Raw genomic sequence first — 72,089 nt, 5'->3', positions numbered from 1 at the left:
ACAATTATATGAAAAAAGCTCCAAATTTTTCTTTGGAGTACAAGAGGTGGAATATTTGGGTCATATTGTATCTCATGAAAGCTTTAAGGTAGACCCTATCAAAATTAAAACCATTAAGGAATGGAAAATCCCCACATCCGTAAGGCATATGCGAGGATTTATCAGGTCGACAGGGTATTTATCGTAAGTTTGTTAAGGATTATGGGAGAATAGCACAACTTCTAACAACATTATTAAAGAAAGATGCTTTTTCATTGAATCCAGAAGAAACAAAAGCCTTTGAACATATTAAAGAGGCAATGTGCCACACACTGGTCTTAGCTATGCAGGACTTCACAAAAACATTTATTGTGGAATGTGATGCCTCAAGAAATGGAATTGGTGTTTCTTTAATGCCATAAGAAAGACCCATTGATTTCAAAAGTTGTGCAATAAGAGGAAAGTATTTACACAAAGATATTTATGAGAAGGAAATGTTGGCAATACTACATGCACTTAAGAAATGATTACCCTACCTAGTGGGAAAACACTTCAAGGTGAAAACGAATCATGATAGTATTAAATACTTTTTAGAACAAATATTATCTTTAGAAGAGTAGAAAAAATGGGTCACAGAAATGTTGGGTTATGACTTTGAAATCATCTACAAAAAAGGGAAGCAAAATGTTGTGACAGATGCACTCTCAAGAAAGGATGAGGATGTGGAAGCATTTCTTTGCATCATTTATATTATCCAACCAGATTGGATAAACGAAGCAAGGGATGAATGGAGGAATGATGAAGAAGTGTGTGAACATATTTAAAAGGTACAACAAGATCCTAGTACATCTGATACATTTAGCTGGAAAAATGATTGATTATGGTACACATATTGCTTATACCTATGTAAGAATTCACAACTCAAACAAAAGATTATTATGGAATTGCACACGTCTCCCTTAAGAGGTGTTATAGACATTTTTGTGCCTTACAGCTCTAAGCATGAAATGTCCATAAACCAAGGGCTCCTAAGTCCCTAAAAGTGTTGTTCTAACTCCTAAAGGAACAAGGTCAACAAATTACAGCTTCTCCCAGAAGTTCTCCACTAGAAACTGCTCAGAATAAGTCAAAACAGGATCATTTCAGCTGCTCCACTAGCCAAGTGCGTTGCATAGCACCTGAGTCCACTAGCTAGGTGCATTGCAATGCACCTAAATGCACTACCAGGGTACGTTGAGTGGGAAATTACAAGTGGAAGTGTCATTCCATGAGGTGGAGAGACAATGGAAGCTTCCAGAATCTTCTCCAATGACACTTGCCTGACTGAATTCGACCAAGGATGAGTAAGAGGCTTTCAGTCTCCAAGTGGAAGCAAGAACTGACAGAGAGAAGCCACTAATCAAATCATGAGCTGACTCATCCTCCTTGCATACATCTATATATGGATCCCTCATCCCAGAGATCCAGAGGTTGGAATTTTGCACATTGTAAGGAATTGTTGTTGGTTTTGAGATACATATCAGAGAATTGGGTGATCTATGCTTTGTTGGGGGTAAAGAAGGGACTTCTTTGCTGGGAGGTTGATGGTGGGTCAGGAATCATCGGTTGTAACTCCTCCTGGATCTTCTTGAATATCAATAAAACTATTTGAGTTTCTTCTCCATGCTTGTGTTTCATTGATGCTTGTTACATTCGTATGGTTAACTTAAATATGATCCTAAGTTATTTATGAATATAAACCCATGTTTTTGTATAGTTTCCTTCTTCTGTGATCTTACGGGTACTTGGTGAAGCTGGGCAAGTAAGGGAGTAGGTAGCTGGAAGCTGTCAAAGAGGAGAGAGATTGGATCGAAGGACTAGCGCAAGACACAGGTTGGTTCATCCTATTCCTCTTTGTTTATAGTTCATAAAGAAGAATACAAAAGTAGTTTTCTCTGTTTGTTTCTAAGGTAGCTGTCACACCTTAGTGGGATAGAGTAGTTCTAAATAGACACTTTTCCCGATAACAAAATGGTGACTCCGCTGGGGATTGTGTCTAATTAGTTTGTTTGTGTTTCTCTAGTTGTTTGTTTCATAAACTTAGAAGTAGCAAACGAACTGCATTTGCCATTAACAAATGCAAAGTAGACATCTGCTGCTTCAATCCATTCACTGGATCTATTTATGATTTGAACAGCTGATTCATAAACTAACTGATTGCCCTTGTGATAGCTCTTAGACCCCCCCTTAGATCTACCTCTGATTGTGCATTACTAATTGCTTTTACTCGGCCAAAAACCAAAGATTAAACACCAAACCGTGACCCAGAACCCGGATAGAATTCTCGTTTCTGCCCCAGCGCAGGCTCTGTGAAGAGGTTTTGCATTTCAATGCACTTCCCGAGAGGGCTACCTGCACTGCAATGCAATCTCTCTGTGTAACAGCTGCGCTGATTAGCCTAGCCTTGTGCAGCTGAGGTTCTTTGCTTCATTCTTTCCAGTTTTGTCTCTGATTTTTGCAGCCTGTGATCAGTATTTGACTGTTTCAAACCCCTTTGCCTTACTGATATTCCACCTCAGTTGTACAAAAGAACTGTAGATGTTTTTATGTGTTTGTTGAGTCGTTTACAGTTTTCCATTGCAAAAGTAGAATAGTCGTACTGTCGTCCTTTGATTTAGATCTGTCGCAAGTGTCGACTTTGATCATAGGAGAAAGTTTATTTACTGCTGATAGTCGATTATGCTTTTACTTTTGCCTTTGGTTTGAATTTGTGACTTTCTAGTGTCAAAACGAGTATTTATTTCAAAATCATAAAGTGTCGTAATCATCTCTACCTTTTGATTTCGAAAAGAAGCTTGTTTATGTTTGTCGCTTGAAAGAAAATTCAGATTTGTACATCAACTTTCTTTTTAGGCATCAATATTAAGAAAGTGAAAAACAAATACATGCATGTACATTTGCATATTGACAATCTATTTGGCTTGATTTAGGAAAGTTCATTTACAGTGTGCTCTTTGCTCTTTGCGAAAATATTGTGTCTTTCTTTTCCCTAGTAGCTAGGATTTTCATTGCTGAAAAGAGATAAAAGTTTGTTTATCATCTTTAGATTGCATTTAAGGAATTACATCTACATCTCGTGGTGAACCCGAAAGGAAAACTTCATAAGAAACATCAACTTAAAATAAATTCAATGAACCTAACAACACTTTGGAACTTAACGCACAACATTTAGAGGTCTAGGCTAGAGACGTATTCCGGCGTCATAAAGCCTGGTAACTGTTGTCCTCACTGATGGTTGGGTGATTCCTCCACTTTGAGACGATAAGTGCCAGTACGGACTTGTGCTCCCATGTACCGTCGAGTATATATTGGGAGACACCTATAGGCTTAAAACCTTTATCCATAGGAAGCCGTGTCGGCCGCCCTACTGATCGCAATGCACCGAACACAGCATTCGGGAAGATTGACTGCCGTACCGTAAAAAGTATTCTGCAGTTTTGTGATTGGTTTGGTACTCCCTCTACCTAGACCTCCAGAGCAGTCCCTTTCGTTCCTTTCCAGACTCCTTAATGGAAAAGGTCCATCTGAGCACTTGTCACTTCAGGCTCATTAAAAATCGAAGGAGACTAGAGTCATCTTTTTTTTTTCTCGACTCTTAAAAACTGAAAAAACAAGTTGTGTCAAAAGCGTCTAAAAATCATTTAATTTGGAAACATACCTTCCCTTTATTTTATTTGATCGAGTAATCCGCAATCGTGGAAGAATGTCAATTGAAACCCTGTCGTTCGCGGAGGCTTACGATTCAACCGTCTTTGTCTTCGGAATCGAAACCAGTACGGACAAAGCGAACTCGTTTAACCGGTTCCAAATCTCCTATCAAAGTTAGAACAAGTGTTCCAACGACATCAGAGACTCCGGTTACTCCAAACATTTCTAGAATCCCTGCCTCAATAGAAGAAGTTCAACAGCCACAGAAGGACAGTGGTACTGATCCTAGTTTGAGAACAAACACTTGTGTTACCGAACCAGTTCCATCTACAACCGGTTCGGAGAGTCTTACTCTCCAAACATCTGTCGCTGCTGATTTCTCACCTTCTTCGACACCAGAAATATTTTACGGACCTGATGGTCTTCCCCTTCCACCTGGTCTGATTGCAATAGAAGAAATTATAGAAGATCCTCAAACAAGTACTCCAACGCACTTTGGAGTTGGGATCACTCTATATCCTTCGACATCAGAAGTTAGTCTACCACCAGCTGAAGTCCCTGTAGAATCGCTAGGTAATCTTTTGGATAGACTACAAATGTCTGAACAACCGTCAACATCTCTGACACAGCGACGGCAGAAATCCCTGCTGTAACTCCAACAATGTTCGTCGGCATACCATCTGTCCCGACTAGCTCTCAACCGCTAGAAGGAGCCCATTCAGGGGCTATTTCGACAGTCTGGTCCGTTCCTGTTTTTTCATCCGGAAAAATATCCAGAAACTCTTATGTTGAATCTCAACAAATTGATCCATTTGGAGGTCAATTTGGGCAGTTCGGTCCCCAAGGGCAAACAATTCCCTTGAGTTCTAGATTACCACCATATGGGGGGCAGTATGCCCTTTCATTATCCCCTTCGGGAGGATATCCATACGGGAGTTCACAACAACATTCAGGTTATACTGGAATTACCTCAAGTGGTTGGGTACCTATAGTACCTCAACAACCAAGAGTTGTGTATTCGATGCAACAATGTGTACCTATGTCAAACATCCCGACTACGCCGGCTATTGTGACGGTGTCGCAAGTTCAAGCGCTTCCTGTTGTATGCCAACCTCAGGTTTCTCAGGTTGTAAGGCAACAGCCCCTTGACCCTGTGACTCAACCACAATCGTCGACTAGTGGGGTGACACAGGTCCAGACGGGTACAATTACCCCTCACCTTGGTCAAACGGTTAGTATCGGGCAACAACACGTGGCCTCACAACCATGGCTGGTGCAATACCAACAACCGCAACCCCAACAAGTATACCAAGGTTCTGAGCAGTAAATATTTGCGAACAGTGGACAGCCGTACATTCAAAACGGTCAAAATCAACCATTTTACAATGGTCAAGTCCACCAACCTTACCAAACATACTAGCATCAAATGCATTATGCCGGTATGCAAAGACCAACTGTTCAGGTGATTCCATCGTATCCTGGGTATGCTTCACCTAACCTGAATCAACCGTTACCATTCGTGGCAACTTTAGAGTTACTTGATTTAAACCGGTTAACAAACAATCCAATTGCTTACGCCCCTTGGTGGCCAGCGATTCCGCATAAACTTCCATCAGATATTCCTAAATTTAATGGAAATCCGGGTGAAGATCCATCAAATCACGTCATGACCTTTCATCTATGGTGTTCATCAAACACCCTAAATGATGACTCGATAAGACTTCGCCTCTTTTATAGGACGTTAACGGGTCTAGCGGCAAAATGGTACATTGAATTGCCTAGAGCTTCGTTCGACAACTTCAGTACCTTAGCCACAACCTTTTTAACCCCTTTTCAATTACCAATAAGGTATGAAACGGGAATAGAACTTCTTACCAACTTGAAACAGACAACAACCACTCACATATCTGATGATATACATGAGTGGCGACGTCGTCGTAGGATGGTAAAATCGTACGTTCCCAATCAGCTATTAGCTAAATGGTTCATCAAGTCATTACTGCCTTCCATCACGGAAGATGTGGCAAAGGGGGGAGTCGTAACGGAAGAGCAAGTGATCGCTCGTGCACAATATCTGGAATTGATTTACACTCAGTCCAGCACGCTCTACGACAAAATACCTGACGCCCCTAGACCGGAATTCTCAATTCCTCCTCCTCCTAAATCGAACAATGACTCTCATGCCAGCGATGGCGTGATTGGTACGACAGACATGAAATCGACAAAGGCCACATCCAAGAAGGCCCGTAAGATTTCAGGTCAAAATGCAAAAGACGAACTTCTTGCTTCGGAAGTAAATGCCGTTTCGACAGATAAGGGAAAAGAAACCAAACAACCAGGAAGCAAGAAGAAAGGCAAAGGGAAGAAGAAGAAACAGGATGAATCATCACCTGAAAAATCTTCTTCAAATCCTCCTGGAAATAGGAAACCAAAAAGTATATGCTATATATGCGATGAGGATCACTGGACCTCAGAATGTCCGTACAAAGCTAAGCTTAAGAAATTCTTCAAGAATTCAAAAACCTCAGCAGTGTTGACTGATCCTTTTCCAAATCCAGGAACAAATCTGGTTGAAAGTGGAAATGCTTCCCCATCTCAAGTGTTAATGTTGTCGATTTCAAAACAGCAGAATGATGCTTTGATTTCGACAAGGAACAAAGATTACGGGAATCCGCAGCTGTCGAACAACAAGGATAAAGATCAACCAAGTAGTTCGACAACAACTTTGACAGAAGTTGTACCACCCACCATCCCTGAATTGACAATAAAACCGCCGAAGGGAGTAGTACACAAGTCGATGTTTAATCCCCGTGCTAGAGCGGCATAGCATTATAACATAGTGGAAGATTTGGCCCAATCGCCATCCGCTATGTCGACTCTTGAAGTACTAAAAAATTGCCCATCCCAAAGGCAGGCTTTATTATCGACCATTGGTGGGATTGATCCAAAGGATTCCAATCTTGTATCCTTCGACCACAAAGGATACGATCCTCAGTTACCGGCTCAACTAGCTTTCCTTGTTCAAGTGAAAGCCCTCAACAAAACTGTTCATCGAACAATTATTGATGAGGGGTCATCTACATGTATTATGTCAATGAGTTGCTGGAAAACTTTAGGATCTCCAACCTTGTCGCGATCTGCGACGACATTAAAAACATTCGACAGAAGGACATATACCCCATATGGTAACCTAAATAACTTGAAAGTTGAACTAGGAGGGAAAACAGTAGAAATAGATGTTGAAGTCATCGATGGGAATCTTGATTACAACATCCTACTGGGACGACAATGGATATATGCCATGGCAGCTGTTGTGTTGACCTATTTTAGAAAGATTGCACTTCCCTTTCAAGGAGGGATTACAATCGTCGATCAGCAAAACTTCCTCCCCAATGGTTCTCAAGTTACAGGAAGCATTCCCATGATCCATGGAAGCCCCCATTCACTTCAGAATATCGGAGTAGGCCTACTAAAAGATCCTATACTAATGGGAACTTTCGCTCTTCCACCTCCAATTGATCTGGTGGAAGTAGCATCGATAGGAACCTGCAACATGATATCTTCTACAAAGATATTAGAAAACGGTATCAACATGGATCATGCAATGGTTTTGCCCCCAAGCCCAATGGAAATATTATAGCAATCAATTTTCCTAGCATGGGGGGCAAATCCAAATCAACGCTCATCAAGTGTTTGGATAGATAGGTCTAGAGAATATGGTACTCCTTCAGATCCTTGGTCACGAGTGCATGTCACCGACGAAGGAATTCTCCAAGCTATGGTAATTGAAGGAGCACCATGGAATGATTCCCACCATCGTTCTCTTCTTTCGGATTGTGAAGAAGATACTCAAAATGACCTTTACCATCCTTCAGTAGTTGATTTTCTGTCAAATACCGTAAATATGGTGGATTCAGAGCGAAACTTGTCCAACATTGAAGAGACTATAGCCATAAATATCTCGACCAAAACAGATGTTGTAGAGAATATTTATGTCGGCAAATGTTGTTCTCATTCAGAGCGGGAAATATATAACGCTCTTTTTCGCAAATTCAGAGATGTCTTTGCTTGGTCATATAGTGAAATGCCAGGCATCGACTTGAGTATTATTGAACACGAAATTAAGATGTATCCAGATGTCAAACCAGTACGACAACGGCTAAGGCAGGTGCACCCCAAGAAAGTCGCTGCCATTAAGGCAGAAGTTAAAAAACTTCTCCATGCTGGTTTCATCTACCCGGTTCCTCTAACCGATTGGGTATCGAATATTGTCCCTGTTATGAAAAAACAGGGGACAATTAGAGTGTGCGTCGATTATAGGGATGTAAATCAAGCTTGTCCAAAAGACAACTACCCTACACCCTTCATTGACCAGATAATTGATGAATGCGCCGGATGCGAAATATTTTCATTCATGGATGGATTCTCCGGATATAATCAAATAAATATCCGCCCACAGGACCAGTCAAAGACTGCATTTATTTGTCCATGGGGCACATTCGCATATCGAAAATTACCCTTTGGTTTAAAGAATGCAGGGGCGACGTTTCAGAGGGCAATGAATTATGCCTTCCATGACATCAAAAACATCATTCAACCATACCTCGACGACCTTCCGGCTCATTCGCGAAAGCGGACTGATCATCCGCAGCATTTAAGAGCGATATTTCTATGTTGCCGACACTACAAGATATGACTCAATCCGCACAAATGTGTATTTTGCGTCAGCTCTGGTCGTTTACTTGGCTTTGTAGTCTCCAAGGATGGGATTTGTCTCGACCCGTGTAAGGTCCAAGCAATCATAAATTTGCCTCCACCTTCGAATTTGCTTCAGATTCAGAAACTCCAAGGGAAAGCAAACTTTCTGAGGAGGTTCATTCCAAATTACGCTGAACTTGCTAAAGGTTATACTCGTCTCTTGAGAAAGGAAGTACCCTTTGTCTGGGATCAGGTTGCGCAAGCTTCCTTTGATGCTTTAAAATTCCCTAATGAAAGCATCATTAATGTACGCCCCTGATTATCAAAGAGATTTTAACCTGTATCTGGCTGCAGCAGATACGACCATCGCAATGGTTTTAGTTCAAGAAGTCGATGGAATTGAACATCCTATTTATTATTTAAGTAAAAACTTAAATGATATAGAGAGAAAATATTCTTATGTTGAAAAACTAGCGCTTGCAGCTATTCAAGCGATTCAAAGTTTTCGACACTATGTCCTCTTTCGGAAAACTACCATTCTGTCAGATTGCAACCCCATGACTTATATATTGTCGCGACAGTTGCTGGGGGCAAATATTCAAAATCGATAGCAATCCTTCAAGATTTTGATCTGGAATTTGTAAAATCCAAGTCAAAGAAAGCTCTAGTTTTCGCAGAATTATTATGCGATCTCCCATCGTCGTCCAACGATGAAACATCCGAAGAATCAATCGTGGATGAAAGTTTGTTTCTGATATCTACAAGCAATGAGTGGTATGGGGATATAATCATTTATCTCCAAACCCAAAAATTTAGGCCAAACACCTCCCACTCTGAACAAAAACGTATACGATACCAAGCAAAAGACTACATGATCGTCGGTGATACACTTTACCGTCGTGGTATTGATACAGTTCTGAGAAGGTGCCTCACCCATGAGGAGGCCGCAAAAGGCCTGAATGAGTGTCATTCAGGCGCATGTGGGGGGCATCAATCTGGATATGCTACAGCACAAAAAATCTTACGAGCAGGATACTTCTGGCCAACAATGTTCAAAGATTGCATAACCACAGTCAGAAGTTGCCATGCTTGTCAAATTTTTGATAGCAAAACCAGAAGAACACCCACACCTCTACAGCCAATAGTTTCTGTTGGGCCATTCGCCAAATGGGGCATCGATTTCATGACATGTAATCCCACCTCGACTTGGGGGCGTCGGTATATCATAGTCGCAGTTGACTATTTTACCAAATGGGCCGAGGCGATGCCTACATTAGTTAATACTGGTGAAACAACTACCCTCTTCTTTTTCAATCATGTAGTCGCCAGATTCGGCGTAGCACAGGCTATATTCACAGATCATGGATCGCATTTCTGCAATCACATGATGGTTGAATTAGCTGCCAAACTATGGTTGTCTCATGACAGCTCTACTCCATATTATCCGCAAGCCAACGGACAAGTTGAAGCGATCAACAAGGTCTTGAAACGCATGCTACAAAGGATGATCGGAGTTCACAAAAGAAGATGGCACCTAATCCTGTACTCAGCTTTGTGGGCTTACCGAACATCGGTAAGGAATGCAACCGGGTTCACACCTTTCCATCTGGTATACGGCCTAGAAGCAGTCTTACCAGTCCAGTGTGAAATCTCGTCTCTCAAACTCACAATTGATCTCCTCCCCGGAACTTCAGAAGAAGAGGATCGTTTCTTGGAATTAATCCAATTGGATGAAACCCATCATGACGCCACTTTGGCTAACAAAGCCCATAAGAAACGAGTCAAGGCGCAGTTCGACAAAAATGTCAAACCCCATGTCTTCTCAGAAGGTGACTTGGTCTTGCTGTACGACCAAGAATCCGACAAATTGGGAGCAGGTAAATTTAAGTCTTTATGGATGGGCCCCTATATTGTTAAGCGGGTGTTAGCAAAAGGAGCCTACGAGTTAATGGATTATGATGGAATTCCACTGGCGCAACCTCGTAATGGGTTGTACCTCAAGCATTACTATGCGTAATAGTAACCAATATGCTTTTGTTATATTTTTGTTTTCACTAAAATGTTTGTTTTGGTCGAATAATCCACCTTTTTACATTCATTGCAGATGTCAAACCTATTGGAGCCATGTGTTGGATATGCCAACAAAGCGAGTCGTAGTTCACGGAACCTGTCCTCCGCAGCCTGGGCCATTTTTGATCCAAGCGGCGAGTTAGTAAGTTTCAAAGGTGTATGTATTGGTCGATCAACGAATAACATCGCTGAGTATAGCACATTGATAGAACTTCTCTCTGATGCCATCACTCATGGTATATGCCGACTGATTGTCAGGCTAGACTCACAACTCGTAATACTACAACTCAATGGTATATATTCCGTCCGAAACCCAGCTATTTATCGCATGTTCCTAAGGGTTAAGATTTTGGAAAGACAATTGAATCTTATTCAATATCAACATATTTCCAGAAACTTAAACACATTGACTGACTCATTAGCAAACTATGTGTTAGATAGACATTTGCAAAATTTATAAAAAGAAACAAATCATCAATGTTTTGCATGTGGATCATATAGCTCAACCAAAATAAAACCCCAAAAATCAAAAATATATATAGCTGTTTATGGTTTACACATAATGTTCTGTAACCAAGACAAAATCGGTCACGCAACCCAAAAACTCAAAATGCTAGGGGGCACCCTAGTCTAGTGATACTCATGATAGCAAGTCACAGCCTGTGCGATCATGCGTAGGAGACGAGTCCATCATCTGGGCACACCAGTAGTATGCCACTTTAACCGCAAAGGTAGCTCGTCAGTCCTCACATCTGGTATACCGAGAGTGAGGCCCTCAACCTGCTCCTACAAAGCTGTGAGAGTCTCGGCCACATCGAGGTCGCGAAGAATAGCCCTTCTGGCGGCCATTCCTACTGGGGCAACATCTGGTACTCTCAGGCGAACTACTGGACAAACAGGACCAACATCTACATGTACACATGAGTTTGGTTAGAGTCTTGACATAATAAAGCACAAGGACATTATAAACAGTAAACAACAATATGGTCAGAGATTTTACCAATAGCGCCCCACTGCTCGCCATCCGGCAGTACTAAATCTGGATCACCCCGGAATTCCATGCCAGCATATGGATACTCGTCATAAACCATCTCCTGACGATCGAACCACCTGAAGAAGGTATCAGAAAATGAAATCTGAGATTGACCAGCGTGCCTAGATATATGGTCAACCCATCTCTGCATACGTGGTTCAGTAGGAGAAGGTAAATCGAGTGCAATGTACTGCGACTGCATCAGTGGTATCTTCTCCAAGGAAAAGGCGGTCAAAATAGAACCATACCCAAAGTTCTTCAACCTCCCGTTCTTTATCTTGGTCAACTGTTCTTTCATCACAAGAAGTACTGCATCGCACCAGTTGAACACCTTCGGTTGGAGGCATTCCAAGGCATGCTGCATATAGGATCGGTTGGCTACATGAAGAGACGCACTACCGGCCATCCTACCAAAAGTAAACAGGATAGTCCTAAGGGACCTGTCAGTGACATCACGGATGATGATCTTGCCATCTTTACTCGGCTGAGATCCTTCTCTGCAATACCGGCAGACATAATCTATCACAGAATCGCCTCCTCGAGCCGAACCTGACAAAGAGATGGGGGCACCCCGCCTCGACAAGCCAGTCAAGAAATGTTGGCATTATGATTCAAGTGTTGTCCTTGATGGCAACTCACTCAGAGGTTGGTACAGGTGCTCAGAGGTTGGTACAGGTGATGGCAACTTAATCAGAAGACAGATCCTAGTACAGCATGCCAAAGAAGTTCATATACGCAGGTTCGTTAAGCCCAAGTCGCGTATACACGCTGGTTGGCTTCATCAAAAGCGCGTGTATGTGGAAAAGTACCTTTGGTCCATGGCGGTTAGTCCTTGGAAGTTGTGCCTATGGTTTCGGACCATTGTGTCTCGACGGGCGTGTCGATCCCTAGTTTTGAAGATTGATGGTATTGTGTTACTATGGTTTTGGCTCTTGGTATTGAGCAAGGCCTAAGGCTATATAAGGAGAAGAAGATCATTAGGCAAAATTATCTTTCGAGAAGGCTTGAATATCTGAAAAAGGAAGAGATCTGACATGCAGGTTCTGGGTTGCTTGATCTAAGCCAAGGAGAGATCACATCGGTTGATGGAAGACTAGATCTAAGGATAAATCGGGATCTAATGGTTTGAAATGCACTATTATGATTGATTATGCGTATTTCTAGATCTGCATACTGTCGCAATATTATGTTCTGGGTCTAACTGATGTCTGGTACAGCTGCAAGTTGAGAGAATTTATTTTTAGATCTGTACGCAGGTTGGCTTAGGTAAAAGCGCGTGTATACGCGGGTTTCACTCATTGAAGTAGCGTATATCTCTTGAAGCTTGATTTTTGGGTTTGCAGTTGGATCTGACTGTTATTGCAGAGTTCTATAGACTGCTCTGTGTTCTGGTATCTGGTGATTGACAGGGTTCAGTGGTTCAGTGATTCAAAGTTTGATAATGCTAGTATTGGTTGTTTTATGCTTCAATGATCTGTTGTGAAAGTTGAATGAATTGGGGTCTACAGATTATAATGTTGTGCTTCAGGAATATCCAGTCTGAAAATGTATCAAAGGTGGTACCTGAAAGAAAGAAGATTGTAGGTCAGCACCTACATACTAGTATCTTAGCTAGTACAAGAGCAAAGGGGGGTTGGAGCTCCCTTCCAAGGAAGTTTGGAGAATGAGAGAAGGTTGTAGCCTTCTGCAGGTTGTAGCCTGCGTACTGGTATAAGGCTACACCAGTACAAAAGGATTGTAAACTGAAGTTTCATATTAAAGAAAGATAGAGACGACTTGCAGCAGGTGGTTTTCACCCACATTTGGTTTCCACCTTATATCTTGGTGTTCATGTGTGTGGCTTTTGATCTGTTCTGTTATACTGCACCTCTTTACTGTTAATGTGGTGAATAATGTCCTGATGCACTTAACTGAAGATTAATCTAACTAAATTATAAGTTTTCTTCTTATACGCGGTTTTATTTAGTAACAGTAGCGTGTACACGCTGGTTCACTTAACTGAAGTAGCGTATATGTTTCTGAGCATTGAAAAAGTTTGATTGATCTGATAATACTGATTCACCCCCCCTCTCAGTATTATTTCCAACAATTGGTATCAGAGCAGGTCCTTCAGAGAAGCTTGATCGCTTGAAGGTAGATCATTCATCATGAGCAACTACGAGAAAGAAGCATCAATCAGGCCACCGATTTTTGATGGGACAAATTTCAATTATTGGAAGGTAAGAGTTACTGCATATCTTCAATCTCTTGGTACAGAAGTTTGGAACATTGTAGAAACAGGCTATGCTTTTCCTTCAGCTACTCCTACAGATCCAGCTGAGAAAAAGCAGTATGAAACAAATGCAAAAGCAGTCAGTACTCTATTAGGAAGTATATCCCAAACAGAATTCATGAAGGTCATGCACTTCAAATCAGCAAAAGAGATATGGGACAAAATGATCACTAGCTATGAAGGAGATGAACAGGTAAAACAAGCTAAACTTCAAACTCTCAGGATTCAATATGAGACTCTCAAGATGTATAATGATGAAAGTGTGGCTAATTATTTTCTTCGGGTAGATGAGATTGTCAATTGTATGAAAAATTTGGGTGAAGAAATAAAAGAGACTATAGTAGTTCAAAAGATTCTAAGATCATTATCCCCCAAGCTTGAATCTAAAGTATCTGCAATAGAAGAAAAGGAAAATCTCCGTGTTCTCACTATGTCTCAGCTACATGGAATTCTAACTGCTTATGAAATGAGAAAGGGAGGCCATCAGACAGAAGGGAAGCTGCTTTTAAGGCATCAGGAAAAGAAGATTACTATGAAGCAAGCCATGTTCCAGAAGAAGAGGAAGAAGAATCAAATTTTGTCAGAAATCTTCAAAGGGGTTCTGGAAGGTTCAGAGGTAAGCTACCTTTCAAATGCTTTGCTTGTGGAAGAGTAGGTCATTATGCTGCAAAATGTCCTTATAAGGATAAAGGAAAAGAACCTGCTAGATGGAACAAGAAACAAAGTGCAAATAAGAAAAGCTACTACACCCATGAAGATAGTGATGGCTTATCAAACAGTGATGAAGATGAACAAGGTAATAAATATAAGCTGTTAATGGCATTTGAAGATGATGATTATGAGGATGCTGTAGATGTGGATAATCTCTATGATGAAATTACTAGACTCAAGAGATGCATAGAAGAAAAGAATGTGATCATTGATACTTTGCAATTTCAAATTGATGAAAAGGAAAAACATCTTGAAAAACTAGAAGGTGAAATTGTTGGTCTCAGAAAAGAAATTGAGAAAACAAAAGCTATCAATCTTAAGTTTGTCAAAGGATCTGAAACTTTGGATGAGATTATCAATGTGCAGCGGTCTCCTCTAAACAAGACAGGTTTGGGCTATAATGGAGAAACCTCTCAAGCATCCACCTCAAAAAGTTATCTTGATGCAGCAAGAAGAAATGAGGAGAAGAACAATGAAGATAATCAGGTAAAGCAGGGACGAATTACAAACAGAAACTATCAGGGACAATCCATCTTAAGGGTGAACAAAAGCCACAACCAGCCACAGGTAAAATCTTCTCAGTTTGGTTCAAGAATAGATGAAAATAGAAATTACAATCAGTTGGCTGGTAGATTCAATAACCGCAGAAGCTTCTTCAATGGACAATGCTTTTCTTGCCATAACTTTGGTCACAAAGCAGCTCAATGTGTTGCATATAAAACAATCATGACTAGGGAAGCTCAAAAACAAAGAAGTATGACAGGGATTACAAAAAGGTCCTATAACAACTTTTCGGTTCTTGAAAATGAAGTTGAATGTTCTATTTGCAATAATTTTGGTCATAAAGATTCTGAATGCAGGAGTAGGTTTCAGGAGAAAAAGGAACAAGCCACAAGCACCAAAACATGGAGAATAAAGGAACCTCAAACAGAAAGATGTGGGATAGCATTTTATGCAGAAGGACAGGAAAATCTATGGTACATTGACAGTGGATGTTCGAAACATATGACAGGTGATAAAGAAAAACTTGAATCTTATTCTACTTTAGAAAAGGGAAAGAAAGTTTCTTTTGGAAATGATACTCCTGCAACTATAAAAGGAAAAGGTATTGCTCCTTTGAAAGAAAAGGTCAAGGCTGGAAATGTTTTGTATGTTGATGGATTGAAGCATAATCTACTAAGTGTCAGCCAGATGTGTGATCAAAAAACCGAGGTTATTTTCAGATCGAATGGATGTCTTGTTCGTGATCTTGATACAGGTAAAACAGTTCTCAAAGGCAAAAGAACTCCAAATAATCTGTACATATTTGAAGAAAGACAACAACAATGCTATCTTAGCAAGGATGAAGAGCACTGGTTATGGCATCGAAGGTTGGGACATCTAAGCTTCTCACAAATAAGGAAAGCATGCAAATATCAGGCAGTTCGCGATCTTCCAGATATTAAAATTCCAGACAACACCATATGCAAATCTTGTTAGTTTGGAAAACAAACCAGAACTAACTTTCCAGAGAAGGAAGGATCAGCTAGCTTGCCTCTTGAGCTAGTCCACACAGATGTATGTGGTCCATTCAGGAAAAGGACACCTCGAGGAGAAGAATATCTGATATTATTCATTGATGATTTCTCAAGGTTTGTTTGGTTAGGGCTTATGAAGCACAAAGATGAAGCATTCGAAAAATTCAAATCCTTCAAAGCATTGGTTGAAAATGAATCAGGACACAAAATTAAGTGCCTCAGATCTGACAGAGGTGGGGAGTTCACCTCAAATCAATTTTTCGATTTCTGTGACGAACATGGGATAAGAAGAGAATTCTCTACAGCTAGAACTCCTCAGCAAAATGGGGTTGTGGAAAGAATGAACAGAACTATCCAACAAATGGCTCGTGCTATGCTCGATGAATCAGGTACTCCTGCAACCTTGTGGGGTGAAGCTGCACATGCTGCTGTTATTATTCTTAACAAAACAAATGTCCGAGTAAACAGCACTCAAACACCTCATGAGCTTTGGAGTGGTAAAACTCCTTCCGTGAAGCACTTCAAAATCTTTGGGAGCAAATGTTATATTAAGAATACTGATGAGCAACTTGGCAAACTTGAACCAAGAGCAGATGAGGGCATTCTTCTTGGTTATTCTCCACATAGCAAAGCATACAAGTGCTACAATAAAAGACTTGGCAGAATTGTTGACAGTATTGATGTAGTGGTTGATGAGAAGGGATATATTCCTAGGCAAGTTCATCATGAAGACATTGAAGAAGATGAAGGCTACTCTCAAAGGCGGAATGATGAAGAAGAAGAACCTCAAGAAGAAGAAGAATCTCAAGAAGAACCAGAGGAGCAGACAAGAATAGAAGAGAAGACTCCATCCAGATATGTTCAAAAGAATCATCCAGAAACTCAGATTGTGGGGCAGAAAGAAGCAGGAGTACAAACAAGAAGGACACTTGCAGAAGCTTCAAGCTATTTGGCATTACTCTCCTCCACTGAACCACAAAATGTGAAAGAGGCATGCAAAGATGAATGTTGGGTCAAAGCAATGGATGAAGAACTTGAGCAAATCGAAAAGAACAACACTTGGGAATTAGTTCCTAGACCAAAAGATAAGAATGTAATAGGAACAAAATGGGTCTTCAAGAATAAATTAAATGAAAATGGAGAAGTAATTAGAAACAAGGCCAGACTTGTTTGTAAAGGGTATGCACAGCAAGAAGGAATAGATTTTGAAGAGACCTTTGCTCCTGTGGCAAGACTTGAGGCCATCCGAATGTTCCTTGCTCTCTCAAGCTTTCAAAACTTCAAGGTATTTCAAATGGACGTGAAATCAACCTTCCTGAATGGAGACTTAGAAGAAGAAGTATATATTGAGCAGCCAGATGGATTCATTCTTGGGAATGATCCAAACCTTGTATGCAGATTGAAAAAGGCTCTCTATGGACTCAAACAGGCTCCAAGGGCTTGGTACTATCGGTTGGACAAATATCTTCACCAACAAGGCTTTTCAAAAGGATCAGCAGATAGCAATCTCTATATAAAAGTTGAAAATAACAAATTGCTAATTCTTGTTGTTTATGTAGATGATATTATTTTTGGTAGTAATGAAGAGACTATGAGTCAAAACTTTGCCTTGGTTATGCAGAAAGAATTCGAAATGTCACTTCTTGGAGAATTGACATATTTTCTTGGATTGCAAATCCAACAAAATGAAGAAGGTATCTTCTTGTCTCAAACCAAATACCTCAAGCAGATCTTGAAGAAGTATGGCATGGAAGAGTCAAAGCTAGTATGTACACCCATGGTTACAGGATGCAGCCTCAGTGCAAATGATGAATCAGCAGCAGTTCACCAACCCACTTATAGATCCATGATTAGGAGTTTGCTTTATTTGACAAGTACTCGACCAGATATTACACACGCAGTAGGAATGGTTGGAAGATTTCAAGCCAACCCAAAGGAAACTCATCTTCAAGCAGTCAAAAGAATCTTCAAATATCTTCAAGGGACCCAAAACTATGGCTTATGGTATCCTAGAAATACAGATCTCACTCTTCATGCTTACACAGATGCAGATTGGGCTAGAAGTGTGGATGATAGGAAAAGCACAAGTGGTGGTGCTTTCTTCATGGGTTCCAGATTAGTATCTTGGTTCAGCAAGAAACAAAGTTCGATTGCCTTATCTACAGCTGAAGCAGAATATGTGGCTGCAGCATCTTGTTGCACACAACTTCTTTGGATGATGCAGACCTTGCAGGACTTTCAAATCACTTGCACTCCACCCGTCTCTATCTTATGTGATAATACAAGTGCAATCAGCATTTCAAAGAATCCAGTCATGCACTCAAAGACCAAGCACATACCAATCAAGTACCATTTTCTTCGGGAACAAGTGCTTGAGCAGAAGGTCAAGTTGGAGTATGTTCCTTCTAAGGAACAAGTTGCTGATATTCTCACAAAACCACTGCCCAGGGAAACTTTTGAATATCTCAGACAAAAGCTGGGAGTAGTTGATGCTTCATCCTGCTATTGAAGTTTGTTTATTCTACAGAAAAGTTGGTATACGCAGGTTACGGAAGGGATATCCGCGTATATACGCCGATTTATGTGGGGTAAGTCGCGTGTATGTTGGACGCTTGTTGCAGAAAGTATATCCGCGTACATACGCAGTTTCATGCAGGAGAAATCGCGTATATGAAGTTCTGAACAGCAAGGGCAAACTCTGGAGTTTTGAACAGCAATGGGTATGTCAGAATTCTTCAGGCACAGTTTCAGGGGGTGCAGCAGGCACAGGTTCAGGGGGAGCAGCTTAAAAGTCTCATAAAGCATTGTTGGCATTTCGATGTTTTGGTTATTGGTTTCTCAGAAAGAAATCCTGGTTGCTGATCTAAAAGATGTTTATCAGACGCTGCTGGTGACTTTCATAAAATCTTGGTCTAGATCTGTTGTCTCTATGTCATGCCTCTCTTTTATGATATTTCTTTTATGGTGTCAAGGTCATGTAACGGCCTATGTTGGTTTCCCCACTATGCCTGGGATGAATGCTGTAATATAATTGGTTGTTTCTGATATGTCCCCTCTTGGTAGGGAGTATGGATGTATGTATTGAGTCTTTTGGTGATAGGAAGGTCCCTTATGGTGTATAAGTCTTGGTTCTTGTTGAAGAACATCTTTTGCAGATCTGGCCTACTGTCAGGGGGAGCATGAGTCAGCACAGCCAAGCAGAGGTATCAGCATGTCCTCAGGGGGAGCACAGCCCTTTGCCCTTGATGTCAAAGGGGGAGAGTGACTTGGTGTGGTGGTTGCCATCAAGTCCAAAGGGGGAGATTGTTGGCATTATGATTCAAGTGTTGTCCTTGATGGCAACTCACTCAGAGGTTGGTACAGGTGCTCAGAGGTTGGTACAGGTGATGGCAACTTAATCAGAAGACAGATCCTAGTACAGCATGCCAAAGAAGTTCATATACGCAGGTTCGTTAATCCCAAGTCGCGTATACACGCTGGTTGGCTTCATCAAAAGTGCGTGTATGTGGAAAAGTACCTTTGGTCCATGGCGGTTAGTCCTTGGAAGTTGTTCCTATGGTTTCGGACCATTGTGTCTCGACGGGCGTGTCGATCCCTAGTTTTGAAGATTGATGGTATTGTGTTACTATGGTTTTGGCTCTTGGTATTGAGCAAGGCCTAAGGCTATATAAGGAGAAGAAGATCATTAGGCAAAATTATCTTTCGAGAAGGCTTGAATATCTGAAAAAGGAAGAGATCTGACATGCAGGTTCTGGGTTGCTTGATCTAAGCCAAGGAGAGATCACATCGGTTGATGGAAGACTAGATCTAAGGATAAATCGGGATCTAATGGTTTGAAATGCACTATTATGATTGATTATGCGTATTTCTAGATCTGCATACTGTCGCAATATTATGTTCTGGGTCTAACTGATGTCTGGTACAGCTGCAAGTTGAGAGAATTTATTTTTAGATTTGTACGCAGGTTGGCTTAGGTAAAAGCGCGTGTATACGCGGGTTTCGCTCATTGAAGTAGCGTATATCTCTTGAAGCTTGATTTTTGGGTTTGCAGTTGGATCTGACTGTTATTGCAGAGTTCTGTAGACTGATTTGTGTTCTGGTATCTGGTGATTGACAGGGTTCAGTGGTTCAGTGATTCAAAGTTTGATAATGCTAGTATTGGTTGTTTTATGCTTCAATGATCTGTTGTGAAAGTTGAATGAATTGGGGTCTACAGATTGTAATGTTGTGCTTCAGGAATATCCAGTCTGAAAATGTATGAAAGGTGGTACCTGAAAGAAAGAAGATTGTAGGTCAGCACCTACGTACTAGTATCTTAGCTAGTACAAGAGCAAAGGGGGGTTGGAGCTCCCTTCCAAGGAAGTTTGGAGAATGAGAGAAGGTTGTAGCCTTGTGCAGGTTGTAGCCTGCGTACTGGTATAAGGCTGCACCAGTACAAAAGGATTGTAAACTGAAGTTTCATATTAAAGAAAGATAGAGATGACTTGCAGCAGGTGGTTTTCACCCACATTGGGTTTCCACCTTATATCTTGGTGTTCATGTGTGTGGCTTTTGATCTATTCTGTTATACTGCACCTCTTTACTGTTAATGTGGTGAATAATGTCCTGATGCACTTAACTGAAGATTAATCTAACTAAATTATAAGTTTTCTTCTTATACGCGGTTTTATTTAGTAACAATAGCGTGTACACGCTGGTTCACTTAACTGAAGTAGCGTATATGTTTCTGAGCATTGAAAAAGTTTGATTGATCTGATAATACTGATTCACCCCCCCCTCTCAGTATTATTTCCAACAAGAAATAGATGTCTACTGTAGTCAAGGGGATAGATTTTCCCCTAATCTGGAAAACCTGATTGATAGGATCCCAAGCATCGAGCAAATACTGCAGTAAGTTGATCTGCTGTCTCATGCTAGAAATGCGGAAGAACTTCAGCAAGCCACAATTCCGCAGCGCGTTCACTGTAACTGGATCATGTAGGGCAATCATGTCCTCTTCTTCATGCTCATGTTCTCGCCATGTAAGGGTGATCTTACTCCAAAGATCTCTGAAAAACAAACAAGAGAGGAGTTAAGTCCTAATTTTGGTGAGAAACAGGCAAAAATTCCATCAAAAATTGTGCAACAATTTCCCTTTCTGCGCCCAACGCACCTGTAGCAGTGTTCTAGGTGCGTTGAAAGCCAGATTGCCTTAAGACATGCTAGCATTCAATGCAGGTTTCGATACACTGGCGGTGCGTTGATGGTAGAATGAGTCCCTCAAACCCCAGGGGCTCAGAAAAGCAGGGAATCAGGCTCAAAATGAAAAATGGAAACCATGAAATGAAAGAGCTCAGGTTTAGCTCCTACCTGGTCCAGATGGCGCCGAGAATCGTCCACAAAATCTCCCGAAATCAACTGATGAAAATCGAGGGAGAAAGCACCTCCAAAGCTCCAACAAACCAAGTTCAAATGAAATGGTAAAATGAGAGGTAAAAATCACTTTTTAATTACTTTTACATAGTTCAAAGTAAAATATTAGCGTTTTAATCTCGTTTTCAAGCAAATATTGTTCATTTTTGACTAGTTTGATGGAGCAGTTGAAAATACGGTACGATATTTGGAAGGACAAAGCTATTTATGGTAAAAAAAATCAAAACAAGACCATCTGATCGAGCAATATTTACCGCGAGGTTCAAGCTCGTTAAAAAATAAACCCAGACCGAGCAAATGTTTCCACCCGCGTTTAAGCTCGTTAAAAAATGAACTATCCCCTGGTAAATAACCATCGTGAATGTAGCATTTTAGCCATTAAAGCCTTGGTCATGTTTGCACCGTCACCTCCACTTTTCCATTGGCCGATCATTCACCTCCATTTGTTTGTTTACCCATTTTGAGGAACAGCTGCAAAGAGTGATTTCACTAGCCATCCTTGTGACACTGCCGTGATTGGAAAATTCCAAACCTTACCTGGAATCAGCTGCTACCCATTTTATCACTCGTTCCTCAAAAGACGAGTCTTCTTTAAGCTCTTTTCAACTGACTCGTAAAATATGAAAAGATTGCCGAGTCCTTGGCCTTCCAGCTCGTTAAAGGGACAGGAAGTGCTATCCCTCCTCTAGATTTTAATATTTTTGGACCTGAGGGATTATTGCACAAAAAGATCGAGCGCTTGTTTTGTTCGGCTCGTTAAAACAATCGAAAATTCATCCCTTCTATATTGTTTTATACTTTTTCGGACTTAAGGGATTAGATGACGAAAAAGGAATTTTGGAGTTACCTTTACGTACCTTTTCAGACTCTCTAAAAATGAAAAGGACTGAGTTATCTTTGTCGTTAGACTCGTTAAAAAGATTAATAGCGACAAACTTGTCTTTAGACGAGAACGAGTTTCACTATTGCTAGGCTCGTTAAAACATAGCGATGGGTTTTCCCGAAGGGCAAATTATAGACCAAGCATATGTTATCCTCCTCAAGCTTGACAAAAATAAAGAGGTACTGGTTAGCAATGTGATGAGCCCCAAAAATGGATAATTATTTGGGCTCATTCAACCTCCTAATTCGACTTAATCCACCATTCTCATTAGTTTATTGCATGTTTTTGATTATATTTATGCTAATAGAGTGAATTGGGTTAGTCATTATGCCAACAAGTCTAATGTGTGCTTTGTGTAGCCTTTTTGGTCAATTTGGAGACAAAATTGAAGGTTTTAATGAGCACTTGGCAGCCAAATTCGTGGGAGAACAAGGGAGAGGATTTGTAGGAAGGTGTCCCCTTCATTTATGGGCCCTTACCTCGAATTCTCCACCATCAGCTCGGAGTTCAAGGGCCACCAAATCAATTAGCACAAGGGCAACCAAGCAAGTCAAGTAGGACTGCTGTTAACTACAAGTCTTGGGCAGCCGAGTCCCAAAAGTTTAGGAGGACTGTTGGGGTCCTCAATTTGTATAAATAAGAAGGCTTAGGGCCTCATTTGGGTTAGCTAGTAGTTGGCCAATGGTTAGTCATTTTGTAGGCAGAAGTTAGCTAGTTTGTATTTCGATTTTTAGGCAATAGATTAGCTTTGCTTTCAGCTCATTTTCAAGTTCTCCTTGTGGAAAGTTTTGATGTAACTCTTCTTTTCTTGCTAAGTAAAGATGAATCCAGCTTTGCACCATCTCTAAATCTCTCTTAGGAGGCTATAGCTCTTGGGGTTGGGCCCATCTCAAGCGCCCAATACCTCCTTTGTTTACTTTCATGTGTCTTTGTTGCATTCTTAGAATAAAATCTGCTATTTAGATTTAAATGTTGTGTTGCTATTTAAGTTGCTCTTGATGATTAAAAAGGTTCTTCATGTTCAGATTTACTTGATTAGTTAATCACAGGGAATATATTCAGAAAAAGGTTACCAAACACCTTGGATCTCACCTCCCCCTCAGTGGAATCATGAGCTGGGACCAATGTGACTTTGCTGCTAACAAAACGTTGTTTTGCTTTGCCATGCAATTCTTAGTGTTGGAATCCTCTTTTGTAAATGCTAATATTAGTAGTGTTTAAATGCTTCAATTGTTGATTTCTTAGTGGCATAAGTTAGTTCATGCATTTCATTTCGAATAAACTGTTGTTCATTTCCTTTTGTGGTTACTTAGGTCAGAATAGAGTAAAGTAACTGGGTCATAGGTTTTATAAGTGTTTGTTTGTTCAGTTTGAAAAACCACTTGCAGAGTACCTATTACCCTTCCTTACTTGCACATACTCCATCCAACCTACCTGTTTCATCCTTCACTTAGAACCCTTACCTTACATTTGCCTCATTCGCTTACTTTGCCATGATTCTCATCTTCTTGTGCAACATCGTTTCATCCCTCCTTGAACAAATCTCACCATCTGCGCCACTGCTCGACTCCATCCTCCAAGTCTTGAACTCCCCTACACCCCTATTTTACCTCCATACTCGTTCCTCCACCTTTTTCCCTCCATCCATTCTCCAAAATCCACTTTTCAGACCATCCTGTAGAAAATTACAGAACATCCTGTAGAAATCTCTGAACATCCTATAGAACCCCTGCAGACTTCCTGGAGAAGGTCACGAATGAGGTTTCTTGATAGCAAAACTTTGTGAAACTCTCAGGAAGGGTGCTAGGGACCCCTTAGGACCTCTTCTAACCTTCCCAACCTCCTGAAAGCATTTTCTCCCACTGATCCACCTCTGCACAGTCAAAAGCCAGTTAAAAAGCACATGCATGATAATTCTAATAACTTATTCAAAAATACAAAAAGATGTTTTCTTCAAATAGTGATAACTTAGACACATGCATTCTACCTTCCTAGAAGTCAATAGCATTCCTTTCATTAGCTTGCATCCTCTTCCTTGCATCAGTAGGACTAGCTGGTAGAATTAGGGTTTGCTAGGGTTTGCGTTTCTTCTTGGCTTTCAGTTTCTTTCCGCAAGTAGATTAGCTTCTTTTGAGTTATCTTTCATCCATCAGTTAAAAAGCTTCTTCTAAGAGCTCATAGAAGTTGGCTTAAGCCCCTAGCGGACTTGTGCCAGCTGACCAAGTGACAGTTGCGGCAAGAGCTAGTACTTGTGCATATAGCACCGTCGCTTCCAAGTTTGTTAAGAACTACCGGGTTGATAAAATTAAAGAAGGGAGTCTCAGGAGTTGCAGCATTATTGCTGCAATACTAGGTCCCACCACAATGACTGGGGAAAAATTGGTAAGAAAACTCAAAGAATCTTTATTGGTAGCAAGTCGCTCTTGAACATGACACTTCCACTCCGTGCCCGAGTCGGGTTGGGTTGTTTCATTCACGGTCACATCGTCATGGTCTCGCCATACCATCCACATTTGGGGTTAATGCTACCAATCCATCACATAAGTGTCGCCGACATGTTCAAGAGAAGTCATCCAGAAAGGCCACCTGTGTCCCGCCCACTACCATACATTATACTCCATTCTTTCATGACTGCCACCCTGAACCATATATCATCAGATTGTTTTCACCTCCATCAAAATCATTTGCTCCGTTCCGTGTCATTGATGTGGGATTCATTAAGGCCCTCCTATGACGGATCACTTCTTTTCGACATCAGCTCATTATCCAAGAAGTTGATCTAGGAACACCCCATTCAGTACTTTGAAGCTTGCATGCCTCAATGGCAAGTTTCTCACTTCCGGCGACAGGTTTACATCAATGACCTTCGACCGAAAGATTTTGCATGGTGTTCGACGCCAATTCCTTTATTCACACCACGTGAATTATACTGCAGTACCTTGAGGGTCATTATCATTATCGGTGATTCCTCTCGCGCTTGTTAATAGGTTACATCATTGACTGGTAATCAAGCGATGTCTTTCCATGTTCGACTTCAAAACATTTCTCACATGGATCAACTTGTACTTCGAGTGAAGATCAGATGAGATTGAAGACCCCGGATCTAGTTTCATCCATCTGGGCTGCGATATATATTCAGGAAAATAAAGACATTGAAATGTACAGCATTGCAGCACAGATAATCATCCTACCAAAAGGATGATGGCTCTATCAGAATCATCAGTCTACCATCAGACGATTGTCTGTCCTATGTACATGAAAATGAATTTATAAAGCTGAGCATGGGAATGCCCGCCTCAGCTAGATCATGAAAACAATATGAAGATAATGTATTGTATTGTATCTTATTACAGGTCTCCTCCCATCATTGAAAGAACTTCGGATCCTCCTAATAAAGCATTTCACCCGATAAACGGCCTCATACTTTAGGGGGCAACTGTTATAGACATTTTTGTGCCTTACAACTCTAAGCATGAAATGTCAATAAACCAAGGGCTCCTAAGTCCCTAAAAGTGTTTTTCTAACTCCTAAAGGAACAAGGTCAACAAATTACAGCTTCTCCCAGAAGTTCTCCACCAGAAACTGCTCAGAATAAGTCAAAACAGGATCATTTCAGCTGCTCCACTAGCAAAGTGCGTTGCATAGCACCTAAGTCCACTAGCTAGGTGCATTGCAACGCACCTAAATGCACTACCAGGGTGCGTTGAGCGGGAAATGACAAGTGGCAGTGTCATTCCACGAGGTGAAGAGATAATGGAAGCTTCCAGAATCTTCTCCAATGACACTCGCCTCACTGAATTCGACCAAGGATGAGTAAGAGGCTTTCAGTCTCCAAGTGGAAGCAAGAACTGACAGAGAGAAGCCACTAATTAAATCATGAGCTGACTCATCCTCCTTGCATACATCTATATATGGATCCCTCATCCCAGAGATCCAGAGGCTGGAATTTTGCACATTGTAAGGAATTACTGTTGGTTTTGAGATACATATCAGAGAATTGGGTGATCTATGCTTTGTTGGGGGTAAAGAAGGCACTTCTTTGCTGGGAGGTTGATGCTGGGTCAGGAATCATCGGTTGTAACTCCTCCTGGATCTTCTTGAATATCAATAAAACTATTTGAGTTTCTTCTCCATGCTTGTGTTTCATTGATGCTTGTTACATTCGTATGGTTAACTTAAATTTGATCCTAAGTTATTTATGAATATAAACCCATGTTTTTGTATAGTTTCCTTCTTCTGTGATCTTACAGGTACTTGGTGAAGCTGGGCAAGTAAGGGAGCAAGTAGCTAGAAGTTGTCAAAGAGGAGAGAGATTGTATCGAAGGACTAGCGCAAGACACAGGTTAGTTCATCCTATTCCTCTTTGTTTATAGTTCATAAAGAAGAATACAAAAGTATTTTTCTTTGTTTGTTTCTAAGGTAGCTGTCACACCTTAGTGGGATAGAGTAGTTCTAAATAGACACTTTTCCCAATAACAAGAGGGCACTCAATATTTGTAAAAACTTACCACAGGGTTAAGAAGGAAATTTTTTGGAATGGCCTTAAATCTAATATTCAAAATTTTGTGGTGGAAAGTTTGGTTTACAAAAAAATAAAGTTGAAAAAATTAAGACCCCATGTCTATTACAACATTTATCCATTCCAAGACAACATTGGGAGGAGGTTCCAATGGATTTTATCATAGGTTTACCCAAGTCCAAAGGAAAGAGTGTTATCATGGTGGTAGTTGACAGACTTACCAAGTATGCACACTTTTGCATATTATATCATCCATTTCAAGCGAGTACAATTTCTACTACATTTACGGAAACAATTCAAAATCTACATGGAAACCCAAATATTATTTTAAGCAGCAAAGATCCTATTTTCACTGGAAATTTTTGGACAAAAATATTTTCTTGTCTTGGTACTCAATTAGCTCATAGCTTATCTTATCATCCTCAATCTGATGGGAAAAATGAGATAGTAAACAAATGTTTGGAAGGATATATTCATTTATTTGTATCCGATAAACAAACACAATGGGTCAAATGGTTGCCTCTGGCTGAATGGTGGTATAACACTTCCTTCCATACTGCAACAAAAATGACCCTATTTATGGCACTTTATGGATATCATCCACCATCCATCGCATCATTTTTAAGAGAAAATCCTAAGGTTCAAGTAGTGGAAGATCACATCAAACATCAACAACAAGTTCTCCAACTCTTAAACGATAACCTCACTTTGGCACAGAATAGAATGAAACAATAGGAAAATCAACATCGCAGTGAAATAAGTTTTGATGTAGGTGATTGGGTATTCCTACAGCTACAACCATATAAAAAAATGTCCCTCGGGCAAGCTAAGAAGGATAATAAATTGTCACCAAAGTATTATGGTTTATACAAGGTGTTGCAAAAGATAGGTACTATGGCATACAAATTGGAGCTTCCCACAGCTTCCCGAGTGCACCCAGTTTTCCATGTTTCATGTTTAAAGAAGGTTATAGGTGACAAGATCACAGTTCCAACAATATTGCAATAACTTGATGAGGAAGGGAAAATCATATTGGAACCTGAAGAAGTCAAAGAAACAAGAACTTGATAGCAACGAAATCGATCAATTAAAGAGTATCTCATCAGGTGGATGAACTTACCCGCTAAAGATTCCACATGGGAGGATGAGAATTTCATACAGAAGCATCTAGAACTACTCAAGTGTTGAGGACAACATTTTTTGGAAGGATAAGGTCATTTTAGGTCCCTATAATCCTAGTGATTCCCCCATTACTATTGTCACTGTATCCCTTATTGTTATTGTTGTGCCTGTATTGTCCCCATATTGTTATTATTGTGCCCCATAGAAGCCCACTACTTTTATTTTGTGCCCTTATATTATTATTGTTATTTCAGATTTGATTATATTTTGACCCCTTAGACTCCTATATATAGAAAGGAGGTTTTCTCATTTGTATCATCCAAGAGTTGTTCATTTGTGTAATGTAAAGGAGGTTTCCCCCTCGAAGAGGTTGATTTCTAAGTCGTTGATCTATCTTTTCTCTCTTTTTTTGAGCTAGTTTCATAACACTCCCCTCTCTAATCTAATCATCATATGACACCTACATTTGTTTCTCCATCTTTTCGGCCTCCCTTTCCTACTAGTCATAACCCAATGAAGGCCATAAGGCATGATATAAATAATAAGGTCAATGGTCATAGTGATATGCCAGAGATTGTCATCCATCAAATGTTTATGAGCTTGGTTGTTGACATCTCTATATTATGGTTGCAAGAGAAGATCTCATGGTCTAGATTAAATCCTTTCCTTACCTTTCCTCATATAATCATCCATGGGTGGGTATAATATGTTCCCACCTCCTGCCCACAACATCCTCCATGTGTTTGGGTTTGCATTTGCTTTGGGATTTGTTGCATGAGTGATCATATAGACCGACATATTTATATTTACTTGATGATATGTTGGTTGCATTGGATTTATGATCACACTTAATAATAGATTTTTCATATGCACGTTAGGGTAGGATGCATTGGATGCTCATTTTCACATTAGAATTAACATATATGATATTTCTCATGGTAGATACGCATATTTGCATATTTTATTTTTTGTTGATTTTATGGCCTAACATTTAGCATGTGCGATCATGAGACACTGCAAAAGAATGTTGCTAGATATTTTACATCTATTAAATGTGTAGATGTCAGGTCTATGGTAACCAAGACATTGCTAGACTTCTCATGACCACTCATTTGATTAGCTTTGTCCACTTCTTCGAGAGATCACATCCCAATTGGAAATGCAACTCACCATTTCGTGGGTGAGATCCTTAGGAGAATTTTTTTTCTCCAATATGGCCCTTAGCTAGCAGCCAACAACACCTTGCAACCACTAGCTAGCTCACTATGCCATTTCTTGGCCACCTGAGCCAACCATGTGGTCCCTTGCCCATCTTTCATGATCACATGTTTGAAGGTGGCCCTCCCGAAACTAAAGGTATGCCTCGTCATTTGGTAATTGAGTATTGTAGTTTTCTTATCACAGACACTTCTAGGCATGGATTAATTGAGGGTGTTATCACTTAGAACTAAAAATTTGATGCCTATCATTATCTGTCCTAGTCCGATGACAAAGGTCTGTGTTCAGTTGATTTCGTTTTATTTTTTCTCACTTAGGATTTGGAGTTTTCAAAAGTTTTTAATCCAAACCATACTCAACTCCCATTGGTTCTCCACCACCATCATTGTTCTATAGTCATATCTCGTCTTATCTGAGTCACCATGTCTTTTAGTAATTTCGCAGCGTAATCCCATTCGCCAGTTTCGCAGCGCAATCATGGTTAAGCAATTTCGCAGCGCGTCTTGATTAGGCCGTTTCGCAGCGCATCATTAGAATTTAAAACTAACAGCACTGCGAAATCATGGATTCGTGCATTTCGCAGCGAATCTTTCCCGAAATGTCAAGTCTGTTAGGTGAGTCATCAGTTATGTCCTCTCATGTCAGTTTATGTACCTCTCGTATCACGTTTGAACGCTCACTTGCCACTATCACCACCACTAAATCGATTGATATGCACGAAGTATCATTCCAAAAAAATCATACCGTGCATAAACCTTAATGATGGTCGTAAGTTCTGCATGAGTGACAAATCCACAGGATTATGTATTGAAAGGTTTTAAATGAAAAAGTTTAGATTTCAAGCGAGGCTGATATTTAAGTGAGGCTGATTTCAAGCGAGGCTGATTTAAAAAGAAGTTGAATCACAGTTTTAACCGGAACTGTTAGTCTTTGTGTGTGAAGATCTCGAAGAAAGAATGGAGAAAAAAGAGCACAGATCTGGTAAATGTCAGAGGACTGAACCTAAGGGCCTAGACATAACGCTGAGAGATGAAGGGGTGAAGAAAGCATTTAAAGATGCCGGATGCTGGAACTTTTGCAAGAAGCTACAAGGAGGACATGCGCAGGTAACTAAAGAATTTGCGCTAAACTTCACTGGTTTAAATTCAAAGATAGCCATGTTAGAAGTGCAGGTTTCTCCAGAAGCAATATCTGCTGTGACAGAGATCCCAAGAGGACGAGAGGAGTGGTTTAAAATTTTTAAGTTTGACCTGAATCCTTGTAAGGAGTTTTTAAAGGAGGCGTATGTAAATGAAGATTTAACTAAAGCAGTGCCCAGGAGTTATGTCAAGGAACATTATGCTCTTCTACTCACATGCATACAGAAATATCTGACTTGTGAAGGAAGGTACAACAAGGTTTATTCCTACCATTTCAAACTGCTTCTGCATTTCACTGGGAAAGTCTCCATAGACCTTCCTTTTTATTTGTTTCGCAGCTTAAGTAAGATGTGTGATAAGGTGCAGCTGAGGAAAGAGGACTGTGAAACCTATTTGTTTCATCATGGTTTGATTAAATTGCTGGTTTTAGATGGCCTCCAGAAGATAAACAGAGACTGTAATTCTTTTATTTTCATGGCTGGATTCCAAAGCAAGACTGGCCTCACTCCACAACCAGCCAGAGAATTCACAATAGCTGAGCTCCAAAAAGAAGCAAAAGCTAAAAAGAAAACCAAGTCACAGCTAAGAAAACCAGTGAAGCCACTAATCATTCAAGATCAACCACAGCAATCAACAAAGGAAAAAACTCATGATAAGAAGACTATACTTGAAACAAGCAAATCTGAAGCAATTTCAAGGGTAAGGACAAGAACTCAGATAAATAAGGAAAAAGGTAAAGCCATAGCAGTTCAAGACAACCCAGTGTCTAAGGCAAGTTTGAATGATTTATTACAGGCCATTGAACTCGAGCAGTCTGAACCAGTCCAAATTGATTTGACACAGTCACCGCAAGAAGGTAACAAAAATTCTAAGGCCTCAAAAAGGCTTAAATTCGATGAGCCAGCTGAAGGATTCATTTTTAAGCCCAGAAGACCTATAACAAGGAAATTCCAACAAGTAAAGGAAGCACTACCAAGAACAGAGGAAACAGGGAAAGGAACGCAAAAGGACATAAGAAAAATAGTCATCACATCTCAAGGAGATAATATAGCAGCCATAAAGAGCCAATTAGAAGCAGCTAAATATGAGATTGCCAAATTGAAGAAAGCTGCTAGAAAACGTGCAGTCATATACGCAAAGTATCGTAAAGATCTATGGAAAGGTAGCGAAACCCTAGAAAATCAGTTGAATTCAGTGGTTGATGGCCATGCACAATTTCACACATGGACAGTACCAGCAATCAGAGAGGCCAGGTATATCAGAAGGATCAATACGCAACTGAGAGCTAGGAATAAAGCTATGAAGAGACAACTTGAAGATCTGAAGGCACAGCTAGGTCAGCTACCTGCTAAATGAGTTTTGAGGCCAAGTAAGATTTTGTTTCAAATTTTTGTCAAATTTGCTTAGTCTTATGGTTCTGAAGAAATATAAATCCCTGTTCTACATATGAAAAGTCGAAAGGAGTTTTTGGCAATCAAATGTTTGGGTGATAAAGATCTCGGTTCAGAGGCAAACTGTTTTAAATAATTCAGCAGTTTCGTAGCGCGCTACGAAACTACTGTAGATGATGATTTTAACGCAAACAGGCAGTTTTGAATTATGAGTGGGAATTTTGAAAGAGAAACACCTAAAGGGTATGCAAGACATCACAGGTGGATGCTTTAAAAAAGGTGGAATATTTCAACCCAATCTCAAATTTCTGTTGTAAAGCCCCTTTATCACCGTTCAAGAGGTATCAAACGATTTGTATACAAGGAACTTTTGCCTGCACACATGTCCATCGATGAAGCTTACAACACATCAAGAACGTGGCAGTGTTCCATGTTTTGGGTTATTAAAGGATAGAAGACATGCTTCTGTACATTCGAGCATTTTGAGGAAAACTGAAGCCGAGAAGCAAGGGAAATCTCCTAATACTTCTGAGCAGTTAAAAGATTTAGCGTTCAAGGTCAATATGGAGCATTAAACATCCAGCTCAGCCAAATCGAAAGAGGACTAGGTGTCAAAGAACAAGGAGAAACCATTATGCATGGAAAATGGAGTTAGAGTCATAGTTAATTTAGAACTCTTATAAAACTCTAGTCAGTATTTTATTGTATTTATTAGTTAGTTAAATAGCTGATAGGTGTCATTAGAGGTAGTTATCGAGTTCCCCTCATGCTGGAGGAGGAAGCTCGAATTAGTTAGAATAAGGACTCTATATATAGCTGAAACAACAATGTAATGAGGGTTGGGAAATTTTATAACAGAGCATTGTTTTGGCTTATGTAAAGACAGAGTTTCAGTAATATAATTTGGTTGCTTTACTTCTCAGGATTCATGAAGGATTTCTATGTTCAGAATGTGTGACTTTATCCTTTATTTAATGTCTTTTACAGTTGCATAGATGTATAATCACTCAGAATTCACTGATTGTGCTCTGATTTCCTGTGTGCATTTATGAGCTGTGGTTCCATATGTGTTATGTTCTGAATACTCAAATGCTGAATGCCCTGACTTCTATGTAAAAGCAGTATCATTGTTTACTGAGGTGTTGTTGACTCCATAGGCCTAATGGAAACTTGTTTAATGTTTTTCCAGCATCCATATTTATCACAGATATATCACCAAGAGTTAGCCATCTTATCTTAAGTAAAAATCATTAACCCATTTAGAGAGAGCCCTCTCAGGTTGAGGAGGCTAAGCCTCAACCTAAAGTAGGTCTGAAATAGTTACTTGAAGTCTTCCTGGTCAGCAGCCTTCCAGGGCCTGATTTTGAGATAACAGAGGGATTTGGCGTAAATGATGGCCTAGGTATGTGTTATTGTCCCCTAGACCCATTTTGGATCTTAACCTTGAATTCTAGTCTCATGGGATTTATTTTACTGACTTTTTGTCTGCACGGATGATATATCATGGGAAACCCTCATTTTGGTTACGTGCTCCTGCTCCCTTATCTGCACAAATTACCCCATTTCCACTCATTAATACCCCATTCATAATTTCTCCCATGTGGTTCCACATTCCTCCACTGGGTCCACATAGGGTTAACTCGCCCTTTCCCTTATCCACAACTTGGGTTAGGCCTCGAATGATGCCCCATAGATTGATTTAGCTAAAAAGAAAGATAAAAACATATTTAGCCACATTCAACATGAATATGTACCACAAAATAAAAAATATGGTCGGGACAAACACATTTAGCACATGGGAAAAAGCCAATACATAAGCTCTACCCCATCATCATGGCAATCACCCTGATTCCTACAGGTTATATGAGCCTCCTTCACACTATAGGAACATGTTATTGTCCCAACCCATGGTGGGAAATGAACTGCCCTACCTTAAAGGGGGAGTATCCACTATTATATCTTACACATCATACTCTTACCCCTTGAGCCCTAAGCAGTTAATCAAAGAAAATCATACACATGTAAAAGGAATATAAAGAAGGGTAGAAAAGTGAAGGTCTAGGCACCTCATGTACTACAATTGCTCCATACTATACATTATAAACTCAAGTGTGGGAGCCCCTTTTTATTAGCTACCCTTGTACCCTAGAATGTGGCTCGGGGTTCCCTTTTCTTATCCCCTACTTCATTCACCTATCTATCACATGCCACCACCTTTTGAAGGATGTATCTTGAATATATTATCCCCTTTAGAAGTAAAAACCACCTAATAGGATAGTTGGTTAATCCAATTTGGAGTTAGGAGACATTAGCACATCGCATAGCCCATTATGGAAGGGAAGGCCATTAAGAAGTCACCACCTATGGTCCATAGTTGGTAAGATCATTTACTTGATTTATCTAATGACTTTTTTATTGTAAGGATAGGGGACACATAGGATCATATGCAGGATTGCACATGGTCTCCATCCTGGGTTTGGTCTCCCAATACGGGGTCCTAATCCTTTAGAGGGATACATTGGCTCATGGAGGGTGTGTGATGAGGTCCATGGGCCACCAAAATAGTAGAAAATACTCCATGGATCCATGAGGATGGTCAGAGATGCTCAAGATACTCCCATTGGACGAGAAAGATGCACTTGGTTCACCTTAACCTGACCGGCCCCACAGATGTACCATGCAATTGGTAGATGATCCAAAACATGTAGGGTGATGTGGAATCCCCTCACTGCTACACCAAAGGAATTTTTAAGACATTCTTTTAAGGAAAAATAAATCTTTTGTCTTAAAAAGTAACTTTTTATTTTAGTTATTTTACATTAAAATTTAATACCAATTGAATTGTCTTAAATATAACATTTAAGACAAAAACAGCTTGAGACAAATATATTTTAAGACAAAAATTTATATTTAAGACAAAAACAGTTTAAGACAAAAATATTTTAAGACAAAGATTTAAATTGAAGACAAAAATAGTCTGAAACAATAATATTTTGAGACAAAAATTTATGTTTAAGAAAAAAACAATTTAAGACAAAAATGCTTTAACACAATCTTTATATTTAAGACAAAACCAATTTGAGACAAAAAATATTTTAAGACAAAACTAGCTTAAGAAAAAAATAATTTAAGACAAAACTTTATATTTAAAACAATGACCACTTAAGACGAAACTCATTTAAGACATTGTTAAATAATGAATCCATACAGGTGAGGATAGTTTTAAATAGAGGAGGAATAACATGTTATAGAGTTTTATGAACCCAACATTTCGGACTACCAAGTCAGTCCATCATCAGGGGATGCGACAATAGATATTCTAGAGATATTCACGATGTATCCATGAGCTATATTTTAAGTTATATATATAGGTTATGAAGGAGTTAATCTAAGAAATTAGGTCGGCCAAAAACATATCAATTTAAGACAATATTGTCTAACAACTGCAAAATTGACTCTTAGAGTGCACCCTAATTCCAACAACTTGCATCCTATTATTGTCCTGCACCTATACTGAGGTTGCTATTTCACTTACCATTCAAGTTATCTTATATAAGGACAATGATTTGTTGGACTCTTTTTTTTGGGGGGGTAGTCAATTCTAAAGAATGCAACAAATTTTCGTGGCAAGATTTCATGGACATGAATTCATCTCATGTCCCTTCAATCTCTATTGATACGATTAGATAGCAATTGTATTTTGTTGCATTCGAAAGTACTACATGGAGGGGGATTTTATGAAAACATTTCAAGATAGAAGAAATCTTTTGTCTTAAAATTTAATTTGTCTTAAAGTTTTCAAAACCAGACGCTAGTAAAAGGGTAAAGGTAAAGGATTAGGAGTTTGTCTTTACGATGTGGATGGTGTTGAGCTAATTTGTGGTCCTAAATTAACACAATTATTTCTTATCAATCCTGGTTGTTTATGCTTTGAGGCAAATTCACTATATGTGAAGATCAGATATAATCAAACCTTGAAAGATAAGTTATTCAAAAGCTAAAAGTAGTACATCTATAACTCTAATTCAATCAGCTTAAAAAGAGAGAAATATTGAAAGGGTTCTTGACCTCAAGAAGTCCACCTTCACCTCAATTATCACTTAATGAATCAAAGATCGAAACCAAAAGCTTAAGATGGATAAATTATTAATGAAAGAAGCTCTTAACTTAAGAGACACATAAGATATTCCATCATAATTCATTCATCTCAATATCCAAATCTTAATGAAAATAAAACTACTTGCATGCAAACAAAAGAAACTAGTTTTGATTCATCATTTTAGCAGAAGGGATGACCAACTTGAACACCTATTTTTCCAACTCAATAAAGTGATGAATAAGCTGTTAGCTAATGAAATCAATCACTATGCATGAACCATAAAGCAAACTGAAATAAAGCTTTGAAAACTAGTGCTACAATCAACCAGATTACAAGGAAATGAAACTAGTTAACAAGGAAGTGTACTTAGCTTGGAATGGGGGCCCTCCACCCTTGCCTTGCACACTTTGAGAGGTGATATCAGAAGCTTAAATTAGTCACACATCCATAGAATTGCATAGAAAAATAATAATAACACAAGTCTTCAAATTAACTCCTCAATCCAAAGATGTCACAGCATAAAAGTATATCACAAAATCAATACATAAGCCATCAAAGTTTTGGCTTTAAATAAGAAGTCTCATGAAAAAACTGATCTATATTCACTCAAACAAACCCATCTACGCTCATCCACCTATCTAAGTCGAATTCATTATCCCCATCCCAAGAAAGATGACCATTCCTATGAAATCTCAAAACTGCCCTATTTCTATGGGATTCCTACATGACTAGTCATGGTTGACTAGCACCAAATGGGCCTAATAAAGCTTGTTCTGTTCGAACTAAGCATTGCTGGCTTATTCCTAGTTCCCAAGCTGTCCATCCATGCTTTCCATTCATGCCCAAGTGTCCTGCAACCATATCAACCATAGAGCTATTACGGGAATTTCTGAATCTGCCAATTTTGCACTAAAAACCAAATTTTCATAAAAACTTTAGAAATTGAAAAATTAAAATTAAATACCTGAATGGATATCAAATATACATCAAAATGGGATAAATGAAGGGAAAATGGATGGAAAATAGATGGATAAGTAAGTTTCTTTGAGCAAAAATAAGGTCAAAACTAAGGCCCAACATCTCTCCCTTGCTTATCATCAAGCATGTCCCCATGCTTGCTTGCTCCTCTTTGACCTTCGTCTTTCTGTAGTAGATGTCGTACCTGTACATGCTTCCTGTTGTGCTGCCCTGGCCAAACAATCCAGACCTGTATCATGTCTATCCCTAAACAAAGCTTTCTCTTTGAAGTGCAGCCCTTTGTAATACTTCTCACCTATCATGGGCAGATCTAAAGCTTGGGAAAGATATTCCCGGGTTACAGGAATAATGAAATCTCCCACCCGTGTCTGGTCTTGATTGAAATTTTTTATAAAATCCCTGGTTATTTGTTCAGAGTGGCCATCAAATTTTTGTAGGAAACTTATCATCCCTGCTTGGTAAAGATTTTCTATAGTTTCCTTCCCCCAACTCTCTATCTGGAATTTTGGCTCTACTCTAACTAACATTGCTTCTGTAAACCAATTAATGAATTCCTCTGTTGTTACTAATTTCATTTTGAAAGAAAGATATAATTATTTGTTTGATTTCAAAATTAAATTTTTGAAGGCAATGAACCTTACCGTCCTCCTTTCAATCAACTCAATTCACCTCTGTTTGACTCTGCTCTCAGCAACAGTACTGTTTTAATCCCCTGTTCAATGCAAACAAATGCCTGTATACCCTGTCAATATGCTGCTCTCTGTTTTTGAAAACAAAAATACATATACAAACAATGTTCATACATGCTCCTGGCCTTATTTTGTTTGCCAAAATTCAAATGATTGTTTACTATGTATATTTAACCAGGAAAACTGTGTAGTGCGCATGCATATGGCTCTCGGCCTCATCAACAAACATTCAAGATGCTCTCGGCCTAACCCAAAATATTTTTTAAAAAACTTTTGACTAACCAACAAAAATTTTGACTGTGTAGTGCGCCAAAATTATGCACACGGCCTTAATTACCAAATCAATTACCAAAACTACACTCGGTTGCAACAAAACTACGAGCACGAAGGCACTTAGCCTTAGCATGGCAAATCGAGGGCTATACACATACGCTCAGCCTCTCAAACACAAATGAAGACGGCGCATTTGGCTATATTATAGCACTTAGAAATTGGAATCATTCTTGCGGCCTCATCATAAAAATTTGCAACTACTCCTGGCCATAAAAATTTGCAAAACACAACTTTCGGCCCATCAAAACTTTTTGCAAACTGCTCTCAGTTGTCTTATAAAAACTTAAAAACTCTCGGCCTCAAAACACAGATAAAAACAAATAATAGCGCATCTAAGTTGGATTTAAATGGCTCGGCAATCAATCTTTCTTTGGCAATCAGAAATTTCACAAGGCATTATTCATTCAATCATCAGGCATTTCAATCCCCTGTTTTGGTGCAAATGAAAACAACAGTGCGCAGCAAGGGTTATGGACGCATGTCATTTCATAGCAGTTCGACTGTTTGTTTTAATGTTTAACAACGACGCACAAGCAAACAAGGTGTGACAACAACAAAGCGCAGTGCGCATTCTACAACACTTCACATCTTAATTACCACTCACCGCCATTCAACATAACATGCCATAACAGTTTAAGTTTTGTGCCTCCTCTGTTCATAGATTTCATTGTTAACACGGCACGCCATAACAACTCCACATAACAATGCCAAATCCTAACGTGTTAACCATGCAATGCATTCGCATTTAAGTAAAGCGTGATCCACTAGGAGTTCATACCAACATTCACGCAGCAAATCAACGAGTTGGAGGCTACAATTTCAGCTTACCTTAGATCATCGAGCACTTGGAGGGATATATGGCGCTCCAAATCTTGGTTTAACTACTCAATTGACTGGTAGCAAGGCAAAGCAATCATTACCATTAATAACTGATAGTTTATGACTGAGATTCATTATATGTCGAGCTTCAAACAATGCCTTACCTGATCAAATCCCCAAAATTTTGCTACCCTGAACGTCAAACACGGGACGATTTGTTTAAATCCACCCAACTCAGTCCACTCTTCTTTTCACCAGGCTGCGGCTTCAATCACCATTTCTCTGAGCTCTTCAACGACAAGGATTATGGTTTGAACAGCGCGGATTATTGTTTTAACAGTGCTGAGGGTTATGGCTTTGAATCAGTGATAAGCTAATCGGTTCATGACCGTTTCAGGGGCTGTACTGCTCTCTGTATCTATTGGTGTCTGCGCTGCGTGGTTTACATGGCCGTCCTGTTTGACCAGTCACCCGACTGTGTCATGAGGATGGCCGAATCATGTTCACATACGCATGCCTCCTGCACCGTAGACTGTCCAATGACCATAAGTCATCGTGCCACCGTGTTCATATTCATACCTGTGTGCTGGCTGGTTGTCGCTTTGTTGACGGCGTTTCATTTGGTCTCTTAACTTCTGGCTGTATATAATATAATTACCACCGTTGTGTGTATGCAATGATAGTTAACCAACGCACTTTGTTTTACAATGAGTTTGGAGGATGGATAATTATTGAGTTTGAATCCTTACACAATACTCCCTACCACAAATGCAATCATGGTTTCGTGTTTTGCATATGATCATGCCATATGGTTTTCAGTCGTTCCCTTATATGCGTACCTTCCCTTTATCATATGCAATTGCACTTTGATTTATATCATTTGCCTTCCCTTAATATCATATGTACATTTGCGCTTGGGTTATGATATATCATATGCGCTCTTCCTTTATAGGCTATGTATATTTGCATATTATTTTTATTGCACCATCTTGACCATAGCGCATACATATAGCACATAAATATTTGCATATGGAATATAGGGATTGTTAGATAACACATGATTTATATGCACATCTTTATAATTTTAAAATGACCATCTTAGGTCATATTTAAAATTATCACCATGACTAATGCTTGAGTTGTATGTGCAGGTTGAAAGTTGTCCTAGTTTGGCCTTTTTAAGCTCTCAAAGAAAAATACTTAGGGATAGTAGGGTTAATCAAAAGAGGGAATATGCATGGAAATGAAAGGGAATAGGGTTATAATGTATAAGGGTTATAGGAATATAGGATATAAATGATAATGAATATCCCCAGGTACTAATTTCAACTTAACAAAAACTAAAAATTTCTAAGAAAAATTTGAATTTTTAAAGCACAAAATGACCACATATATTCCCCTGGATGATGGCTGTACAAGTAGGATGAAATCAATTGATCAGATGTTGTAGATGGATCCAAATGTAGACTTTATTGTTGCTCCTTGTTCTTCATGTTCTAATTCTTGAATTGATAATCAGGTCCCTCTGTAATGATTCGTTGTTTCAGGTCCCTTTTTCTGCTTACAAAATATGCACATGTTGTGTTGACATTGGCAGGTCTTTCAGGTCCCTTGGAAATGATTTGTTATATCAGGTCCCTCTATTGACAATACAAGTCTTGTTTATACTCTAGCGTTCCAGCTAAAGAGCTGATGTGTGCAACTTCAGCTATCCACTTAAAGAGCAAATGCAAGTCTCCCCCCTTGTTGAAGCTATGACTTGTCCTCAAGTCATTGGTTGGTGGAGTGTACCTGCAGTAAATGTATCTGAGAACAATAGAACAAGTAGGAAGAATTCATAGAGTCCAAGTTGCCCTGGTTTTCCCCTATGAATTCGTGCTTCCAATGTGCCAGTTGCTTGGTTTTCACTTGCAAACAATTTATTTATTTTTATGTTGTTTTTTTTTTTACTTTGTTTTTTATATATATATATATATATATTTTTTATTTTTTTTTTTTTTTTTTCAGATATGTTTTATTCAACTAGTAGACTGGAAGATGGCAGATCCTGTGCCATAAGTTCCAGTTCTGTGTCTTCGATCGGTTGTTTCATAAATGCTTCTTTACTGATAGGCCTATTGTAAACTTTGAGCCTATGTCCATTCACTATAAATGAGGTTGAATCCTGGTCGATTGTCTTGATCCTTACTGCTCCATTGTCAAAGATTTCGTCAATTTCATATGGGCCCAGCTAGTGTGTTGTGAACTTTGCTTTGAAGTATTTGAATTTGGAGTCGAAAAGCAATGCCCAGTCTCCCTTGTGAAATGTCTTTGTTTTGATATATCTATCGTGCCACTTCATTCTTTGTTGTTGCACTAATGTAGTATGTTCCATAGCTTGTTGACGATGCTCATCTAACTGATTCAGTTCCATGATCCGCTGCTGTTGTGCTTTTGTCAAGTCGAGTCCTAGTTCAACTGCTAGTCTGTATGTATGTATCTGAAACTCTATAGGCAGTAAAGCCTCTTTCCCATATACTAACTGGTATGGACTGAAACCAGTTGTTGTTTTCCAAGTGATCCTGTAGGCCTAGAGCGCATCTTTTAATTTTTCGGACCAGTCTTTTCTATTCATCTGTACTGTTTTTGTCATAATATTTTCCAAGACTTTATTTGTTGATTTGACTTGCCCATTTGCTTGTGGATGATATGGTGTAGATTTCCTATGTTTGATCTTGTATTTCTCCGTTAGATCTTGTACCAGCTTTGATGTAAACTGTGTGCCTTGATCTGTTACAATTTGTCTAGGTACTCCATATCTGACAAAGATTTCTTCAAAAAGAAATGTGACGACTGTATCTTCTGTTGCTCTGTTAACTGCTTTTGCTTCCGCCCATTTGGTTACATAATCTGTACATACTAAGATGTACCTCTTCCCATTTGATGGTGGATTGATAGGTCCAACAAAGTCAAGTGCCCACTGCTCAAATGGTTCTATGAGAACCTGTGGCTTCAGTGGCATTTCATCTGATGTTATTGGTCGTCCTGTTCTCTGATAGCTGTCACATTGCTTGACATATTTCTTAGAGTCTCTGAAGATGGATGGCCAGTAATAGCCTAGTTGCAGCACCTTATACGTCGTTCGTTTATCTACAAAATGGCCACCACAGGGTTCATCATGACATGCTCTTAAAATGTCTAATATTTCATCTTCTCGTACACATTTTCTAATTATCAGGTCTGAACCAGTATAAAATAAATCACCATTGACCCATGTATATCTAGAGCTTGCTCTAACAATTTTGTATTTTTGCTTTTTAGTGAATTGAGCTGGAAACCTTCCAGATGATAAATAGTTTGCAATATCTGCAAACCATGGTGTTTTGACTGTGATGGCAAATAGATATTCATCTGGAAAGTTATCTACAACTAGATTTGGATTGGGGGCTGAGTGTATGCGGGACAGAAAGTCAGCCACTTGATTTTCTTTACCTGGCCGATCTTGTATTGTGATATTAAATTCTTGCAGTAACAGTAACCATCTTGTTATGCGTCCATTGGTGATGGGTTTATTCATCAAGTATTTGATTGCTGAATGATCAGTATGAATGAAAACTTGATATCATGTTATATAGTGCCGAAATTTATTTACTGCATGTATAACAGCTAACATTTCTCTTTCTGTGACTGTGTAGTTCATTTCTGCAGGTGTTATATTTTTGCTTATGAAGTATATTGCATAAGTGAACAAGTTCTCTTTCTGTCCAAGAGAGGCACCTATCGCGGTATCAGATGCATCAATTGAGATATGAAATGGTAAAGACCAGTTGGCCCACGAAGAATGGGGGCAACTGACAATTTCTCTTTCAGAATTTTAAATGCATTTTGACAATCATTTGTCCAGTGAAATTCAATATCTTTTGCTAATAGTTTGAACAGAGGTTGGGCTATTTTACTAAAGTTTTCAATGAATCGTCTATAATAGCCTGCATAGCCTAAGAAACTTCTTACCTCTTTCTGTGTTGTAGGAGGCATTAAGTTCACTAAGACTTGGATCTTGGCTGGATCCACCTTTATTCCTGAAGCAGAAATGTGGTGTCCCAGAACTATTCCTTCTGTCAACATCATATAGCATTTCTCATTGCTTAATGACAAATTTGTTTCAATGCATCATTTCAAAACTTTCTCAAGGTTGTTTAAACAATCATTGTATGTGTTCCCGTAAACTGTGAAGTCATCCATATAGACCTCTACACATTCATGAATTAGATCAGCAAATATTGCAAGTACTGCTCGTTGGAAAGTTGCAGGTGCATTGCATAGACCAAATGGCAAAACATTATATGCATAGGTTCGCCATGGGCAAGTAAATGTTGTCTTGTCTTGGTCTTCTTCTGCTATTCTTATCTGGTTGTATCCGCTAAACCCATCTAGGAAGGAGAAAAATTTCTTTCCAGCTAATGAGTCTAACACTTGGTCAATGAAGGGTAGAGGAAAATGATCTTTGAGTGTAGCTTTGTTTAATTCTTGGTAGTCCACACATACCCTCCACTTTCCATTTTTCTTTGGCACAATAACCAGTGGAGAAACCCATTGACTATCTGAAATAGGATAGATGAATCCAACTTTTAACAATTTTTGCAGTTCTTCTTTCACTATTTTCTTCATCATGGGATTAATTCGTCTTTGAGGTTGTCTTACAGGTTTAAGTTGATCATCTGTATAGATGTGGTGGATACATGTGCTAGGATGAATTCCTTGCATATCAGTATAATCCCAGGCAAAAGCTTTTGAATATTTCTGTAATAGTGCAATTACCTCTTGCTCTTGTGCTGGTTGCAATTCATTTCCAATGTTTAGATGTTTTCTAGGATGAACCTCAATTGTCTTGATTGTTGGCTTGGAAACTGTGTTTACAGGAAAGATATCTATAAAAGATTTCTGCAAGGTTTGAATTGTACATGTTTCCTGAAAACATTGATTCAAAAGGTTACTTGCAGCTTCATATTGAGCTTTCCTAAGCTGCTATGAAATACTTGGTTCTAAAATGAAAAGATCCATTAAGTCCTCATTCCCTTCTTCTTCTCTAAAATCAAAGAATTGATTTATACTTAAAACTGATTTTGTTTGCTGCTTTTCCTGAGTTTCAAGTATTGATTCTAAAGAAGTAGATTGTGCAGATGAATAAAGAGTGATATGTTTCCTTTCATCTCCATGTGAAATAATCATGCTTCCAGATTTGCATCCTATGAAGGCATCAGCAGTAGCTAACCATGGTCTGCCTAAGATTAGAGGATGTCCTCCCAAGTTTGTCTCTGGTTGCAAGATCAGGAAGTCAACATGATACTCCCATGAATCCAAGGAGACTATGATATCTTCTAATATTCCTTCAGGAACAACTTTAGATCTATCTGCTAGTTCCAAGATTGTAGAAGTTGATCTAATGTTGTTTAATTGCAAAGTTTTCATTGTCTCCATTGTCATTACGTTTATAGCTTCTCCCAAGTTTATTAATGTATTTGGTACTGAGAAACTATTTATTGATATGGTAACCATTGGGATACCAGGATCAATATATTTTTCTACTATGGTTTGTGTAGACATGAGGCTTGCTAACTTACCAATGACTTGGATTGTAGTAGGATCCTTTTTCTTTTTCTCTGATTTTCGGATGCACAATTCCTTTATTGTTTTAGCATATATTGGTGTTTCTTTAATTGCCTTCAACAAAGGAATTTTTATGTAAGCATTTTTTAACTCATCTAAGATATCAAATTCAGGAAGGATTATTTGGTTTTGTCGTTCCACTAACCTTTCAGGATAAGGTGGTGTTTGTGTTGTAACATTTGTTCCTTTCTGATTTTGTACCTCAGTTTGTGATGTTTCAGGTGATTCTCCTTGTTCAGTTGGTTCTTCTATAATTGGAGGAGAATCCTTTTTAAGAACGTTTCCAGACCTTAGATGGACATCATTAAGAGGAAGGATCGAATATGTAGGAAAACATGCTGCTTCCTCCACAGTGTATGCAGATTTGTCCACCTTATTATTTGGATTGGCCATTGGTTGGGCCGGTAGTTGAGTTGGTCTGGGTTGATTTGTAGGTAGCTGTAACTATTGTGGTTGGGTCAACAATGATGGTGGATTCTGTTGTGAAAATGGGATGGATTGCAGATATACAGAATGTTGTTGTTGAAAGGGTATGGATTGCGGATATTGTGGATATGCAAATGGTTGTTGGTATTGTTGCTGGTATTGTTGTTGATATTGTTGAGGTTGCTGGTTTCCATAACCATATCCTCTCCAACCTTGTACAGGTTGTTGTGAATATTGTTGTGGAGGCCAAGCTTGCCATGGCATTGGAGGGGTCCAAGGATTATGAGGTGGATAGGAATAATTCTGTTGAGGGAATTGTTGCTGATTTGGTTGAGGCATCCTAGGTTGCCATGGTCTTCGTGGTGCAACATAATAGAAACCTTCCATCCCCGGCACTTCTTCCATTGAGTTCATTTGTAACTCTTTCAATTTTACACAATTCTCTGTGGAATGATTGCCTGTACAAAGACCACAAACCTGAATACTATCTAAAGGACATTCTCTCAAAGGATGTTTCTTTTTACATTTGGAACAAAAGATTGCTAGAGCTTGTTCATGTTCTTCTTTCTTCTTGTTTGCCTTTAGCACATCTACTTGTGTCCCTAATGTACTCAAGAGATTTTTTTTGAAATTTTCCAATAAACTTCTTATTTCAGCTCTTGTTATCCCTCCTGCAGCTGACTTTGCTGCTTTTGAACTTACTTCCCTTCTTCCGGTTTTTTATCTTCGTCTAGAATATTTTTGACATAACTCGACAATTTCATCGAATGGAAGGTTTGAAATATCTCCTTTACCCATCACATTCAAAATGTCAAGGTATTCATCCCTTACACCTTTGAGAAAGATTGTGCGAACAGTTTCTTGATTTAGAGAATGTTGTTTAGATTTCTGAAGATTATATGCGAATCTTTCCAAATATTCTTCTAAACTTTCATCTTCTTGTTCTGTCATTCTAAAAACATCTTCCTTTGAATATCTAGATCTACAATAAGCTTGATATTTCTTAAGGAAGACAGTTTGCATATCATCCCAAGAGGCTATTGTTTGTTCTCCTAAACCCATAAACCATTTTAAAGTTGCTGCTTTTAATGTTGCAGGGAAAAGACGAAGTTTATGAACGTCATCAGTATATTCGTATGTTCTACATAGGATATCAAATTCGAACATAAATGCATCAGGATATTCTGTAGACATTCCATAAAAGTTTGGCAATACAGAAGGTGGAATATTTTTCATTTTTACTTCTCCCAATATTGCACTTGTATCTACTATTGGAAAACCAAAAGTAGTTTCTTGATCAATTCCATCTTCTTGTCTTTTCCGGTCATTTTCTAGCTTCCTATCATTTTCTTGTTTTGCCTCTTCCTCTCTCTTTCTTCTCCATTCTCTTTGGTGTCTTTCATATTCAGACCTTTGTTGTTCAGGAGTGAGAATAACGGATCCATGTCCCTCTTCTGCCATTGTTTGATTTATTTCAATTTCAAGTGGAATTTCAAGTTGTTGGAAGATAGGAGGATTTATGGATGGAAAAACAAGTTGTTTTCCTTTTTCTTTTTGTTTTCCGGAAGTGTAGAATTGTTTTTGTTTTGCTTCCCAAGCTAACAAAGTTTTCCTTTCAATCAAGGTTAATCTTTGGCCAGTTCTTTATTTTTCTACCAACTCCTCAATTGTTGGATTACCAGTAACTGGGGTGTGTGATGATCCTATTTCTACTTGTGGGGGGTTTTTGATAAATCTACCTTGAGGATATCTATATCTAGGCATAAAGAAACATAACTTAAATGGAATGTAACTAATGTTTTTGTGGTTTTGAAATTTATCTTTCTATTGACTATGCCGATATTTGCCTCCCCGGCAACGGCGCCAAAATGTTGAGCTAATTTGTGGTCCTAAATTAACACAATTATTTCTTATCAATCCGGGTTGTTTATGCTTTGAGGCAAGTTCACTATATGTGAAGATCAGATATAATCAAACCTTGAAAGATAAGTTATTCAAAAGCTAAAAGTAGTACATCTATAACTCTAATTCAATCAACTTAAAAAGAGAGAAATATTGAAAGGGTTCTTGACCTCAAGAAGTCCACCTTCACCTCAATTATCACTTAATGAATCAGAGATCAAAACCAAAAGCTTAAGATGGATAAATTATTAATGAAAGAAGCTCTTAACTTAAGAGACACATAAGATATTCCATCATAATTCATTCATCTCAATATCCAAATCTTAATGGAAATAAAACTACTTGCATGCAAACAAAAGAAACTAGTTTTGATTCATCATTTTAGCAGAAGGGATGCCCAACTTGAACACCTGTTTTTCCAACTCAATAAAGTGATGAATAAGCTGTTAACTAATGAAATCAATCACTATGCATGAACCATAAAGCAAACTTAAATAAAGCTTTGAAAAACTAGTGCTACAATCAACCAGAGTACAAGGAAATGAAACTAGTTAACAACGAAGTGTACTTAGCTTGGAATTGGGGCCCTCCACCCTTGCCTTGCACACTTTGAGAGGTGATATCAGAAGCTTAAATCAGTCACACATCCATAGCATTGCACATCAAAATAATAATAACACAATTCTTCAAATTAACTCCTCAATCCAAAGATGTCACAGCATAAAAGTATATCACAAAATCAATACATAAGCCATCAAAGTTTTGGCTTTAAATAAGAAGTCTCATGAAAAAACTGATCTTTATTCACTCAAAAAAACCCATCTACTCTCATCCACCTATCTAAGTCGAATTCATTATCCCCATCCCAAGAAAGATGACCATTCCTATGAAATCTCAAAACTGCCCTATTTCTATGGGATTCATGCATGACTAGTCATGGTTGACTAGCACCAAATGGGCCTAATAAAGCTTGTTATGTTCGAACTAAGCATTGCTGGCTTAGTCCTAGTTCCCAAGCTGTCCATCCATGCATTCCATTCGTGCCCAAGTGTCCTGAAACCATATCAACCATAGAGCTATTACGGGAATTTCTGAATCTGCCAATTTTGCACTAAAAACCAAATTTTCATAAAAACTTTAGAAATTGAAAAATTAAAATTAAATACCTGAATGGATATCAAATATACATCAAAATGGGATAAATGAAGGGAAAATGGATGGAAAATAGATGGATAAGTAAGTTTCTTTGAGCAAAAATAAGACCAAAACTAAGGCCCAATGGATGGGTTCTTCAAGAAGCAGAGTAATGGAGGCTGACACCAACTAATGGGATTTAGGGCGATGGAGGGTGACAACAAAGGTGTGCTTCATGAGAGGAGCAATGGAGGCACTTTTGCTGAACGTGGATAAATAGTAACATAGTTGGAGTACCTTTCATGGTTGTTGTGGGGAAAAATGCCTATGCAGGACGATCCTATCCACCTAAGGTGTGACAACGCCTTAGCAACAAACGAATACAACTATTATGATTTCTTCCTTTATGAAATGTGAAAGAGGGGAGATTGGTAGACTTACCGTTGTCTTCCGGTTGTCCCTCGATCTAGATCCTCTTCTCTTTGGGTGTCCACAGCTACTTGCCTCCTCGCTTGCTCAAGAGAACAGCTACTTGAATCCCACGAGATCACAAGAGAACAGCTACCTGTGACAAGAGAACAACTACTTGCGACAAGAGAAGAACACAAGACAAAGGAAAATATACATATTCATAAATGATTCAGGATTAGAAGTAAATCAAATACACTAATGCAATCATACAAAATACACCAGCATATAGGAAAGAATCAAGATAGCTTTATTGATTGATAACAAGGTTCAGGAAGAGATACAACCCATAGGGCTCCAATCCAGCATCTCCTTCCCAGCGGAATGGAATTCCTTCTTCAACTCCCTTCAAAGCATTAAGCACCTAATGTCTCCAGTCTCAAACCAACAGCAATTCTTTGCAATAACAAAATTCCAGCCTCTAGATCTCATGGAGGAGAGATCTATATATAGATGTTTTGGAGAGAGGATGAGTCAGCTTGAGATCTGAATAGTGTCCTCTTTCTCTTTCAGTTCTTGAGTCCACTTGGAGGTTTTTGTTTCCACTTGGAGATTTGGAACCTCTTACTCATCACCAGTCGAATTCCTTGATGCAAGTGTCATTTTGGAAGCTTCCTGGGCATTGACACATTGAGGAATGAGCCTGCCACTTGTCCAATTACGCTCAGCGCAGGTAGCCTTTGTTGGAGTTGACATTCAATGCAAGTAGACAGTGGAGCAGTTGACATTCAGCGCAGATGCTCAGTGGAGCAGTTGACATGATCCAGAATTGGCTTGTTTTTGAGTGTTTTCAGGTGGAGAACTTCTGTGAATTGCTGTGGTTAGTTTTCCTTGTTCCTCTAGGGGTAGGAACAACATGTTTAGGGACTTTGGATCCCTTAGATTATGGACATTTCATGCTCCATGCTGTAATGCACAAAAATATCTATAACAGTTGCCCCCTAAAGTATGAGGCCGTTTATCGGGTGAAATGCTTTATCCAGGAGGGTCCGAAGTTCATCCATCTGCTGGGAGGAGACCTGTAATAAAATACAATACAATACATTATGATTCATACTGCTTTCATGATCTAGCTGAGGTGGGCATTCCCATGCTCAGCTTTATAAATTCATTTTTGTACATAGAACAGACGATTGTCTGATGGTAGACTGATAATTTTGGCGAAATTATCATCCTTTGAGTAGGATGATCATCTACTGCAATGATGTACATGTCAAATGTCTTTATTTTTCCTGAATATATATCGCAGCCCGGATGGATGAAACTAGATCCGGGGTCTTCAAACTCGTTCGATCTTCACTCTAAGTACAAGTCGATCCATGTGAGAATTGCGCTGAAGTCGAACATGGAAAGACATCGCTTGATTACCGGTCAATGATGTAAACCGTTAACAAGCGCGAGAGGAATCACCGATAATGATAATGACCCTCAAGGTACTGCAGTACAATTTACGTGGTGTGAATAAAGGACTTGGCATCGAACACCACGCAAAATCTTTTGGTCGAAGGTCATTGATGTATACCTGTCGCCGGAAGTGAGAAACTTGCCATTGAGGCATGCAAGCTTCAAAGTACTGAAGGGGTTGTTCCTAGATCAACTTCTTGGATAATGAGCTGATGTCGACAAGAAGCGATCCGTCAAAGGAGGGCCTTGATGAATCCCTCATCAGTGACACGGAATGGAGCTAATGATTTTAATGGAGGTGAAAACGATCTGTGACATATGATTCAGGGTGGCGGTCATGAATGGATGAAGGATAATGTATGGCAGTGGATGGGACCCGGTTGACTCTTTCTGAACGGCTTCTCTTGAACATATGGCGACACCGATGCGATGGATCGGTATCATTACCCCAAATATGGATGGTATGGCGAGACCATGGTGATGTGACCGGTGAATGAAACAACCCAACCCGATTGTGGTACGGAGGAAAAGTGTCATGTTCAAGAGCGACCTGCTACCATCAAAGTTTTCTTGATTTTTTCCCAATTTTTCCCCAGTCATTGCTGACTAGTAGCTCTTTATTTTTGTCAAGCTTGAGGAGGATAACATATGCTTGTTCTATAACCTGCCCTTCGGGCAAGCCCATCGCTATGTTTTAACGAGCCTAGCGATAGTGAAACTCGTTCTCGTCTAAAGACAAGTTTGTCGCTATTTAATAATTTTAACGAGTCTAACGACAAGGATAACTCGGTCCTTTTCATTTTTAGAGAGTCTGAAAAGGTACATAAAGTTAACTCCAAAATTCCTTTTTCGTCATCTAATCCCTTAAGTCCGAAAAAGTATAAAACAATACAGAAGGGATGAGTTTTCGATAATTTTAACGAGCCGAATAAAACAAGTGCTCGACCTTTTTGTGCAATAATCCCTCAGGTCCAAAAAGATTAAAATCTAGAGGAGGGATAGCTCTTCCTGTCCTTTAACAAGCTGGAAGGCCAAAAATCGGCAATCTTTTCATATTTTACGAGTCAATTGAAAAGAGCTTAAAGAAGGCTCGTCTTTTGAGGAACGAGTGATAAACAGGGATAGCAACTGATTCCAGGTACAGGTTGGAATTTTCCAATCATGGCAGTGTCACAAGGATGGCTAGGTGAAATCACTCTTTGCAGCTGTTCCTCAAAATGGGTAAACAATCATATGGAGGTGAACGATCGGCCAAATGAAAAGTGGAGGTGGCAGGTGCAAACACGACCAAGGCTTTAATGGCTGATAAATTTACGATCACAGTGGTTATTTACTGGGATAGGTTCATTTTTTAGTTAAAAATGAGCTTAAACACTGGAGGAAACTCTGCTCACTGCTTATATTTATTTTTTAACGAGCATGAAGACCGCGTTAAAACTGCTCGAATCTTGCGTTTATTTTTTAACGAGCATGAACTTTATGCTAAAACTGCTCGATTACCCAGTCATTTGATAAGAGTGTCTCATCAAGATTCTATTTTTTATGGAGCTTCATCTCACTAAGCTTTGCTCCCGATCCTTTCTTTATGCAAGTTCGGAAACGGCTAATCCTACGAGTTTAAAGGGTTAGACCTACAGGTTTAAAGGGAGGACCTAAAAATTTAAAAAATATATAGTCACCCCTTGCTTGCACTCCAAAAGGTTTGCATGCCCCCAGGTATAAAACAGAGTTTCAAGGTTACCTCTACCTTTCTGCCATCGAAACTTTCGTTTCACCGGGAGAGGCCTACCTCTTTCAGGTTACCCAAAGATTGTCTCGTTAATCTTTCAAACAAAACACTTCCTCGGCAATGTCTACCGAAATAGACAGAGGTGAGTGACGACCCCTGCCTCCTCACATAACTTTGACAAAAGAATCTTATTCCAGAACAACCCCTCTTCCAACCACAGACGGGGTACAGACTAGTCATATTCTCCCAAGGAAACCTACTCTATACCCAAATTTTTCCTGCCGAAGTAGGCCAGGACGCATGCCTCCTGGGTTCCAGTCATATCCTCCCGGATTACTCGTGCTCATCAGGAGGATGGACCGTGGGTTGAGACACTTCTTGCATGAATAGACCATTTAGGGATGGTACATGACTATTTGCGATGTGTGATCTGGGAAACGAAAGTTGGTCCACGAGCTTGACCATTCTTCCTTCATGCGGAAAACACATTACTCTAAAGAGTGAGGAGACTACAGCTCCCATGCAATATATATAGTCTTGTCCAAGGAGTAGGTTATAATCCAAGGGTCCTTGAACGACCATCACATTCATTTGAACAGTCTTCCCTTTCAATGTTATAGGCACATTGGGGAGGATCCCTAAAGGTCGACTGGTTCCTTTATCAAAACCTGATAGATTTCTCATCTCAGGTAAAAGCACTGGTGAACCAAGTGCTTTCCAAGCAATAGAGGAAAGGATACTCACAGATGCCCCCTCATCAATGATAGTGCCAACCATTACCATTCTGTATATTTGACAAATAATCCTGAATGGTATACTGGCTGGCAACCGGGGTCTGCCTAGTTGGTTCCAATCAAAGGACACAACCAGGTTTCTTGGTGGTGGGACCGAATATACGGCCGGATATCGCTCCGATGAACTTCCTTCCTGCGATAAAGGAATGGTGGCATTGCCCCCTTGATCATCAGAGTCAGTGCTGATGAAGAGAATCTGGACGGTGTCGTCTTTATTCTCTTCTGTGATGGTGTCATTCGAAGATGGAGCCTCTGAAGGCAAAACCGGGTCAACTGCCGTATGAACCTTTTTACTTTCATCAGGCATGGATCTAGACGGTTCTTCTTCAATGACAGGTGCTTCGGCTGACCACCTAGGTGGCTCAGCCGGATTCTCAACTAGTGAGGGACTTGGCAGGAGTCTTTGATATCCAAGAGGGAGATGCGCTCATAAAATCGGGCGATCTTCCAGAACTCTTTTTGCCTCGTCTAAGAAAGGACAATGGTGGATGGCGTGGTCGCCTTCACACAGTCTGTAGGGAAATTTAGCTCTCCCACTCTGTCCTGGAGCTTCACTCCCACTAGTTGACGGTGAGCAATCGGCATGGCTATCAGAGGTCGATGCTATCGAATTGTGCAAACGAGGGGACCAGTCCCTTAGTATCCTGGAAATACAGGGACAATCTCTATGGAAGTGGTCTCCCTTGCATATGACGCATGGTGATTTAGGCCTTACGAGTGCGGTGTGTGGATTTTTGTTAGATGACACTTGTTTGCCCCCAGTCGCCTTAGGTTCCTTCTTCTTCTTTTCTTTCTTTTTCTTCTCCTTCTTCTCCTTAGGAACCTGGTTTTTAATTTGACCAGTTCCGTCAAGCGAAGAGGAAGGAGGGGAGGAAGATGAAGTTGAAGGCTGGGAGGCAACTCTTGTCTGATCTAACTGTTGACTTGACTGTTCAGGAGTGGTGGCATTCTGAACGACACTGGTTGAAAAGAGCCAAACTGGTAGGCCAATTGTCAGTCCTGGAAGTGACAATGTGGCCATGTGGGGCGCACCAACATCTCCCCAAGAGGAGAAGGGACTAGGATTTCCACCAAGAGGAATTCCTTGGTTGGTGTGCTCCATCTTTTCAACCTAAAGATCAACGCAGGATTAAAGGGTGATTGTTCCGTTTAAAATAAATTGTTAACGACGCTTTTAGACACAACTTGCTTTGTCAGTTTTAAACAGTCAAGAAAAAGCTAACGATGACTCCAGTCTCCTTCGATGTTTTAACGAGCCTGAAGTGACAAATGATCGGATGGACTTTTTCTGTTATAGAGTCTGAAAAAGGCCAAAAGAAACTGCTCTGGAGTTCTAGGCAGAGGGTGTGCCAAACTTTTCGCAAAACCGCAGAATACTTTTTAGGGTACGGGCGGTCAATCTTCGTGAATGCTGTGTTCACTGCATTGCGATCAGTAGGGCGGCCGACATGGCTTCCTAAGGATAAAAGATATATGACTATAGGGGTCTCCCAATATATACGTGACGGTACGTGGGAGCACAATCCGTACTAGCGCTATCGTCCCTTAGGAGGAATCACCCACCTTCCACGAGATCGACAGTCACTAGGCTTAACGACGCCGGAACACGTCTCTAGCCTAGACCTCTATGTTGTGAGTTATGTTACAAAGCGTTGTTAGGTTCATTCAGTTTATTTTAGGTTGATCTTTTTAAAGTTTGCCTTTCAAGGTTCACCACGAGATGTATGATACAAATTCCTAAATGCAGTCTAAGATGATAAGCAAGCTTTATTATCTTTTCAACTTTGAAAATCCTAGCTACTAAGGGAAAAGAATAACACTATCTTTTCTCAAAGAGCAATCAGCACACTCTAATGCACTTTCCCTAAATCCAACATGCAAACTATCAAATGCAAAATGCACAATGCAGGTGTTTGTTTTCCACTTTCTTAGTATAAATGCCTACAAAGAAAACTTTTTGCACAACTTTGAATTTGCTTTTAAAATGATCAATACAAACAAGTTCACTTTCTTCGAAATCAACAAGGGTAGAAGAGATTACAATCACTTTGCGATTTTCGAAATAAAGACTTTTTTTGACACTTTGAAAGAGACAAATTCAAACCAATAAGCAAAAGTAAATCTATAATCAATCTGCAAACAGCCAATGAACTCTCTTCTAAGATCACTATCAATCAGATCTGAATCAAAGGCTACAGGATGACTACTTTACTCATGCAAAGGAAAACTGTAAATGACGCCACAAACACATAAAAACATTCACAGTCTTTTTGTACAAAAAGAGGCGGAATCTAAGCAAAGAAAAGGATTTATCAGACTGGTACCTATGCTGGTTAAAGGCTACAAAAAACAGAGATCAAAACAGGGCAATAGACAGCAAAGAACCCCAGCTGCACAAAGCCACACTGGATGAGCGCAAGTCTAACACTGTGGAGTTGACATTCAGCGCAGGTAGCCTTCACGGGACCTGCGTTGAAATGCAAATTGCCTTCACAGTGCCTGCGCTGAAAGAGAAACTCTCGTTTCCCTTGGTTTCTGGGTCACAAAATGCTCAAAAATCAACTGTTTCAGGCCAAATCAGAAACACAAGCAAGGTATAAACAGAGGGATGCTTTGAGAGGGTACTAAATACTATCACAAGGATCATCAAATCATTTGTAGATCTAGTTTATATCATAGACAAGTCCAGCAATTGGATCAAAGCAGCAACCTTCTACTTTGCATCCGGGAAAGATGCAGTTCGATAGTTGCTGTCAAGTCTATGAAGTAAACAAATGACTGAAACACAAATGAAATGAATAAACAAGTTCTTCCCCAGTGGAGTCGCCAATTTTTTGTGGGGAAAAATGCCTATGCAAGACGATCCTATCCACCTAAGGTGTGACAGCGCCTTAGCAACAAACGAATACAGCTATTATGATTTCTTCCTTTATGAAATGTGAAAGAGGGGAGATTGGTAGACTTACCGTTGTCTTCCGGTTGTCCCTCGATCTAGATCCTCTTCTCTTTGGGTGTCCACAGCTACTTGCCTCCTCGCTTGCTCAAGAGAACAGCTACTTGAATCCCACGAGATCACAAGAGAACAGCTACCTGTGACAAGAGAACAACTACTTGCGACAAGAGAAGAACACAACACAAAGGCAAATATACATATTCATAAATGATTCAGGATTAGAAGTAAATCAAATACACTAATGCAATCATACAAAATACACCAGCATATAGGAAAGAATCAAGATAGCTTTATTGATTGATAACAAGGTTCAGGAAGAGATACAACCCATAGGGCTCCAATCCAGCATCTCCTTCCCAGCAGAATGGAATTCCTTCTTCAGCTCCCTTCAAAGCATTAAGCACCCAATGTCTCCAGTCTCAAACCAACAGCAATTCTTTGCAATAACAAAATTCCAGCCTCTAGATCTCATGGAGGAGAGATCTATATATAGATGTTTTGGAGAGAGGATGAGTCAGCTTGAGATCTGACTAGTGTCCTCTTTCTCTTTCAGTTCTTGAGTCCACTTGGAGGTTTTTGCTTCCACTTGGAGATTTGGAACCTCTTACTCATCACCAGTCGAATTCCTTGATGCAAGTGTCATTTTGGAAGCTTCCTAGGCATTGACACATTGAGGAATGAGCCTGCCACTTGTCCAATTACGCTCAGCGCAGGTAGACAGTGGAGCAGTTGACATTCAGCGCAGATGCTCAGTGGAGCAGTTGACATGATCCAGAATTGGCTTGTTTTTGAGTGTTTTCAGGTGGAGAACTTCTGTGAATTCCTGTGGTTAGTTTGCCTTGTTCCTCTAGGGGTAGGAACAACATGTTTAGGGACTTTGGATCCCTTAGATTATGGACATTTCATGCTCCATGCTGTAAGGCACAAAAATATCTATAACAATGGTCTCCATCGATTTTGTTTTAATATCTTTTTTTTTATGTTTCATTTATTTTGACACTACTTTTTTTTCAAAAAGAAAAAAAAAATCTATCTTTGTATTAAAATATAAGGATAATACATAATTAAGATTTCATTCATTATTATCCTTTCATGCTTCTCCTCTCATTCCTATGCCCATATATTTCTATTTTCTTGTCCTACAAAAAGTTTCTTTCTTAACATCAAACTTTAGCTTATAATCGTTACATTTCGATAAATGAACACTTTCATTATATAAAGATACAAAACTTCCATCAAAATTGGGTTTTTGTTAAAATGTCTCCTAAGAGTAGTTGATGCTACTTTCATTTACCATGATACCCTACTTGAAGACTAAGAAACTTGTTTTACTTGTTTCCTTTGAAATAACTCTTTTATATAGGAGGTCCATTGTCAATTATGTTATGTGTATTTATGTTGGAAATGTATATGATTAAAATTCCTTACGAAGTTCTGAATCCTCATCATCCAATTTGAAGGTATGGGAGAATTGAAATTAGTATGTTTTTATCCAGTCAATGACTCCTTTTGCATCTCCATATACCTAAATTTTGTCTAACCTTAGCCATTTTGCTACGATAAGGACTCTACACAATGTTGTAATATCCAATTTTTTGTTTGATCCCATTCCACCCTCCTACTATAAGTGGAATAAATTACTAGGCTCAGTAACTAGGATTGTACCAAATCCATATTAACTTCTATTGTTGGCTCCATCAAAAAACCCAACCGGAAATTATTTCCAAATATCAATGAATTTTCGTTTCATGTTTCTGTTAGACTTGATCATCAACCTAATCTCGTCACAAAAACAAACTATCTTGATAATGGCTTCTCTAATGCTTGCAATTTTTAATAAAACATGCTAGCATTCCTAGTTCGCTATATAATACATATGATATATAATGGGAGGGACCTGTATGTGCTGTGTGAAGTGAACCATGACAGAAGACATTTTAACAAGTTTTTATTAGTTCCCACAAAAGGAATCTTAATTTCCTTCATAACCCCGTCCCAATTCGGCCTCACATATGAGGATTTGATCAACAAATGATCTGTATCTCCCCCCACCCCCCCATGCATAAAGGGCATATTCCAGGACCAATGAACCCATTCTTTTGTAAGTTGTTCCATGTTAATATATGATCATGTGCTACTAGTTAGTAAAAACATTTTAATTTGTTTGGGATATTCCATCTCCATATATCCCATAGATTCTTATTATATTCATTGATCGTCCCAAGCCTTGGAAACTTCAAGTAGATGTCTTGGACCATCAAATAGTTCTTTTTTAGTTTACCCCCCCATATCATACAATCCTTCTTATCACCAAGAGTGATGACAATAGATTGAAGTTGTGCTACATATGAACCCCATTCCCTAATGATATGTCTCCAAGGCCTTCGACCCTTCTCCAACTCTGTTGATTAATGTTTTAAGTCCTCGATAAATATATTTGTCGCAATCCAATAATGTCCTTTCTGTGAAGGATTTTCAATAATTGAAAGGATAATGAATGATTTCTAGCCTTCCCCATGATGGCGTCTAATCTAATTTTCATCTTGGATCCATCTCTAGTCCCCCGAAAGATAAAACCCAAGATTGATAATGAACGATTTCTAGCCTTACCCATGATGTCGTCTAATCCAATTTTGATCTTGGATCCATCTCCAGCCCCCCAACATCCAGTGTAGAGTGTGTTGAAAAGTGTAACTAGGTCCGATCTTCGTAATTACATGTGTAAATATGATTTTATGTAGTTGATGTAAAGAAGAAAAGAAATTAATTTTTGTAATGCTTGAATCATGGGTTTCATGATCAAGGAATTTTATTTTAGTTAACGTTCCCATTGTGAACCTTTAGGTTCGTCATCATGTCATAATAGTCTATTGAGTCAATGTTATCTATGGATGACCCTTCTTGGGAATGTTAAGAATATATGTGAGTCATTGAAAGATCCAAATAGACCCTCCAAGATAAATCTCACACATCTCATTCAGGTTGGTCTTAAATGAAGTTATGAATCTTCATCAAATGACATGTCAGCTCACACACAACTCAAGTCAGCTAATTTACATCAGAAAAGTACTATAAATAGGGTAGTTTGACTTTATTTCAAGGACATAATTTTGGTCAAGGAGAAGTCTGCAATAAGGAATGTGAGAGTCACTGGGAAAGGATCCTCATAACTAGAAAAGAGAAGGAAAGGAAGAGTGATGTCGTTAGCGTTGTTTCTGGGTTTGTTTTAGGCTGAATCACTCCATAAGTGCGAAGTATAGACACTATCTATTGCAGAAGAAGCCAAAGTACTGCAATCCCTTTTGAAGGTCAAGTCATGGAGGAAAATAAGGAGTATCTCAAATTGAGTTGTCAAGGAGGTAGCCTCCACCTAAATAGAAGGAAATCAAGGTACAAGAGAAGGTCATCTACATGTACTAGGGTTTCTAAATTATGGCTAAGAAGTTGTAGGTCTGAAGCAGAGAAAAGGAAGTTGAGATCTGAAAGGTAACAAAAGTAGAAAGAAGAAATAGGTAGTTGACTATCATTGACTCTATTAAACAATATAGATGAAAATAAGAAGCTTGGTGTCTTGGTCTTGGAGAGGTCAAATAGGTCAAGTTTCTTTGTCCTGGTATTTGCTAATTGAAGTCTCTATAAGAAGAAGAATTCGTTTGGGTTTTCCTAACAAGTGGGAGAAGATTTTTCCCTAGCTTATCACCTATATTCTCTGTCTCTTGTCCCTTTATTATTTATGCTTTTGTAGTTGTTTGATGAATAACATTCTAATAATCTAGCTAAAGAGAAGATCATAATCTAAAGGAGTAGAAAGCATTCAAAAGCATTTATCATTACAAGATAAATCAACTAATTTCTATTCCCTATATTTCTCAATAAAGTGTGCATCATACTTCTCCATATGTGTGATATAATAGATTTATTCTTGGCACCACTGCTAATCCATGAGGAGAAATTTTGACAAAACATGTATTTTTACTTAATGATATGATACCACACACCATTTCTAGACATGACCCCCACATGTTTTTTATAATCAAATCCTTGTTAAAAGTGGATGTATCTATGAAACTCCAACCTCCTTTGTCCACATGCCTTACAACTGCTGACCATCGTACCATATGAATTTTGTCTTGTAACTGTGTTGCAAAACATAAGAAGTGGCTATGATAGCTTCTATATTATGGATGATCTCCCTTTCCATTAAATAAAGGTGCATCCAATATATTGAAATGTTTTATAGCACCGATTTCATCATTACCATCCTTCCTCCCATCATCAACCATATGTACTTCCAACTGTCCAATTTTTTGTGAAATCTTTCAATTAACCATGCCTAATCCTAGTTCTAGTATCCTTTTGGTTTCATATTAAACCCAAGGTAGGTGAAACCATCATCCAGGATTGACGATGCTACACCAAATAGATCACATATGTCCTTTGTTACATTCTCCTCACTATCATCATGTAACAAGATCAATTTTCCTTCATTCATACTCAAACCAGATGCAACTCCAAATGATTTAATGAGGTCTCTAATGGTTCTCCACTCCCCCACCATGGATTCCCCATTGAGTAACATATCATCTATGAACATTAAATGAGAGATGGAAATATTTTTGGTTACTCTGATCCCTTTAATAATTCCATTATCCTTTGGCAACCTTATTTTTCTACTGAAACAAGAAATAACTAAGAGAAAGAGCGATGGAGACATGACACATCACTATCTAATTCCTCTATATGCATTGAAAACCTATGAAGGCAAGCCATTAATAAGGACAACAAAATTTGTAGTTTTGTAACATGCCAAAATCCATTTAATGTTAAATAAAGACATACTAGATTTTAACTGGACCAAGAAGAGGAATTCCTAGTCAATGAAATCATATGCCTTGCTCAAGTCTACCTTTAGAAGGAAATCTCTTTATTTATGTGATTTAATAGAGTGGATCATCTCCTTGGGAATACCAATTACATCTTGTATTTGTCTACCTCCTAAGAAACTAAATTGTTCCTACGTAATATGCTTTGACAGTACCGGCTTCAACCTACTTGCAATCAATTTTGATATCCTTTTGTACACCGAGTTGCAGAGAGATATGGGACAATAATATGTATAGGTTATTGGTTCCAGCATTTTTGGGATTAATGCTATTAAATTCACATTTATGGCCACTACGATGAACCCATAAATCCTATATTCCTTAGTTATTGCCAACAAATCTAGGATCATCAAACCAATGCAGTGAATAAAAAGTTCAATCCCCCGCCCATCCAGGCCTAGAATTTTCTGCTTGGTACATTCCTTCAATACCTTCGCCAATTCCTCCCTTGTGATTTTTTGTCCCAATCTGTCACTATCCTCTGATTTCAACATGTTTGTAACTTTTTCGATAAAATTCATTTGCGACCAGAAAGATGTCTCTTGTGTCGAGAATTGTTGTTTGAAATGTGTGACAGTCACCTATTCAATAGATATTTGTGAACTGAATCTGTTTATGACTTCATCTTTTATCCGCCTTTAAGGAATTGATATGTTTCCTAGCATTGGCACGTGCATGAAAATATCAAGTATTTTTATATCCAACTTTTATCTATGTCACCCTGCTCTTCATGTGGATGTCTTCTTCCATGAACTGAGAGTGTCCCTTCTCTTACACTCCAATTCAATGATCTTGCACTAGTATTCCTCTGAGAAGTATAATGGGTACTAAGGATCATTGAAGTAACATAGGCAAATGTCAGTCTCCCTAAGAGATTTAGTTTCTCCCTCCTTCATCCCCTTAATTCATTCATGAGCGACCCTTTTCATCTCTCTAAGACTTTAGTATATGGATTTCATGTGATTTTGTGGAGGAGGAAGCAATGACCGAGACCAATAATTTCAAAACATAGCCCCAAATTCATCCATTTTAAGCCATTTCGGGTTGAATTTGAAGGGTTACGATCTCTTTTGTTCCCCTTTGTTATGTGTCATCATAATGGGAAAGTGATCAAAATAAATGTTGTAATAATATAATATCTTATATTGGTCGGATGATTAACCATAGTCTGATTAACTAGAAACTAGTCCATTCTATTTTAGATACCCTCCTCACTTGTTCTCCCATTCCTCCAAGTGGGGCCAGGAGGATCTGGTGTCACATCCAATAGGGGAAAATCCTCCATCAAACCTTTGAAATAAGCAACCATACTATCAATTCTAGACTTTTGTCCCAAAATCCCTTCCCCCCCCATCAAAAAGATTAAGATCCACCATGATGATCATAGAAATTAATCGAAGGATTCCAGATTGCTAAACCTGGTCCCAAAATAGTTTATGCCCCACATATAGAGCATATGAATTGACAATTCATACCCTTTGACAGTTTCCCATCATGTGTCCAGTCATGACAATCCTACACATGATAGAAATGTCTGCATCTCAATAATTTTTGGATTCCACATAACCATTAGAGCACCATATAATCCAATAGCAATAGTTGCAACTATATTCCATGCAGGACACGTAGACAACATTACCTCCCATGCCACTTCTCTGTAAACCATCATTTACTGGAAAAGGATTAGAGAAGGTTTATGAATCCAAACAATACCTCTAAGAGAGCTTAATTTTGGGGTTGCTCCCAAACCCAGGATATTAATGGAAATAATAATCATAGAGGCACCACATGCATGGTTACATCCCCTCTGAGGACCGAGACTCCATCAAAATCATAAATAGAGATATTCCCAACAGTAAAATCAAAATCAATATCAAACTAGTTATTAGGAGATCCAACCTCATCCGGGTAACCCATTTTGATCTTGTTATAGGTTGAAACCTATTTATATTTAGGGGGTTTCTTCTTCCTATGTGTGACATTTTTATATCGTTGACCTCATCCAAAGTATTATGTAAAAGGGATCCTTTAGTAGAAATGGGAGCCATATTCTCAGATGAGGACAAAATAGCCTCCAATTCCTTGTCAGGGGAAAATGTACCAGGGGACGAGACCATATCCAAAGGCTGGAATGGCAACCCATTGACATAGGATGAGTTATTGGAAAGAGAGGAGGACTCAGCTATAGGCTGAGTTTGAGGGACAAGAGCCTCACGTCTGAAGTCATTCGTGTAGTCCGCAGAGGGATGGGGATAATGTGATGGATCATCAGAGGATATGGGATTGACCATTACCAAAGGCCAAAATGGGATCACCACTTCAAGGGACGACTTGCCATAGGGGCTTCACTTTATTAATTATCATGTTCATTCGTAAAGGGGGTTTTAAAATTGTGAAAAATAGAGCCAATATATTATAGATATTGGGGGTGGGGATTTTGGGTAGAGGGTTATAGGTTTTGGAGGTATTAAAATGAGTATTTAGTAAAACTAGAGGACATTTACTAAAATAGGAATGGCGTAGTATTGAATACTTAGTAATAAAAAGAAAATGGTAATCTAAATCATTGACAAACTGATGGTTGTTTCACCACTTGAAAGGATGTTATGAGTTCAAGTAGCCACATGAGGGAGAATATTATATGCTACCAATAGTTTTTTACAATGTTCCAAATCATATGTGAATGGAGAGGACTTTGTGAAGGTTTTCTGCAAGGGTCAAGGGCTTCTATGCTTTGATAGTTTATCAGAATGGTGGCATGAGGAGGCGTTATCCAACAAAATGTGGTCAGGGGAGTTGGATTAAATTGTATATTTCGGCATGGTGAAGATGTCAAAGGTTGTGAGGTGCATTCTGGTAGCTATGAGGAAAATGATAGTTGTTCTTTGCTGAGGAAGAGTATGTTAGACTCCACTTCTTTGGTGGGAGCTATACACAAAAAGGGGGCGCTGGAAAATGCATTTGTGACTTTCGATCCCATCATCGATGACATTTTATCCTCAACAGGTTTTCATGCTGGTTAGCTGTTGTTGGGGCACAATATGATGGAGACAATTAAGGATGAGTTTCATCATTGTGAAGGATGTTGTGATGCCATGGGCCCTGTGGTCCTTTTTCTCTACTTATCTTCTAGTTTGGGTTATTTTCTTGCATTTGGATGGCCATGGTTGGCGCTTCATGACCATTTTGGTTCCTCTCAAATCTTCTTTGAGTTGTTCTATGGAAGCTCTATTGGTGGCCTTGTGTCATTTTCTTCATGGTTATTTTTAAGGTCCTAATCCTCCTCAATTGGAGCACTTCCTTTTGTCTTTGGAATGAATAAAATGGGCCCATATTTCCACTTGCCATTTTCTATTTCATTAAATCCTTTTAAAGCATGAATTTAATATTCATATTATGGTTTTATTATGTCAACAACCACATGGTATCTCCAGATATGAAGAAAAGGTCTCGAACAATATGTACATTGTGAAATGTAGTGTAAGAAAGAACTTGTACATGTTTCATAAAAACACAAATAAGACAAGATGGAGAGGTATTTCCCACATTGAATAAATTGTGAGAAAGAAATGCACAATAACGATGAACTTACAGGTTTTCAATAGGTTGAAAGGATGTTTTATAAAGAATCAATACAATCATATGGATCTGTATGGCCATATGGAGCAATACAATAGTTGTACAACTTCAACCTTTATTTTTTGTGCAGATCATATAGCTCATTTTGAGATGATTATGATGACCATGCAATTGTTATTTTAGTAGCTTGTAGAGGTTTCCTTGAGGTATGAAAAGTTGATTTGGAGAAGAAATTACTTATGTATCTACAAAACTATTTTATTCTTCCACTGCTTAAATTTTCAGTTGTTGTGTGATTGATGGGATGATCTCAAAGTAATTTCTACATTATATTAAATTTAAAAATTTATCTATTTAACTAATATCATATGGATAATAGTCACCTAGGGTTGAATTTTTGTAATGTACTTAACCCAAAATACCTCAAAAGGTGAAATATGCCTCCAAATATGTGAAAATGTGTCCTTACCCCAAAAATTTCTACTTGAGGGGGAAACACACCTTCAAATACATGGAAGCTCTTCCATTAGGATTATTTCTCACCCCTTCTTACCTGTAACATCCCCCAACCACCTCCTTGAAGAGGGTGTCCAACCTTAAGACTCAAGTAAGCCTTTGACCAAACCCATGTGTAACTCAGTGCTACATGGCATGATCTCAAGTTGGGTGTTCATCTTGTAAAGCTCCCTTTTTTCTCATCTCCTTCATCCACATGGTCTTAGGTGACAGTTTTAATGTAAGAGCAAGGATATCCATTAATGACATGAAAAAAAAAATTTAATACATGCAAACATTCCTCCAATTACATGTAAAATATGCCTGAATGGATCCTCATAGTGAAATGCAACGTTGGAAGAACCTTCATCAAGCCAACAATACAAATTATATATGCTTTTTCTTCCCTAAGTGACTAAAGATAGACTTCAATTTCTCTATTACAGGTGCATTCATACTTGGTTTTCTTACAATCACAACAACAAAAAAGCTCATTGGTGAGGGTCATGGTTGTGACAGACATTTAAGGTTTGTAACCAATGTTGCATATGGTGATAGTCCTTAAAAAAACATTGTTGTAAGTGCATATAGCGATGGTCCTTTAAGGTTTGTCACCAAAGGCAATTTCAGTGACACTTTTGGTGAGAGTTATTAAAGGCTTGTCACTAATTCTCTCTTTGGTGACACTTCTAGTGACGATATTTTATTAACCCTCACCAACGCTCTTTTTGGTTACTTTTGGTGACAGTAAAAAAATGTTTGTCATCATTGATCATTCCAATGAATTTTTGATGATGTTATGTGCATGTTACTATATTTTTTGCCAAAAGATAAGGATTTAAGACCATTGTTGTGGAGTCTTTTTCATTATGTGTCCAATGTCATAGTAGTTAGAGTTAGTAAATTTGTTAAGAAGTAATTACTGTGTATCATTTCCCTCAAGTAATGAGGATATAGCTTTCCTATGACTGCATACATGATTCATCTCTATTAGGTTTATTATCTAACACATTCCTTTTAGATAAAGTTCCACTAGCGTGTGTAGGAACTATATTATTTAATACATAATCAAGCTCTGTCAATTCTATTAATGAGAGAGACCAAGAACTCCTCAACACTCTTGGAACACCTTAACGTGCTTTGGCACACACTGACATTCCTTGGCACTTCGCATGTCTTGGAACATCTTTATACCTAGAAAATATTTCCATGACTAGGACACCCAAGAACATGTTGGCAAGCTCTAGCATATCATAGCACTCTCCTAGCATGTGTTGGCGTGCCCTATAGTCCATACCATACCCTGTAACACTTTAGCATGCATTAACATACAACTAAGGAACATAGTTTACATCTTGACATGCCATAGCACTTGTCACGTTTAAAGTTTACATCTTGACATGTCATAGCACTTGTCGCGTTTAACAATCCCTTGGAACTACGTGGAATGTATTGGCATCCCCTTCATTCCTTGGCATGCTTTGGCACTCCCTATCACACCCTACGATTCCATAATATGCCCTGACATTATAGTATGCCTTGGAACTACCTAACATATAAACTTATCACTCCCTCCTTAGCAAAATTAGAACTCCTCACACTACCTATCACACACTCTTATTTGTTCATTTCCATGCATTTTGAACTACTTCTCCCTTGTGTTCCCATGACACTACTTAACACTCCCTGGCACACATAAGCACACCTTGAGACTTGGCACATTTTTGCATGTCACCCTGACACTCTAGCATTCCTTGGCACTACCTAGCATACTATTCCACTCCCTCCTTAGTACACCTAGAACCCACTGACAATCCCTGTCACACACTCTTATTCATTCATTTCCATGCATTTGAAACTAGTGCACCCTTTTGAATCATTGACCGGAGAATCCACAGTTTTAACATTTTTGTACCAATGTTTCAAATCCCAAATGGGATCCATCTTCAGGATAAGAGAATGATGATGACAGAAGAGCAACGGAGAAATAATAATAAATATTCCAAATGTTTTATCCTCATCACTATTTATTATTATTTCTTCGTTGCTCTTCTGTCATCATCATTCTCTTATCCTGAAGATGGATCCCATTTGGGATTTGAAACATTGGTACAAAAATGTTAAAGCTGTGGATTCTCCGGTCAATGATTCAAAAGATTCAAGCCACAGATCTCTGAAATCCATAGTGCACCCTTAATTTTCCCTAGCACTCCATAACTCTCCATGACATGCATTGAACACCCTAGCACTTGGGACATCTTGGCATGTTTCCCTAGCCTCTAGAGTGCCTTAGCACTTCCTAGCATACCTTGTCACTCCCTCCTTAGCACACTTAGAGGTCACTGACAATTTATGTCACAAACTCTTAAGCGTTCATTTGCATGTATTATTTTCACCTAGTTCTCCCTTCTGTTTCCTTAGCACTTCCTAGCACATGTTGTCTTCATTTTTCTAAGGCCATAGAATAATGTTGCGGTTCCAACAACATAACAATTTCTTGGCTTGAATTGGTAAACTAGGGTCCACTTAAGTATCCAACAAACATTGTACTACTATCGCATTGACATTATGAATTCTTGAAGCAAGGAAGGTCTCACTTGAGGAGTGTTACCAAGGAATTGGATAGTCGGGGATCTCTACATAGTGAAGTTATCATTTTGTGATGTAGTGCTTTCAAGTAATATTCCATATACATTCATCTAACACTATGCAATCCAACAAGCATAATTTCTCTCTATGTTATGACATTAAGTTAGATTGTAATTGATATTAATAATGGAGAGAAATTCAAACATTAATATAAATATAAAACATAATAATAACCTAGCAAATATAATCATCATATATCATAAAACAAAAAATGAAATATATTTAGAGTGTTCTAAGAAACAACCAACATATATGCTATGCTCCTTAGATCATATATTCAACCAAACATTTCTCCAATGTTTCACTATTCAACCATATAACTCTTTATATTAACCCATAACGTAGTAATTATACATTTTTTCCATATAAACACTTTGACATAAATACAATTAAAATGGACGCAAACTGACTGCTTTTATCTCTTTCTTTCTATATTATATTGATAAAAGCCACACACCCTCGTCCCAAATCCTCTGCACAACACTCCTTTCTATTCGGTTAACATAGATGGAGAACACCATGGAGACCAACAACTAAAGGAATGAGGAATCCAGGTAGGATATCGCTAATAAAATGTACTCAATCTACCAACAAAACCCATCTATCTCATTTTTGTTGTTGTTTTTAATTTGGATCATGGTGTGTATTTCAATGTAGATTTGGGTTTTTATTGATTGATGGTAGTTTAGGTGACCTCAATCAATCCATATAAAATTTTCTTATGATTTTGGAATTTTAAATAATGTTTCATTGGAAGGAGGAAGGGCTCTAGGATACTGGACCTGGTCTTGGACTTTCAGAATACCAAATATCCCCAAGCCTTCATTGTTGAGCTCAATGCATTCATTCACTCTTGGAAATTATTATTCTATTAAACAACTTACAAGGAAAGTTGGGGTGAGGGAATCTATATATTAGATCCAGGTTTTTGGGATATCTCTTTTCGAGAGACATGAAGGATAAGAAATTTTCTCAACTTATAAATCAAATGGGCGAACACCCATATGAGCAAAATTTCTTTCTTATGGAACTACAAAATAGGATTAATGGCCTTTTGTCATTGACTGTAGGATTAATGGGATTTTATCATTCACCACCACTTTGACATGGTTTTGTTAAATGATTTGTTGGGGGTCCTTTAGAGAGTTCCGAGCGTCATTAAAACTATAATGAGTGAAACCAGATAAATTGTGATGATATCAAACTTTCCAGAAAACTAGTGTAGATCTCGCAAGGCACAATTGGAATGTGGATGCCTAATAATCGTGATGTTAGGATTTAACCTTAAAATTTCCCCGACCACAATAAAAACAATGAGAAGTTTTCTAGTTATGTATGCTTTCTGGTTCAAACTATGTTATTTTTTATACACCTAATTTATAATCCACGAATGTAATTTTACCTACTAATATTTGTAGACATGAAGGAGCGCAGGAATTTGAAAGGATATGATTAGGGCCTTTGATATGACATCCCTTGATTGGGCATTACTTTTCATGCTTGGAAGATATAGTGATATCTTTCAAAATAATAACAAATTATATTATATCCTATCTCTCTGATTTATTGGACGATTGGTAGGAGAAAGGTATATAGGTATAGGAATTCTTGTCTTTTGTGGTCAAGAAATAATCTCTTTCTTTTGCTACCCAGTTATGCATACGCATCAAAAGTTTAAGGATGCACGTTAGGTTTATTTGGTCGACTAAGAAAGTTGAAAAGGACCTTAATCGTCAGGTGGATGCTGACACGGAGACGAAAATGGATTTTTAAAGAAGAAAACAAGTATCTGCAATGCAGTCTATTAGCACTGAGTAATTTTTTGAGGTTGCAGAAGAAAATCACCAAGGTAACCAAAAACCAACTTTGGAAGCTGGGATCTAGCCCTACCAACTTCAGAGAGGGCTCTCTCTTTAAGATTTAGCTTCGTTTAATCAAATATTAAGCTATTTATGATGTTTGAGGTTTGATTTTTATTTGAGTGGTTGGTTGATAGCTTAGGTTTCCATTGGGTTATGGAGTCTAGTACATAAAACACTGATTAACTAGAGTATAAACAGATAGAGGTCATAAGGAAAGGTAACCAAATAGATTGTATTCTTTAAATTTTGTGAAATGGAGAAGAAGAAAATAATAAGGTTCACTTTAAAATATAGAGGATTGTCACTTAAATTCTATATCCAACGATCAGAAGAAAACATAGAAATTATTCATAGCCAGGTGAAAAGTGTAGATTTAAGCAAATTTTGCCCTTTATTTATCTATTGAATAACTCAGGTTTTATAAAACAATCATTTGCTATAAACAGAGAGATATAAACACATATAATAGATAGATGTACTTCACCACCAACTTGAGACATGAATCCTTTGAAGGAGCTTCTGTATTACTTTGGAGAATCAACTAATAGTTTAGCAAAAGATATACACTAGTGTTTCATTATTGAAATGCCAACCTGTACTACTTCAACAATTGAAGAATTTATAACTAAATTACAAAAATATTGTGTCAAGATGACAAGGATGCATCTACAAAATTATAGGAGTGAATTAAACTAATTTATTACAATGGAATGAGGAAAAGTGAATATATGAAGTGGTGGCACCAAAATGAAGGAACAATTGGTTGTCTGGTGCTGGAAAATTGGATGTGTTGTGATGCTAAGCTTTGGTTCTAAATTTACCATTTACTCTAGTAATTCACAAAGTTTATCCCAGTGCTGCTCGCTTGAGATATTCATCTTCACTAATTTCATGTACACTTTATCAACCTCAATTTACCTGGAAAATGTTGGTCGGGTGGTGAATAAATTTAGAATTGCATCTGGATGTCAAGACCAAACAATAGTGTTTGCAGAAATTCCCTTCCTATCATGCTAATTCTTTGAGTTGTTACTTTCGAGTTGTCTCTCTTTATTCATATTCTATGCACTGTAATCTGGCCATGTACTCAGTTTGTCATTTATAACTAACATGTTTTAAAGTTCCTTCCTGTAGAGAGGATCTAGCTTGGCAAAGAATCTCTATATGCCTATGTTTATGTGTTTCCCTTTCTCCTCTAGCTATGTCATCAAGTTCCTTTTATTTAGCATCTTCCTAACTTCCAAAATTGTCTCAGTTCTGTCTTCAATCTCTAATTCTTCTAGCACTTGACTGTTCTTGGAATTTATAAATTTTATCAGCTCAATAGCTTCATTTGATTTTTCTCCTAGCTTCTTTCTATCATGCTCAATGGCTTCAGTTGACCTTTCAAAAAGTTCCTTCTATTCAAAAATAATTTGGATAGAAGGCCAAATTTCTCCCATGTCTTCATTAATTATTTTCTAGATGTTTTTCTTCACACGTGCCAATGTTTTTCCCATGGCACAATCTTCTTCAATTTTCTGTAATCGTTGGGACAAGGTGTGAGTTTTCTGCATTTCTATCAAGTAGGCATTTTCATACCTTGTACTCTACTCTTGCAAAATTTTTATCCCATGCTTCATTTTCCTCAGTTCTGCTCCTTGTATAGTCATATTTTCCATAGATTAGGCCTATTTTACTATCATCCACCGATGAGGTGGGAAGAACTATTGAGGATGATGTTCTGGCTGTAGTAGTTGTTGTAGGGACACCTATTTGTAACAGAGATGAAATTGGAACTGCATCAAGAGGAACAAGTGCAATATGTGTTGGAAATAATACTTGGGGGGGAGGGTGAATCAGTATTATTAAGTTCTTTTCAATAAACCATCCAGATTTATGCTTTAAATTATTCTTCCGATATTGATAATTAACTTGTATGTCAGTACCATATAATAATGAACAAGAACAACGAAAAACAGATAGTCACACAAAGGAACACCATATATAAGGTGGAAACCCAATGTGGGTGAAAACCACCTGCTACAATATGTTTCTATATTCTTTCAAATAGAACTTCTTTTACAATGATTTTGTACTGGTGCAGTCCTTTACCAATACGCAGGCTGCAACCTGCAGAGAGCTACAACCCTCTCTTGTTTTCCAGTCTCTCTTGGAAGGGAGCTACAACCCCCTGCTTCGTTCAAGGACCATGTTTCATTAATTTTCAGACTGGATCCAAGAAGATCAAATGGTCATCAAGTATAAACAAATCTTCAGAATTACCCAAGCATCAGATCAATATACATGACAGTTATCACCCGATCTAGTCAACAGAGGCTGATATCAAGATCCAAACAGAGGATTTACATACTGCTGCGCACCTGGAGGCTAAACATTGTTACTACACAAGAAAAACTTAATACTGCGCACCCAAAACCATTTAGTAAACAACAGAGGCGGCTAGAGCATATTTAAGAAATGAATGCAGCTCTACTAAACAATGATTATCCACACCAAAAGAGACTTCTGTCTTTTGTGTGTCTGCGGCTGCACAATTTCCTTCTCGGAGAGTATCTTCACTTATTGCTACGGGTCATTACTTTCTCTCTGGGGATTGGATTGAAATTTGATAAGAAGGTACAGAAAGAGGACAGACTGTAGTTTCTTGTATGTGTGTTTCAGATTCAAAGGTTGAAACAGTGACTCGTGGCATGTCGTACAAGTTCGCTCTACTGAACTAGTCTAAAAGCAAGTCACTGTGGGAGATTTCACATAACTCTTCCTTGGAGAATCCAATTTGGGTCAGACTTGTGGCATTGGAAAGAGGATGCAGAAGGCTACTACAGGTCGCAATTTCAGAACTGGATGATCTGAAGAGATACATCAAATTCAATATCAGGCTTCTATAAAGTGAAAAAAGGTGTGTAGTTTTTTTAAATTTTTTGTGTAAGCTTGGTTTAACGGAATTCAAAGGGCATAGTAAAGAATTATTATCGGTAACTGATGCCCCAAGGAAAGAAAATGAAAACACCTAGTAAGGAACCTGAAAGCTCGAGCATGACTCATGAAGAAGAGGAAGAAATGCTACATGATATATCAAAATTACAAGAACAAGTGCAACAAATGTCACGTTCACAAAAGCTAACAGAAGCTAAGATAAGTGGCGTGGAATCTAAGATAAATGGCATGGAATCTAAGATAAAGGGCATGGAAGCTAAGATGGATGATTTGAAGACAGATTTGAGGACAGATTTGAAGACAGACATGGCAGATTTGAAGACAAATTTGACAAATTTTCTACAAGAAATACTTACTAATGGTGAAAAGGTTGTAAAGGAAACTAATGATGTGAAAAAAAGTAATGTTAATCATGACTCCATAGATGCTAATGTTGGATCGAAGACCCACCATATTCCAAAAATCGATATGAGGAAGTTTGATGGCAAGGATCCCGCCACATGGATATTACAGATGGAGCAGTTCTTCGATCTCAATAATGTGCAAAACACACAAAAGGTACGTATGACAACTGTATATTTGGAACCAAATCAGTTTTTATGGTATCAATGGCTTTTCTCTCGTAAAATTTTTATCACTTGGGCAATTTTTATGGA

This window comes from Pinus tabuliformis, chromosome 7 (genome assembly GCF_031772625.1).
Source record: "Pinus tabuliformis cultivar Carrire ecotype Pingquan chromosome 7, CPIR1, whole genome shotgun sequence".
NCBI classification, from domain to species: domain Eukaryota; kingdom Viridiplantae; phylum Streptophyta; class Pinopsida; order Pinales; family Pinaceae; genus Pinus; species Pinus tabuliformis.
The sequence above is the reverse complement of the archived record's forward strand: the minus strand, read 5'-3'. Positions refer to the sequence as shown.